The 72,089-nt window shown below is 45.1% G+C and overlaps 2 protein-coding genes across 3 annotated transcripts; one reads left to right on the top strand and one right to left on the bottom strand.

The window, feature by feature from the left end:
* The first annotated feature begins 39,399 nt into the window (after positions 1–39,399).
* LOC103190342 (leucine-rich repeat-containing protein 3B-like) lies at positions 39,400–40,470 on the top strand. The gene has a single exon (XM_007911084.1). The coding sequence runs from the start codon at positions 39,400–39,402 to the stop codon at positions 40,468–40,470; it is 1,071 nt and encodes a 356-aa protein (XP_007909275.1).
* A 6,220-nt stretch (positions 40,471–46,690) lies between these two features.
* On the bottom strand, positions 46,691–56,294 carry s100b (S100 calcium binding protein, beta (neural)). Of its 2 annotated transcripts, none has more exons than XM_007911080.2 (4): positions 56,180–56,294; positions 51,965–52,123; positions 50,510–50,689; positions 46,691–47,011 (listed from the first exon to the last, which is right to left on the bottom strand). In XM_007911080.2, the coding sequence occupies exons 2-3, from the start codon at positions 52,100–52,102 to the stop codon at positions 50,543–50,545; spliced, it is 285 nt and encodes a 94-aa protein (XP_007909271.2). In that variant the 5' UTR covers positions 52,103–52,123; positions 56,180–56,294; the 3' UTR covers positions 46,691–47,011; positions 50,510–50,542. The 2 variants fall into 2 exon arrangements, with proteins under 2 accessions (XP_007909271.2, XP_007909272.1); XM_007911081.2 differs by having other exon boundaries at positions 51,965–52,118.
* Positions 56,295–72,089: the final 15,795 nt, after the last annotated feature.

Below are 72,089 nucleotides of genomic sequence, written 5' to 3'. Positions count from 1 at the left end.
TAAGTAGGAACCTGATTGTTAATTGATTGGTGGATCGCTTCTCTGGGGGTAATAATTCTTTAAAAAAAGAATTGGTCACTCAAACCACGACTGTTTGTGGGACACTGTTGTGTGCAATTTGCTGCTGCGTTTCACCCACAAAATATACAGTCAATTCACTTTCCAGTATATTCTGTAAAGCGCTTTGAGATGTCTCGAAAACATGATAAGATGCTATATCAAATGCAAGGATTATTATTCTTATTATTGATAGCACTGCCTGTCAAGCTTTCCCGCTGCTTGTCTAGCAAGGACCACCCTACCGTTGGGCTTTGGCTTGCAGGATTAACAGGAGTGAGTGGGAGGAATCCCACTCTGGGGGACTGTCTGCCCTTCCAAGTCCTGCCAATGAGCCAGGCTGGTTGTGCTGTCATCAGCAGTGCCCTGGAATGCTGCAGACCCACCTGGCTCAGGAATTGGACCCCTGCACTACCACAGAGGGTGGGCTCAATTCCGACAATCCATTGCCAAACATGTCACCATGGAGCCTGTCCTGCTTCAAGAAAACCCCGCTTACAACCTCCTCCTCCCTATTGGAGGATAGTCACTGGTTGGTATTGGTGCTGTTGTTGTTGTTGAGGTTATCATGCTTAGGTGCGAACAGTGGACAGTAAAATACAGAGCACAAGATGTCCCTATTCTGAATGCCATTAAACCAAAAGACAGCTCAGGAATAGATGATGAGTGAGGCAATAAGTGCTGGCGCCCAGGCATTTCTGAATCATCTCACTCAGTAAACAGAAGATAGAACTATAGAAATTTACAGCACAGAAGAAGGCCATTCGGCCCATCATGTCCTTGCTGGGATTTTTAAATAGCAAGCCTTTCAGTCCCACTTTGTATCAATGCAAATTGTGTTGTGTATTATGTCTCGTAGTGTAGTGGTTAGTGTGCTCGACTCGCAAACGAGATGACACAGGTTCAATTCCTAGTCGGGTTGAAGCCTTAGGCAAGTTTCCTTACTCCAAATGCCTCTGTTTACCTAGCAGTAAATAGAAACACGGTTGTTAGTCAATTGATGGATCATTTTCTGGGGAAATGGTTTGTGTGTCAGCCTGGTGCAGTGTTAGCACTCTTACCTCTGAATCAGAAGGTTGTGGATTCAAGCCACACATCTGGACTTGGAATTATAAGGTGACACTTCAATGCAGGGCTGGGGGTGTGTTGCATTGCTGGAGGTGCCGTCCTTCAGATAAGACATTAAACCGAGAAACCGAGGTCCCGTTCATCTGTTCAGGTTGATGTTAAGGATCCCATGGCACTATTCGAAAAGAGAAGGGAGTTTCTCACTCTCAGTGTCCTGGCCAATAACCGCCAAAAACAATTGGTCACTCACTCCATGGCTATTTGTGGGACATTGCTGTGCTGCCGAGTTTCGGCTACAAAATACACAGTCACAGTTGTTACAGTCTGGAATGCGCTGCCTGAAAGAGTGGTGGAAACAGGTTTCAAAAGGAAATTAGATACGTACTTAAAAAGGAAGAATATGCAGGGCTATGGGGTAAGAGCGGGGTAGTGAGACTAGTTGGTAGCACTTTCAAAGAGCTGGCACAGGCACGATGGGCCAAATGGCCTCTTTCTGTGCTGTAAAATTCTATGATTCTACTTCACAATATATCCTGTGAAGTGCTTTTAAGACTTTTCAATGACGTGGTTAGGCAATATATCAAATGCAAGGATTATTATTATAATTTATTGTATTTGCGAAAACAAAAATTGTGTATCTTCAAAGTGTAACAAGAGTCCCACAAACAGCCATAGAGTGAGTGACCAATCTTATATGGGAGATTTGTTGGCCAGAGTATAGGAAGAGAGAAACTCCCTTTTCTTTTCCAATAGTGCTGAGACAGTTCTACACCCTTAATTTGTATCTCCACGTTATGGAGCGGGAATTCTCCCAGCAGGATACGGAGTGGGAATTATTTGCGTTCTCCCAGCAGGAATAGGTGTGCGCCTTCAGGCTCTGCCTGTGGCTGTACCCTCAAAGGGCTGTTCTGAGTTTAAAAGTTTGTTTTGCAAGGTCCTTTAGAAAGGACTGCTGCTCTCTCAAATTTTTATTTAAATCTGCAATAAAATAATCAGCTTCAAGGGCTTGATCTCGAAACCTTTCCATTTCACACTGAGCATCTTTTAATAACTTTTTGTCGCCATTACACCACTCTTGAAATTTTAAAGACAGATTTGAAAATTTAAGCTCCAATTTACAAACGAGGGTATTTGCATGATCTCTGTATTTTTACAGGATTGCATTCCCGTTATACAACCAGCAGCGAGAAAGGCAATTACAGCCCCGGTTTTACCTTCCTGGAGAAAGGTGGCTGTGCTGTTTAGACACAAAAACAAGTTTGTGCTCCAATAAGGTATTCGGTCTACAACCTGCTATTCCTTTAAGGGCCTTTAAGGCAAGGACAAGGATTTTGAACTCTATCCTCTCGGTGATGGGGAGCCAGTGGAGCCGGGCGAGTTTGGAGGTAATTGGATCATGGAGCCTGGTGTACGAGAGGACATGAGCTACAGAGTTCTGGATGATCTGCTGGTTGTGTAGGGAATAGTTGGGAAGGCTGACAAGCAGGGACTTAGCATTGTTGACCCCTAGATGTAATAAACCTTCTAACGAGGCGAGAGCATTACCACTGTACCACTGATACACATTCCTGTTGCCTCCTGGCTGTTGTTTCATTCCATCAATGGTTGGAACAGGCTGGCAATGACATCGGTGTCGACCACATCTACAGTTAGACAAGAATCACCACTCAAAAACTACTACCAGCTCACAAGTAGGAGTGTGACTTGCTGTTTCTCTACTGGAATCAACTCTTCAGAACTTACAATATCAATTTGGTACAGTTGGTACTCCTGTTCAAAAAGACTTTGAACTCACACATGACTTTCCAATTATTAAAGACTAGTATGTGTTCTCATTACAGTGGATGAAAGCTCCTTTTTTTGTCCAATTCCAGGAGCGCCCTCCAATCCCTCAGTCAAATTTAGATATGAAACTCTTGCCTCTGAGTCAGAAGGTTGTGGGTTCAAGCCCCACATCGGGTCTTAGAATTCATATCGTCCAGGCTGAGACTCCAATGCAGTGATGGGTGAGTGTTGCATTGTTGGAGCTGCCATCCTTTGGATGTGATGTCACCCCCTCCCCTATTCCGATAAAATTGATCACTCCATAGCTATTTGCAGTATTTTGCTGTGCACAAATTGGCTGCTGCATTCATGCACAAAACACACAGTCACTACACTTTACAGTGAATCTTGTAAAGAGCTTTGAAACATCTTGATGACATGATAAAGCACTGTAAGGATTATTTTTATTATAAATTATCATGTTATCGAGACGTCTCAAGGCACATCACCTTGGAGTCAGTTCAGTTCCGAGGAGACCTTACTTACCTCACCATTTTATACGCAACTTCATATCCCCACATTGTTGGTTAGCAAATTATATTTGGGATACAGGACATGAGAAATTTAAGACATGATGTACAGTTAGTGTGGTAAGCTTGGAAGAACCAGCCAACTTTGATTCTAAGCTTTCCAAAGCTTCCCACTCTGTTGTAGACCAATCCTTACAGAATTAATTGCAGTCGACATCTCCATTATTGTAGCATATGATTACTAGGATTCAAGGAGCTGATTTGAAGCTGGCAGGCGAGAGGTAATGAGGAGCGATGGGGCAAACGCAAGATCAGCGAGTTTAGTGCGGGAGCGGGGTCAGTGCGAGACGTGAGTGCGGCAGCGAGGCCTCTGGGAGCGAGGTCAGTGGGACCTGCATGAAACGGCTGGTAGGGCCGAGGTCTCAGGGACTGAGACTAATTGCGAGCACTGGCGGGTGAGCGGGAATCGACACGGGAGTCACAGTCATTTCAAAATCTCCCACCTGAACCAACGGCGGAAACTCTCTGCGTGATGCCATTTCCGCCTGCCAGTTTTGAATTACTGGAATCAGGTTTAATACAGTCTTTAATATTACCTCTCTCCCTTCCTCGCTTCCTCTCCCTCTAAACTTCTTTGTTATTTTCTAGGTTGGGTAAATAGTAAATAACCCTGCCCCCTCTCCTCCCTCTGCTCCGTCTCCTCTAGCCCCCGCTGTCTCCATGCCTGCAGTCTGACAATTCCCTGCTAATCTCTTTGCCTCCAGTCTCGATGTGTGCGTTTTGGCTGCCGCCACCAACCCGAGTTACTGTCTCTGCCCCATTCCTGTCCTCTACCCTGCATTAGTCCCTCTCTCTGTCCTCCCCTCCATCCATCTTCCTCACCTCCTATCCCCACTTGACCGTCTCCCTCTGCTCCAGCCTGGGAATCCTCCATCGGGCTCACCGTGGCACTCTCTGTTGGCTGTCCAGCAGCAGACACTCTGACTGTCCCATCCCCATTATTGTTGCAAGGCCCACCGGTACCAGACCCCAGGGGCAACCTCTCCTCCCTCATCCACATTCACACACTCCCTGTCAAATCTCCCACCCTTCCCTCCTCATCTCACACATTCCTCTGCCAACTGTCCCCTCTGCAATGGCCTTCAAAATGTCCGCTCCATTTCCAACAAAACACTCGCCATCAACAACCTCATTGTTGATGGAAACATTGATTTCCTTGCCCTCACATACACCTGGATCACCCCAGGTGACACCTTCCCCCTGACTGACTCAGGCCATACCATCTGGCTAGACCTTCCACCATACCGCACAATCTACCCGCCATGGTGGTGGTGTGGCTCATCTCCAAGTCCTCACTTGACCCTTACTCCTCCGGTTCATTCCCCTCTTTCATTCCCCTTCTACCATCCCTCCAATCTTTCCCTCAAAGTTCTCCTTGTTTACTGCCTCCCCAAACCCTCTACCCCCACCCTTCTCTCTGACATCTCCACCCTTCTGAAGTCCTGTAGCTCAGAGCACTCAACCACAACAAAACAACAAAAATTACATTTGTAAAGCGCCTTTCACATCAGGAGGATGTCCCAAGGTGATCACTCGCCTCACATGTGAGAGACCTCGGTTTGATTCCAGCCGAGCGAAATGTTGGGCAAGTTTCCTTACTCCACAAGCCTCTGTTTACCTAGCAGGAAGTAGGATCCTGGTTATTAGTCGATTGGCGGATTGCTTTTCCGGGGGTAATGAATCCTTAAAAAATAAATAATAAATAGGTCACTTCAATCCACTACTGTGCGCAATTGACTGCTGTGTTTCGCCCACAAAATATACAGTCAATTCACTTTACAGTATATTTTGAGAAGCGCTTTGAGATGTCTCAAAGACATGATAAGGCGCTATATCACATGCAAGGATTATTATTATTATAGCTTCCCTCTGCTTCTGTTCTGAAAGCCTCCGCATCCTAGGTGACTTGAACCTGCACTTTATCCCCTCTTGCTCTATCTCCACTGACTTTTCCTCTCTCCTATCCTCGCACATAACCTTTCCCTGCACATCCACTCTGCCACCCACATCCATGGCTACCCGCTTGATCTGGTGATTACCCAGGGCCTCAGTGTCACGGACCTCACCATCACCGACACAGCAATCTTGGAACACTATGTTATCTCCCTTAACTCCTCAATCCCTCTCCCCACATCCACCCAACCCATCTCCACCTCCTACTGCCTCTGGAAAAAAATCTCCCTGCACTCCCTCTCCACTGCCCTGGAGTCATCTGGACATCTCCCTCTGTGGGCTTTCAGCTGCACTGACTTATCCTCCTCAGTCACTCTGCTCCACAACTCCTTCTCCACCACTTTCAATGCCCTTGCCCCCCTTACCTCCTGAACCGCCTCCTATTCATTCAAGTCACCTTAGTACACCAGCCACCTCCGCTCCCTGAAGGCATAGTGGTGTGCCGCTGAACGCACCTGGCTCAAATATAATTTAACGGTCCATTGGCAGATCTGGCTGGACCACATCAAAACTTAATGCTCCACTAAATCGTCCTTCTACTCTGACATAATCTTGGAGGCCAAGCACATCCCTAGGCTCTTCTCCACCGCCAACCTGCTTCTCCTCTCACCCTCTCATGCCTTACCATCCTCTCTTCCAACTGTGAGGAGATGCAGGACCTCCTCAAGACCAAATTTGATAGGATACGCTCAGCGGCCTCTGCCCTTCAACTGCTACCCCCTCCCCATCTCTGTCTCACACTCCGGCCCCTATCGATCCCACCTGCCACACCTTCAATCTTTTCTCTCCCTCCTCTCTCACCACCATTATAACCCACATGAAACCAACCACTTGCTCTCTCGACCCCCATAACTACCCCATCCTTACCTCCCAGCTCCACCTCCTTGCCCCTCTACTCACAGACCTCATTTACCTCCGCCTGGCCACAGTCACTGTTCCCACCCCACTTAAGAAACACCGTCATCACCCCTATCCTCAGAAAACCTTCCCTAGACCCATCCATGTTCTCAAATTACCACCCCATTTCCAACCACCCTTACCTTTCCAAGGTCCTTGAACGAATTGTTACTTCCCAGTTTTGCACCCTTCTCTCCTACCACTCCCTAAACAAACCCCTCCAATCAGGTTTCAGTGCTGCCCAAAGCATAGAAACAGCCCTGGTCAAAGTGACAAAATGACATTCTGTCCTACCAGGGCTCCCTCTGTCTCCTCCTCCTTCTTGATGTCTCTGCTGTCTTTGATACTGTTGACCACTTTATTCTCCTCCACTACCTCTCCTCTCACCTCAACCTTCATGGTTCTATCTTTGAGTTTGTCAAATCCTACCTCTCACACCATCTCCACTCAGCCCCCAGGCTCTGGAACTCCATCCCCCAGTGCCTTCGCCTTGCTTCCTCCCTTTCCTCCTTCAAGGCCGGTCTCAAAACCTTTCTCTTTGACCGTGCCTTCAGCTCCCCTCTCGACTCTCTTCCCCTCCTCGCTCCCTCCCTTCCCTCCCCTCACCCTGACCATTTCCCCCCTCCTCGCTCCCTCCCTTCCCTCCCCTCACCCTGACCATTTCCCCCCTGCTCGGGTCATGACCCAACTGTGCAGCGCCTTGGGACGTCCTCCTGACGTGAAAGGCGCTTTATAAATGGAATCTTGTTGTTGTTGTTGTTGTTGTCTCTCCAAACGGCTTCTCCTCCAGCACCGGACGGTTTCATACAGAGTTCCTCAGGACTCTCTCCTTGGCACCCTCCTCTTCAACTTGTAAATGCTCCCTCTTGGTGACATCATCCGTAGACATGAGGTCAACTTCCACATGTATGTGGATGACACCCAACTCTACCTCTCTGCCTCCACCCTCAACTCCAGGCCCACTGCTGTCCTGTCAGACATCAAATCCTGGATGAGAGCTAACTTTCTACTAGATTGAGGTCCTCTTGATTGGCTCCCATCAGCACCAAATCACCTCAGGCACGACAGCATCACAATTCATGAATGCACACAACCCATTAGTGAGCCAGTCTGGAACCTTGGCGTCCTGTTTGACCTTCAACTGTCCTTTCTACCCCACATCCATACCATGATCCGTTCTGCCTTCCCCCACCTCCACAACATCGCCCGGCTTTGCCACTGCCTCACCCCTCAGGCTGCTGAAACCCTTATTCATGTGCTCATCACATCTAAGCTTGACTATGCCAACTCCCTGTTTGTTGGCCTTCCCAAATCTTCCCTCCACAAGCTACAGATCATCCAGAACTCTGCAGCTTGTATCCTCTCCAGCACAAGGCTCCATGACCCCATCACCCCCACCCGTGCCCGGCTCCACTGGCTCCCCATTCCCCCAGAGGATAGAGTTGAAAATCCTCATCCTCGCCTTCAAGGCCCTCCAAGAACTTGCCCTTTCCTACCTCTGTGACCTGCTAACCCAATTTCAACTTGTCTGCTCTCTCCACTCAGCAGACTCTGGCCTACGCCACTTCCCCCACCTGGCCCGCCCTTCATCGGCTGTCGGGTTTTTAGCCTCTCTGCCACCACCCTTTGGAACTCAAGGCACATCCTTCAAGGCACGTCTGAAGACCCTCCTCTTCGACCGCACCATTGGCCACCCTCCTACCATCCTTGCCCTCCACCCTCCCTGAACCCAACCCTCCCTGATACATCAGGGAGGTAATCCATCTCTTGATTGTTTATGCAACATTGCTGACACAGGCTAGGTGCTGTGTTTATTAATAATAACCCTTGCATTTGATATAGTGCCTTTCACATCATTGAGATATCTCAAAGTGCTTTACTATGAAGTGGATTGACTGTATTTTGTGAGCAAAACACGGCAGGTGGTTGCACACAACAGTGCTCTAAAAATATCCATGGAATGAGTGACCAATTTTATTTGGGTGATTGTTGGCCAGGACATGAGGGAGAGAAGCTCCCTTCTCTTTTCGAATAGTACCATGGAATCTTTAACATCCACCTGAACAGGCAGACAGGACCTCGGTTTAACATCTCATCCGAAAGACGGCACCTCTGACAATACAGCGCTACCCCCAGCACTGCATTGGAGTGTCAGCTTAGACTACGCGATTCCAAGTTCCAACATGGGTTCAAACCCACAACCTTCTGACTCAAGAGGTGAGAGCACTACTACTGAGCCGGGCTGACACACTGAGCCCGACTGATACATGCTGAGCTGGGCTGACACACTGACACACACTGAGCTGGGCTGACACAGAGCAGTTAGAGCACATCAAAGAAACTCATGTGTGTAGAGACTGAGATATTATGGCATTAAATAAATAGGGCTGATGAAATATGTGAGGCGGGGGGAAGTGAGGCAGAACACTGGGACACAATGGGAGAAGATGTTTGCAGGGAGTCACATGTTCAGTAAATTGCCAGCCAGCAAGGGTGTATTGAAGCACACTGTATAATTAGGTTCAATGTGAAATTTCTAGAGAGAAGAAATTGAGGGATATGACTAGGAGTTAGGTGATGTCAACAATAAAATGATGCATCTAATTGGCTTCACGTATTATTAATAATATCATTATTTATGATAAAAATCTTTGCATTTGCTACAGCACCTTATCACATCATCAAGATCTTGCGAAGCCCTTCACAGGATTTTAATGTAAAGTGTAATGACTGTGTATTTTGTAAACGAATGTGGCAGCCAATTTGCGCACAGCAATGTCCCACAAATAATTATGAGCTGAATGACCAGTTTTATTTGGGAGATTGTTGGCCAAGACACTGGGAGAGAGAAACTCCCTTCTCTTCTTGAATAGTGCCATGGAATCTTTAAAGTCCATCTGAACAGGCAGACGGATCTCGGTTTAACTTCTTATCCAAAGCACGTCACCTCCTACAATACAACCCCCCCTCCAGCACGACAGAGGAGCATCAGCATAGACTTATGTGAGTTCAAAGCCACAACATGGGACTTGAACCCACAAGCTTCTCAGAGGCAAGAGTAGTATCGTCTGAGTTGGGCTGACAGCTAATTAGCTTCTGTCATTATCATGGCATCACGTGTTTGCAAACAAGTCAGCCTCTTTGAACAAGCATGTCACCCATGGAGACAGTATCCCTTTAACCTCTTTCTGTTGCTCTCAGACTGCTTGTTGTTAGCCTGGCCCATACAGCTGCTTGATCCACAGTGACGAAGAAAAGAGCTATACTGCATTATTGATATAGCCTAGGTTCCACTCCATTCATCAGCCTTTCAATGGTCTTGTCTGTTTTATGAAAATTTAATGGAAAATCCTCTTTTCGCTCCTGTTTTGTTTCAGCTTATAATACTGTGTGTGTGTGTGTGTGTGGACAAGGGCCGAGCCATGTGAACTAGATTAGTTTTATGTTCTGACGAGTGTTTGTCCAGTAATCTTTCCTCTGACCTTCGGATGAGACATTGAACCGAGATCCCATCTGCCTGTTCAGTTGGACGTTAAAGGTCCCACAGTGTTATTTGAAAAGAGAAGTGAGTTTCTCTCTCCTCATGTCCTGGCTGACAATTCCCCAAATAAAATTGGTCACTCACTTCATGGCTGTTTGTGGATCATTGCTGTGTGCAAACTGGATGCCATGTTTTGCCCCCAAAATACACTATACTTAGAATATTTATATTCTGCGAAGCGCTTTGAGCTGTCTTGACGACGTGATACAGCACTATATAAAATGCAAGGATTATTATTACTATATATCATAATTTATATGATATTATTACAGTGATTTGCAATCAAACTTGCAGCTTGATTAATCTAGCTCCTGATGCATGAACACAATACAATTTACCGACTATGGAAAAGAGACTTTTATTCCATCAACCAGGATCCCTGAGGAGAAAAGACGTGTGTAACCCACGCTAACTCATGATGCCAGTCAGCCTCCCAGAAGAGCCTTGATCTATAACATTCAATAATTATTATGAATTTTTAAAGAGGATTATTAGTTTGTTGATATTACTTTCAATGTTAATCTGCACAAACCAACGTTTCATGATCATCACAAAAGGAAGGAAAGGAGAGCTTAGAGAAATATTTTCACTCAGAGAGGTTGGGACTTGTAAACCCAGCCAAGTAAGGTGTAGAGGCAGAGTGCATTTTAGGTAACGAGACGGAAGTAGACGGGTATGTTGAAGGTTGTGGGGATAGGGCAGAATAGTGCGATTGAATGGACAGCTTGCCCTGAGAGCTACGGCAGACTCACTGGGCCGAATGGCCTCCTTCTGGCTGTAAATATCTACAATGCTTTGAATTTAGAAGCAATTATTCTCGAACGGCTGGTTTGAGGATCACAGAAAGATGTATTTTTGTCATTTAAGACTCAATTGTTGGGGCAATTTAAACATTACCTTGGAAATATCAATAATCCTTGCATTTGGCATAGGATCTTAAGACTCAAAGTGCTTCACAAGATCTACTGTAAAGTACAGTGACTGTGTGTTTTGTGGGTGAACTCTGCAGCCAATTTGCACACAGCAACTTCAAACAAAAAGCCATGAAGCAAACGAGCGATTTTATCCAGGAGATTGTCGCCCAGGACAATGGGAGAGAGAAATTCCCTTCTCTTTTTGAATCGTGCCATGAGATCTTTGACGCCCATCTAACAGGCTCTCCCAGCACTGCACTGGAATGTCAGTCTAGACTGTGAACTCAGAGTCCTGACAAGACTTGAACTCACAACCTTCTGACTCAGAAGTGAGAGTGCTACTGACTGAGCCAGGCTGACAAAGAATCAGGTGCAGCTCCCTCCAAACTAATGCCTTCGCTTTCTATATCAGTTACCAGTGTGTTGTCCCACTGCTGACCACACCCACACACTAAGTGGAAAGTAGGCAGAAAACATGCAGATGGTGATTAATGTGCTTTGTTCAGAGGTGAAGATGCCCTGCTGGAGCTGATATTGCCCTTGCTTCTTCAATTTACAACAACAACAATAACTTGCATTTATACAGTTCCCTTCAAATGGGGCAGTGTCTTGGAATGCTTAATAGTAGCAGAGCTTAATGTCGAGCTGGGGAGAGGCAGGAAGTAACCGTAAACATAGTTGAAGAGGAAGGTCGTCCAGTGTGAGCTGAAAATCGGGAAGGAGGTGGCAAGGTGGAGGGATTGAGGGAGAGGGTTCCAAAGCTTTGGGTGTAGTAGCTGAAAGCACCACTGCTGATTGTGGAGTGGAGAGGAGAAGGGAAAAGCAGAAGGCCAGAGCCAGCCAAGCGGAGGCAGACGGTATTGGAGTGGGGAGAAAGCAGGTTGGAAAGGGACAGGGTGTGAAGAGATTTACAGATGAGTGTGAGGATCTTGAAGTTGATCCGTTCTGTGATATTGAGCCAGTGGGCCTGGCCAGGACTGGTGTGATGGCAGTATGGAGTTTTAGCAGGTGAGTAAACGGCAAGTGGTGTTCTGAATCAGTTGCAGTTTGTGGGTAGTGGGTCTGTTACAGTCTCTCATGAGTGTATATGGCACTCGTGAGCACGAGTCGATATGAATGATACTTATCCGTTCTGGGGCTGGTTGCATTTCATTCTGTCCTTGCAGTGACCGGGTGCCTGTCAGTTCACAGCATGGAGATCGATCGATCGATCGATCGATCGATCGATCGATAGATAGATAGATAGATAGATAGATAGATAGATAGATAGATAGATAGATAGATAGATAGATAGATAGATAGATAGATAGATAGATAGATAGATAGATAGATAGATAGATAGATAGATAGATAGATGGGTGTAGATGGGTGGGTGGGTGGGTGGGTGGGTGGGTGGGTGGGTGGATGGGCTGGCATGTCGAAAACACTGGGCAACATAAATAAAAACACGCAATGCTTATGGAACTCCACCCCAGTGAAGAAATGCCTGCCTTCCTGCCTGCCATCCATCCATCCATCCATCCATCCATCCATCCATCCATCCATCCATCCATCCATCCATCCATCACAGTTCCAGGGCAGCCGCTTCTTCAATAACAACTCCACCATCTAGTGGCGTCTCTGGGACATAATAATCATTATGTAATTACAATCCTTGCATTCATACACAATCTTTCATGACAGGAAGATGTCCAAAGTGTTTCATAGGATTCTATTGTGTATTTTGTTGGTGAACTTGCAGCCAATTTACACACAGCAATGTCCCATAAACCATGGAGTGAGTGGCCAATTTTATTTGGCCGATAATGTTGGTCAGGACTCCGGGAAAAACAGGCTGACAGGTTCACCCTTGAACATCACACATACACACACACAGATACTCACGCATACACACACACACGCGGATAGTCACGCACATACATACATACACAGACACACACACATACACAGAGATACGCACACCCACGTACACAGACACACACACACTCATAAACAGACAGGCACACACTCACACGTACACAGCACCTTGCGACATCCTCCTGATGTGAAAGGCGCTATACAAATGTAATTTTCTTGTTGTTCTTGTTGTACACACTCATAAACAGACATAGACACACATACACCCGCACACATACACACACATGTACACACATTAGATACCCAGAGTGTTATAAATAGAATACTCTGTGACCAAACACAAAAATCTGACGTGTATGTACACTTTCTAAGGTCACAAATCTGTCAAGAGTGAGATCTGTTTGACTGTGAGTGAAGTCTAATGGAAACCTATTGGAATATCCTCTTTGACAGCTGCTCACAGAGAACTTTTTCTCCTTTCTTCACTTGGGTGGAGTTCCATAAGCATTGCATGTTTTTATTTACATTGCCCAGTGCTTTTGACGTGCCAGCCCAGCCTGTCAACTTTTCCATCAATATTGGCCTGTTTTGTTCTTGACATGTTATTCACCTGTTATTGACCTGCTTTAACCTAATATTGACCTGATATTGATTTGATGTTAATCTGTTATTGATCTTTTATCGATCTGTTATTGACTGTTATTGACCTGATGTCTACACCAATGTAATCTTCAGCAGGGGTCACTGATTTGTGATGAGAGCTGGTTGGTGTCACTAAAGACTTTTTGGTCCCTCCCCCACCCATTCCCGGGCCTTCACTTCTGCTGATCTCTATTAGGGTAGTTATTGAGAACCATGGGTTTTAGTTCTGATCCTTACATTGACTTATACAATCCTTGCATTTTGTATATCACTTTATCACATCATTGAGATATCTCAAAGTGCTTCACAGGATATACTGTAAAGTGTAGGGGCTGTGTATTTTGTGTGGGCACAAAGTAATGGAGTGAGTGACCAGTTTTATCTGGGGGATTGTCGACCAGGAGAAACTCCATTCTCTTTTTGATTAACGCCACAGGATATTTAATTTCCACCTGAACAGGTAGACTGGGCCTCAGTTTAACGTCTAATCTAAAGGATGGCACCTCTGACAATGCAGTTCTCCCCCAGCACAGCATTTAAGATCAGCTTAGACTGTGAGCTTGAAGCCCTGAATCCACAACAATAAGAACAAATTACATCTGTATAGGACCTTTTATGTCAAGAGGATGGTCCAAGGCACTGGACAATGAAGGGTTTGTTCTCAAGCTGGGTGTTGAATCAAGAGGGGTGGAGGACAAAGGGGTGGGTTGGGAAAATGACATAGTCAAAGAGAAAGGCCTTGAGAAGGGCCTTGAATGAGACAAGGGAGGGGGTAAGGTGGAGGAGCTCCAGGATGGAGTTCCAGAGGGTGGGATCAGAAAGGTTGAAGACCCAACCACTGATAGTGGGATGGGCAGGGCAGAGGCATGGAGTTGAGGGAGGGGACAGGTTGGTAGAGGTTCAGTAGGTCATAGAGGCAGTGAAGACCGTGAAGGGTTTTAGAGTTGAAGTCGAGGATCTTGAACTCGATCCTCTGGGGGATGGGGAGCAGAGCGAGGATGGAAGCTCTCTTTCTGACTCAGAGACCAGAGTACTATCGACGGAGCAAGGCTGACACATAGTTAGAACAGCTATGCATTGCTGACAAGAAAACCATAGTATCCTGTGCTTACAGTGATTTCCTAAAGCCAGACCATTTGTTGGGTGTCTCATCGCAAGTCAACAGTGAATTGCCAGCAAAGGCAATTCACGGCTCCAATGCTGAACTTGACTTGACCCTACTTCACAGCGATGAGACTGAGAGGCACGGTTCACAAATACAAAGCACAATTCTCATTCTCATTGTCTTCACATACACACAGAGCTCTGTTCAAAAGGAATCTGAACACAGTGAAAAAAAAGCACTTCTAGCGTTACGGCAAAGCACTCACTCACTCATTAATGTCTTAGAAATCACCAGAATATTTTCAAGATATATGCAACGAGAATGTCAACAATAATCTTTCAGCAAAGGTCATTTTGTGTTTAATCCTATTCCATAATTAACTCCTTAAATCTTTTCCTTTGTTATGAATATAATCAAGGTTGCCGCAGTTGGTAAAACCCTTGCCTCTAGGTTGGAACTTTGAGCTTGCAGTTTAGATTGACTCTCCTTTGCAGTGCTGGGGGGTGTGGGGAGTGGGGGAGGGGTGCTGCATTGACAGGGGTGCCACCCTTTGAATTAGACTTTAAACTGAGGCCCTGTTTGCTTGATCGGATGATGCTAAATAAATATGGAACTAAACAGTAATATTTGCATTTGATGCTGTGCCTTATCACATCATCACGTCTCAAGGCACATCGAGGGATATACCAAAAATGTAGTGACTGTGTGTTTGTAGGCAAAAAAGGCAGCCTATTTGGCCATAGAAATGTTCCACAAACAGCCATGAAACAAATGACTGATATTATCTTGTGGATTGTTGGCCAGGACACTGGGAGAGAAAAACTCCCTTCTCTTCCCTGGAAGAACCCAAGGGGTGGTGGTACAGGGAATCTCATCAGACTGGGAAAATAGTACCAGTGGAGTTACACAAGGATCCGTTTTGGGACCTCATTTGTCTAATATTTTTATAAATGATCTGGAACTATGAGTCACAAACACAGTGGCTAAGTTTGCAGATGACACCAAGCTAATGAAGGTGGTAGATTGCTTAGCTGAACAAGATAGGTAACAGGAAGATTTGAACATACTTGGGAATCGGGCAAATTAGTGGCAGATGAAATTCAATGTGGAGAAATGTAAAGTACTTCACATGGGGACAAAAATCCAGAAAGGAACTATTATCTCAATGGAAGAAAAATAACATGTATGGAAAATGAAAAGGACCTGTGGGTCCTGAATCATTGAAGCTCTCCCAACAATGCTCTGTGACAGTGAGTAAAGCAACCCAGATGTTGGGATGTATCAAAAGATCAATAGCAAGCTGAAATAGTGGTTTAATCCTGCCACTGCACGAATCATTGGTGAGATCATACTTAGAGTACTATGTACAGTTCTATTCGCCATAGTACAAAAAAANCGAGAGAAATTGAGAGGATACAGAGAAGGGCAACAGAATGGCTGAAGGAATGGAGGGTCTGGACTATGAGGAGCGACTTAGTAAATTGGGCATGTGCACGCTGGAAAAGAGAAGATTGAGAAGCGATATGATTGTTGTCTTTAAGATTCTAAAGGGGCTAGACGATGAAGATCATGACAGGCTGTTCCAATGAGTCCAGAATACTAAAACCAGAGAACATGGCCTACGATTGAAGCAGGGTAAATTCATTCAGAATGAATCTACGGAAACACTATTTCAGTGAGTAAATAGTAAACCTGTGGACCAGGCTGGCTAGCGAGGAGGTTGAAGCAGGAAGTGTTGAGTCCCTCAAACACAGATTAGATAGTTTTCTTTTAGGAAATAACATTATGGGATATAGTACACAGGTAGTTTGGGACATATGTGCATGTGACTGCCAGGAAGGAGGAAGGCAAACTAGTTGGACCTTGGGCTTTTTTTCATTTAGCATTTCTTATATTCTTGTGTTTTTATGTCCTTTTCGAATAGTGCCATGGGATTTTTAACTTCCACCTGAAAAAGAAGATGGGGCCTCAGTTTTATTTCATATCTGAAGAATGGCACCTCTGACAATGTACTGCACTGGAGTATCAGCCTTTCCTGTGAGCTCCAAGTCCCACCATGGGGCTTGAACCCACAAGCTTCTGACCTTGACCCATGAGTGCCTCTGACACATGAATGTAAATCTAGCCCAGGTTGAATTACTCCCCAATAAAAGGTTGTGGGGAAAGAGCAGGAAATTGGGAATGTGATAAATTTGTTCAGTAGAGAAGCTAACATGGAGCCAACATAGAATGAAAGATTCAAAGACATTTAGAACACCGAAGGAGGCAATTTGGCCCATTAAGTCTGCCCTGTCTCTCAGAGCAAGCTGTCCATTCAATCGCGCTGCCCTGCCCTATACCCACACCCCTTCAACCCTCTCGCCTTCATACCCACATGTTTACCTCCTTCTGGAAACTCACAATGCACTCTCCCTCTGCACCTTATTTACCCGGGCATTCCACATCCCACATCTTTCTTTCTGTGTGAAGACATTTCTCTTAAGCTCTCCATTCCCTCCTTTTGGAACTTTTTTTTGGGAGGGGGTCGAACCTAGTGTTTGACACATGCGGAAACCCACATATCTGACTGTTCAGAGCTTTGGGACGTCTCCCCGACGTGAAAGGCGCTCTATAAGTATAATTTTTTTGTTGTTTTGTTGTTGCTTAAGAGTATACAAACCAAACTGAGAATAACATGCATCCCACCTACACATGGAAATTCCAGAGATAGATTGTTGGAATAGAATGTGCTCTCTCACCCTGAAGGGACCCATCTTGCTTACTTAATTTTAGAGAGTATTAGGTGCAGGTTCGCAAGAGCCAAGGCTTTGGGGCAACTTCTGGATAGCTTGCTCTTGTAAGCTGTCCGGAAAGCTTTCCCGCTGTTTGTCCATCTAGGACCACTCTACCGTTTAGGGCTTTGGCTTGCAGGGTTAATAGTAGCTGAGTGGGATGATTCCTGCCCCCTGTGACTGGTCTGCCCTTCCATGTCCTGACCAGTGGAGATAGTTTCTATATTTAACCTTGTCAAAAACTCCTCATCATTTCGTACTCATGATGGTCCAAGTGACTTCCTTCTGATTTGAAATGCCTGAGATTCTATGTTAGGCTTTAGGTTAAAAGTACAACTGAAGCTTAAAGAATCTACTTGCTCAACTGGGCAGCTTACTTGCCAAAAATTTCTCCTTAGAAATAAAGTGAGCTGATTGTTCTTGGCAACAAACTCTGTCTCAGAATCCATTGCATATTTCCCTCTCACGCACATACCCAGCCTTGTTTGCTGAGTCCAGTTAATATTGCTTGGGGCGTTCAATGCTGCGGTTGTTTGTTGTTACTTAACCACTACCAAAAGAACAGAAAGCAGTCCCGGTGATAGGTTTCAAACCAGCTCGAGGAACCTCACGCTGTCATTCTGTCTTTCGATGTTGCTTTGTTACCTTTCCCCAACGCAGACTGTGAAACTGAGAGATGTTATTTCATTGCTCACAGTTTTTCACAAGATGTGCTAAAAGGTTTGGAAGCTCAACAGTTCATTGAGCCCCAGAGGCAGTGTGGAGGAAAACAACAAAGTTGATCCCCATGTTAGAGGAATGAGCTGTGAGCAACCATTAGACAAGCTCGGGCTCTTCAGTCTTGAGAGAAGACAACTCAGAGGGGACCTCAAAGTGGTGTATAACATTTGAAATTGGATTGAAAAAGTAAACCCAGATCAATGCTTTAGGATACACCGTAGAACAAGGACAATTTCAGGACAGACACCAGGAAGTTGCCAGGAAGGGTCACTGGGACTCATTTAAAAAGGAGCTTGATGCTTGATGAGGAGACAGACGGCAGGGTGGATGTCCTGGAGGGATGCAATCAGACCTTCTATATCCAGACCAATTTACTCATCTTGTAACATGGCGGGAGAGAGGCAACATCACTGTGGGCACATCATGGAGGACGTCAAGTCCCTTAGAATTTTTTTTGGCCTGCAGGGAATACCATCACGTGGCTTAAGAGCCTCCAAACCAGACCAAAAATTCCATATACATTTGCTACCTACACATGGAAATTACCGTGAAGTTTTCCATATTGAATACGCATGGAATGGAAAGTGCACTCTCTCTCTCCCTGGAGGGATGACATTCACATTCATGTAGCTAATTCAGCAAAATATTAGGAACAGGTTAATGAGAGCCAAGGTGTTGAGGTAACTGTTGGAGTCTGACCAGCTAAAATCATATAGCTTGCCATTGATAGCACTGTCTGACAAGCTTTCCTGCTGCTTGTCCAGCTAGACCACCCTACCCGTTAAGAATTTTGGCTTGCCGAGTCCCTGCCCCCAGTGACTGGTCTGCCTTTCGAAGTCCTGCTGGTGAGCCTAGTGGGGTTGGGCTGTTATCAGCAGGTCACATGGAGCTGGACTGCAGACATGGAATAATGAGGCAGGGTAGAATATCGGAAAGCAAAATACAATACCCTGCGTATAGCATGTGTATTCGCCACAGCACCAAGCTCTCTTTCCCTGGTCCAAGAACCAGGTGTAAGGAAAGAGATATATCAACTGTGTGAACGTGAGTGAAAGTAAGATACAAAATACATATGGTGGCTACGCATCACTTGTTATCTTTTTATTGTACAAGGAACAGAACTGGGACTCATCGTCTGAAAGGTCGGGAGCATTCCTATGGTAGGAACACTGCTAACACATGCACAAATGCAATGCAGATTTTAGATATAATTCAGGGTGTTTTAGGCAGTATTGGTGAGATGCAGATCTGATCAACTTCCAGCTCCTGCTGCTCTCACAGTGATCAATTCTCTGAAACCTGGTTGCTACCATTATCACGTCTTGCGATAGTCGGTTGTTGCTCTTTTTATAATCACTGGAACTACAATAAAGGAAAACAATTATTTAACATGCAAACTGTGTGCACACTATTTCATCATTAATTAAAATAAAATAATAAAAGTAAAATTTCCTTACACAGGCTACAACCTCTGGAAGCCCAACACAAGAGGAAATGTATCTCTGTCACTTGGGAACAGTAGCATATTTCAACAGATTCCAATTATAACCTCTTTGTATTTCTGTGGTGAAAATGGTAAGAGGTGAGTTTTACACTGCTGTCTAATTCAAATGTTGACTGTGATTCAATAAGTCTTATGAGCCTGTAAATCTCACTTTAGGCCTGCTAGGGTCCAAATAAGGCTGTTTCCTTCCTAGCTTGGAATCGCGTCCGTGTATGTTTTACGGATTTTCCAAAGAATCCTTTTGCATTCCAGACTTTTCTATAATACAACTTGTATTTATGCAGCACTTTTCACAAAATTTACTGTGGAGTGTAGTAACTGTGCATTTTGTAGATGTCCTAGCAGCCAATTTGCACACAGCAATATTCGACAAACAGCCATGGAGTGATGGAGTGCGTAACCAATTTTATTTGGGGGATTGTTGGCCAAGGCACTGGGAGAGAGAACCTCCCTTCTCTATTTCAGTTATACCACAGAATTTTTAACCTCCACCTGAACAAGGAAATGGGACCTTGGTTTTGAAGGACACCACCTCCAGCAATGCAGCGCTCCCCCAGCACCTCATTGGAATGTCAGCCCATCCTAAAATCTTGATGTGGGTTCAAACCTACACATATGCAGAAAAGCAGCTTGAACTGACACTGAGATGGAGGACTGAACAACCCCCTCTGTGAAGGAAATGTCAAAGCTTCTACCAATGAGAAACAATGAGATTTTATTTTATTTTTCCGGGAGCCTCTTAAAGCATTCAGAAGACTGAATCTCTCTTTAGTAATTCTACAAGAGATGTCAGCCTGCCTCAGTCAGATGCATAAAGGGGATGAGAGAGCGCCAGTACATATAGAAAGGGGGAGAGAGACAATCAGGTATATAGAGAGAGTTGAATGTCAACAAGACCGAGGCCCTCCTCATTGGCTCCTGTCAGTGCCTCCACACTTCAGGTACTGGCAGCATCACCATCCATGGATGGTGATCCATGGACTCACTGAGCCAGTCCGGAACCTTGGTGTCATGTTTGACCCTCAACTGTCCCTTCTACTCCACATCCATGCAATGACCCACTCTGCCTTCCCCCACCTCTGCAACATTGTGCGGCTCCACCATTGCCTCACCCCTCAGGCCACCGAAACCCTCATTCACTTGTTCATCACATCGAGGCTTGACTATACCAACTCCCTAATTGTCAGCCTTCCCAACTCTTCCCTCCAGAAGCTGCAGATCATCCAGAACTCTGCAGCTCATGTCTTCTCTCACACTAGGTTCCATGACCCTATTACCCCCACCCTTGCCCGGTTCCACTGGCTGCCTATCAACCAAATAATAGAGTTCAAAATACTCATCCTTGCCTTCAAAGCGCTCCAAAGCCTTGCTCCTTCCTACTTCTGTGACCTGCTAACCCCATATCAACCTTCCGCTCCCTCTGCTCAGCAGGCTCTGTCTGCTCCATGTCCCCCGCCAGGTTTGCCCCAACCACCGATGGTCGGGCCTTCAGCTTCTCTACCCTCACCCTTTGGAACTCCATCCCACAGTACCTTTGCCTCGCTCCCTCCCTTGCCTCCTTCAAGACACGTCTCACGGCCCTCCTCTTGGACCTTGCCTTTGACCACCCTCCCTGCCATCAACCTGATTCCAATCCCCTGCTTGGATCCAAATCTTTGACTGTCTTGGGACGTCCTCCCGACATGAAAGGCGCTACACAAAGATAATTTGTTGTTGTTATTAGGCAAGTTTCCTTATTCTACATGCCTCTGTTTACCTAGCAGTAAGTAGGAATCTGCTTGTTAGGCGGATCACTTTCTGGGATGATCCCTCCAAAAAAAATAAAGAAATAATAATTTAGTTATTCAATCCATGACTGTTTATGGGACACTGCTGTGTGCAATTGCCTGCTATGTTTCACCCATGAAATATCCAGTCAATTCTCTTTGCAGTATATTCTGTGAAGTGCTTTGACACACCTCAATGACATGAATAAGACTCTAAATCAAATGCAAGGATTATTATTATTCAAAACTGTTGGATTAGACTGAACCAGGCAGAACAAAGGCTGCTCCTAACAATGATATAGTGAGATTGCAGATTGCCAGAATGTTTTTTGTGAAAGGAGATGGATTAAAGAGACTTAATCATATTTTTCCAACCCTCACCTCCTGTATTCCCCATGAATGCTCCTTTTGTTCCCCTGCTCTGTGCAGTCTGGTTTCGGAACAGCTTATGCTAATGAAGGCAGGCGGTGATTTAATGAACACACTGTGGCTGGAGACTGAGGTGCATCCAGAGATGGGTCAGAGCAGGGACGGACTTACTATTTGGGAATTTGAGAAATTTCATGAAAGACCCATGAAAATCTGACCCATTAGGACCCCAGATCATCCTGAATACAGATGACACTGATATGCAAGGGTGGGGAATGCCTTTGTGCCTTCTTTTATGCTTTTTGGGACCGACACCGACCTCCACCCACACCACACCCCCCACTAATCAGCACCCCCCTTTATTTCCTTGAAAATGCTGAGCTAATCCAGAGGATGGGGAAGATTTTAATAGTAATAATAATAATAAGCTTCTTATCATGAGTAAAGTGCAGGCACTGTGGATTTTGTGGGTGAAAAAATTCCAGCCAATTTGCACCCAGCAACATCCCACAAACAGCCATGAAGTGCACAACCAATTTTATTTTGAGGAATTGGTGGCAGGACACCAGGAGAACATGAGAAGCACTATATAAATGCAATTTATTCCAGTTATTGTATCTTTAACATCCACCTGAACAGGCACATTGGCCTCAGTTTAACATCTCATCTGAAGGATGTTACCTCAACACACCCACAGCACCGCATTGGAGTGTCATCTTAGACTATGTGATTTCAAGTCCTGATGTGGTGTTTGAGCCCATAACCGTCTGACTCAGAGGCAAGAGTGCTACCATTGTAACAGGTTGACATGTATCATACACAAGATAAGACTTACCACTTACCACGTGGAGTCCTGTAGCTCAGTAGTTAAGAGCACTCGTCTTGCAAGCGAGACACCTGGGTTCAATTCCAGACAGGGCGAAACCTTGGGCAAGTTTCCTTACTCCACACGCCTGATAATAATCCCTCCAAACCAAAAACAATAAAAGATTGGTCATTTTCAATCCACGACTGTTTGTGGGACATTGCTGTGCGCAATTGGCTGCCATGTTTCGCCCACAAATGTACAGTCAATTCACTTTACAGTATATTCTGTGAAGTGCTTTGAGACGTCTAGAGGACGCGAAAAGCGCTATATCAAATGCAAGGATTATTATTATTATTATTTCTACTCTGTGTTGTGTTGTGCAGCTGGACAATGCCACATTACACACCACAGGCAAGTTAAAGAGTTTACTGCATATTTGGAATCTGTGTTTTCAGCAGTGGGACCTAACTTCAAATATAGGCCAGACTGAAGGGAATAATAAAAGTCTCCTCTGTCTGTTGGCTATAAAGGCTTCCTTAGAAATAAGTAAGTTCATAGAATCATAGCGCACAGAATAAGGCCACTCAGCCCATCGTGCCTGTGCCGGCTCTTTGGAAGAGCTACCCAATCAGTCCCACTCCTCCACTCTTTTCCCATATCCTTGCAAATTTTTCCTTTTCAAGTACCTAAAACAGCTAAAACCACATTGCACAAACAGTGATGAATTGAGTACTAAATTATTATTATTATTGCCCCATTCAGGAATTGAACCCGGGCCCTCTCGCTTGAGAGGCAAACCCACTGGCCATACACTACGGGACTACACACTGTCCCACAAATGCACTAACCGCAGGCTCCCAGGCGCATGCTGCTCCCCAGTTTAGATATGTCTGACCTTACTGCGCCCCACTTCACTGTGTTATTCGCACTCAATGCTACTAAAGCATTAGCAGACAGTTTGCTGGCCACAGAGGGACCCCACTCATCAAGATTGTAGAATATTACAGCGCAGAAGGAAACCATTCAGCCCTAGCTTGGAAGAGCTACCCAATCAGTCCCACTTACTCGCTCTTTCTCCATATCTTTGTAAATTTTTCCTTTTCAAGTGCCTATCTAATTCCCTTTTGAAAGTTGTTATTGAATCTGTTCCCACCACCCTTCCAAGCAGTGCATTCCAGACGGTAACAACTCTTTGTAAAACAAATTCTCCTCATCTACCCTCTGGTTCTTTTGTAAATTATCTTAAATCTATGTGCCCTGGTTATTGACCCACAAGCCAGTTTTTCCCTATCTACTTTATCAAACCCTCATAATTTTGAACACCTCTATTAAATTTCCCCTTAACCTTCTCTGCTCTAAAGAGAGCAATCCCAGCTTCTCTCATCTCTCTCTACATAACTAAAGTCCCTCATCCCTATTACCATTCTGGTAATTCCCTCTACACCCTCTCCAAGGCCTTGACATCCTTCCTAAAGTGTGGTGTCCAGAATTGGACATAATACTCCAGCTGAGACCTAATCAATGACTTATAAAGGGATAACAGAACTTCCTTGCTTTTGTACTCTATGCCTCTATTTATAAAGCCATATGTTTTTTTAACAGCTCTATCAACCTGTCCTACCACCTTCAAAATTCTGTGTATGTGAACCCTGGGATTCTCGGCTCCTATATCCCCTTTAAAACTGTATCATTTATAGTATATTGCCTCGCCTCATTCTTTCTCCCAAAATGCATTACCTCACACTTTTCTGCATTAAACCTCAACTGCCAAGATTCTGCCCATTTCACCAGCCTGTCTATGTCCTCCTGCAGTCTGCTACCATCCTCCTCACTGATTACCATGTTCCCAAGTTTTGTGACATCTGCAAACTTTAAAATGTTGCTCTTTATAACCAAGTCCAGGTCATTCACATATATCAAAAAGAGCAGAGGACCTAATACTGACCCCTAGGGAACACCACTGAATACTTCCCTCCAAACTGAAAAACAACCATCCAACACGACCTTGTGCTTTCTGTCTCCCCACCAATTTTGTATCCATGCTGCCACTGTCCCTTTTATCCCATGGGCTTCAATTTTACTAATTAGTCTATTATGTGGCACCTTATCAAAGGCCTTCTGAAAGTCCATGTACACTACATCAACTGCACTACCTTCATCAATCCTCTCCATTATATCATCAAATAGCTCTATTGAGTTTGTCAGACATGATTTGCCTTTAACAAATCTATATTGACTGTCAATAATTAACTTATGTTTTTCTAGTGAAAATTAATTTTGTCCCGAATTATGGTCTCAAGAAGTTTCTCCACAACCAATGTTAGTCTGACTGGCCTGTAGTTACCAGGTTTATCTCTCTCCTTTTTTCAACAAGGGTGTAACATTAGCAACCTTCCAGTCCTCAGGTGCTACTCCCATATCCAAGGAGAATTAAAAAGTTGTGGAGAGAGCCTCCGCTATTTCTTTGCTATTTAGGATGCATTCCATGGGACTGTTGGATGGAGTTTCAAAGGGTGGAGGCAGAGAGGCTAAAGGCCTGACCCCTGATGGTGGGGGACATGGAGGAGACTGTAGCCTGCTGAGTGGAGGGAGTGGACAGGTTGATATGGGGTTAGCAGGTCACAGAGGTAGGTAGGAGCAAGGCCATGTAGGTCCTCACCTTCAAAGGCTTCCCACGGTTTTGCTCCTCTCTACCTCTCCGACCTCCTATCTCCCTACCACCCTGTTCGCTCCTTCCACTCAGTGGGCTCCGGCCTGCTTCACATCCCCTGCCTTGCTTGCCCCACTATTAGCGGGCAGGTCTTCCAATACTCTGCACCCATCCTCTGGAAATCCATCCTGTAGTCCCTCCATCTCATCCCCTCCCTCGCCACCTTAATAATAATATTAATAATAATAATAATCCTTGCATTTGATATAGCGCTTTTCACGTCAGGAGGACGTCCCAAAGCGCTTCACAGAACACACCGTAAAGTGAATTGACTGTATATTTGTGGGCGAACGCGGCAGCCAATTGCGCACAGCAATGTCCCACAAACAGTCGTAGATTGAAAATGACCAATTTATTATTGTTTTTGGTTTTGGAGGGATTATTATTAGGCTCTGTGTGGAGTAAGGAAACTTGCCCAAGGTTTCGCCCTCTGCCTGGAATTGAACTCAGGTCTCTCACGTGCAAAGCGAGTGCTCTAACCACTGAGCTACAGGACTCCACAAGACCTTCAAGACCCACCTTAAGACCCTCTTCTTCGACCGTGCTTTCGATCTCCTTGCTTCCCCCCTTACCTTCCCCCCTCCCCCACCCCGACCCTCAGCTTGAGTCCGTAACTCTGTCTGTCCAGTGCCTTGAGACGTCCTCCCAACGTGAAAGGCGCTATACAAATGTAATTTTGTTGTTGTTATTGTTGTTGCTGAAGGTGAGGACAAGGATTTTGAACTTGATCCTTTGAGGCAGTGGAGCTGGGCAAGGGTGGGTGTAATGGAATCACAGAGCCTGGTGCAGGAGAGGACACGAGTTGCAGAGTTCTGGATGGTCTGCAGCTTGTAGAGGGAAGAGTTGGGAAGGCCGAGAAGCAGGGAATTGGCATAGTCAAGCCTAGACATGATGAAGGCATGATGAGGTTTCAGAGGCCTGAGGGGTGAGGCAGTGGCGGAGTTTGGCAATATTGTGGAGGTGGGGGAAGGCAGTGGGGTTATGGCATGGATGTGGGGAGAAAGAACAGTTGAGGGTCGAACAGGATGCTTAGGTTCCTGACTGGCTTGGTGAGCTGGAGAGCCTCTGTCTTGTTTAAGTTCAATTGTAGAAAGTTGGCTCTCGTCCAGAACTCAATATCTGACAGACATTTTGTCAGGACAGCAGTGGTCCTGGAATCGAGGGTGGAGGCAGAGAGATAAAGTTGGCTGTCATCCGCATACATGTGGAAGTTGACCTCATGTCTGTGGATCATGTCACCAAGAGGGAGCACGTACAGGTTGAAGAGGAGTGGACCAAGGACAGAGCCCTGAGGAACACTGCACAAGATGATGCAGGGTCTGGAGGAGAAGCCATTTGTGGAGATAATGTGGAGCTGGTGTCAGAGATACGATCTGAACTATTCAAAGACAGAACCTTGAAGGTTGAGGTGAGAGGAGTGGTGATGGAGGAGGATAGAGTGGTCCACAGTGTCGAAGGCAGCAGAGAGGTCAAGGAGGACGAGAAGACAGAGGGAGCCCTGGTCACAGATGGACAGAATGACCTCTTGACCTCCAAGATTATCTTTGAGTAGAAGGACGATTTAGCGGAAGTGATGTGGTCGGGGCAGATCTGCCGGTGGACCATTAAATCAGATTTGAGCCAAGTGTGTTTGGCGGCATGCATCTGATCCTTGAGTGAACAGAGGTGGCTGGTGTACCACGATGAATTGCATGAATAGGAAGTGGTTCAGGAGGTGAGTGGGGCAAGGGCACCGAGAATGGTGGGGAGGGAGTTTTGAGGAGTGTGATCAAGGAGGATAAGTTGATGAAGGAGGTAGGGCAGAGGGAGAGGAGTTCCGACAACTCCAGGGCAGTGGAGAGGGAAGAGAGATTCTTTTCCAGGGGCAGTAGGAGATGATGGGTTGGGTGGCAGTGGGGAGAGGGATTGAGGAGTTAAGGGAGATGAAATGGTGATCTGAGATGGCTTTATAGGTGATTATGAGGTCTGAGACACTTAGTCCACACCCCACACACTCCTCACACCCCACACAATGGGTAATTACCATGAATATGGCCATGAATATGGTTGGCAGAGTGGATGTGGAGATGTGGATGTTGCGAGAGGAGAGGAGACAGGAGAATTCAGTGGAGACATACACTCTCTTTGCCCCTCTTATTTCCTTTTTCAGTTCTCCTCTGCACTTTCTGTATTCTGCTGGATTCTCTAATGTACTTTGAACCTGACATTTATCATAAGCCTCCTTGTTCTGTTTCATTTTAATCCCAATTTCCTTGGTCATCCAGGGAGCTCTAGCTTCGGATGAACTTCTTTCCACCCTCATGGGAATATGTTTGGTCGGTATCCTAACTATCTCCTCCTTGAAGGCCTCCGATTGCTTGTTTACCATTTTACCTGTCAATCTTTGTTTCCAATGTACCTGGGCCAGATTCCTTTGCAACTCACTTCAGTGATTCTTCCCCTTCCAGTTGAGAATCTTCACTTTTGATTATTGCTTCTCACTTTCCATAACTACTCTAAACCTAATATTGTGATCACTCTTGTCCAGATGCTCTCCTACAGAAACTTACTCCACTTGCCCCACTTCATTCCCAGAACTAGATCTAGCACTGCTTCCTTCCTCGTTGGGCTGGAAACATACTGATCGAAAAAGTTCTTCTGTACACATTTTAGGAATTTTTCCCCTTCTGTGCTCTTTATACTGTTTTCTTCCCAGTCTATCTTTGGATAATTGAACTCTTCCATTATCACTACTTTATTGTTTCTGTCTTTCTGAAATCTGCTTGCAGATTTGCTCCTCTATCTCCTTCCCACTATTTGGTGGTCTATATTATACACCCAGCAGCATAACTCATTTGTGGAGTCCTGTAGCTCAGTGGTTAGAGCACTCGCTTTGCAAGTGAGAGACCTGAGTTCAATTCCAGGCAGAGGGTGAAACCTCGGGCAAGTTTCCTTACTCCACACAGAGCCTAATAATAATCCCTCCAAAACCAAAAACAATAATAAATTGGTCATTTTCAATCTACGACTGTTTGTGGGACATTGCTGTGCGCAATTGGCTGCCGCGTTCGCCCACAAATATACAGTCAATTCACTTTACAGTGTGTTCTGTGAAGTGCTTTGGGACGTCCTCCCGACGTGAAAAGCGCTATATCAAATGCAAGGATTATAACAGCTTCTGCTACTCTGCTCCTCAAATCTGCTGGCCTGGACTTTCACACACACACACATACACACACAGTTTTGAGTAATCTACATAATTTATTAATAATAATAATCTTTGTATTCGATACAATGCCTCAGCACATCATTGAGACGTCTGTATGCCCTTTACTGTAAAGTGTAGCGACTGTGTATTTGGTTGGTGATTTCAGCAGCCAATTTGCACACAGCAATGTGTGTGTATGCATAATAATACTTGCATTTGATATAATACTTTTCATGTCTTCTAGACGTCTCAAAGCGCTTCACAGAATAGACTGTATGAATTGACTATATTTTTGGGCGAAATGCGGCAGCCAATTGCGCACAGCAGCGTCTCACAAACAGTCGTGGATTGAAGTGACCAATTTATTATTGTTTTTTTTTGAGGGATTATTATCAGGCGTGTGGAGTAAAGAAACTTGTCCAAGGTTTCACCCTGCCAGGAATCGAACCCAGGTCTCTTGCGTGCAAAGTTAATGCTCTAACCACTGAGCCACAGGACTCAGTGTGTTCATGTGTGTATGTATTTCTGTGTATTTGTGTTGTGTCTTTGTGTATGTGTGTGTGTACATGTATGTGTGTTTGTATTGAATATGTATGTGTGTGTATGTATGTATGTATGTATGTGTGTTTGTATTGAATATGTGTGTGTGTGTGTGAAATTCCAGGCTAGTAGAATGCATGTCAGAGTCTTGCAGTGATGTGCACTACCTCACCCAGCAGGTTACAACGTGTTCAGAAACAGTTTCATTTTTATGTTCTCAGAAAGTCCCACTTTAATTTGGTCTTAAAAACAGTCCCTTGGAATTTCCCCGTTTATGTCTTTGGTGTCAGGTGACTTTGCGTCCGCAATACGTTTGAGGTTCACCAGTTACGAATACTTGGATGATGCCCACAGTTTTAACTGGTGAGATTCCAGAAGTTACCCCAACACATACTCTGGGGTCTGTCACAGACACCTTGTTTTTATTAATGGTCTACCTTGTTCTAATGATATTCACTGTACAGCCTTGACATTACAAAGTTTGTGACCTGGATGAGTGTTGCAACATAAAAGACAGGAAAGAGTCACGTGGGTCCTGGAGCGGGAACCCAGTGATACATTCAAATGGGAGGAGTCTGGAGATGGTGGGAAAAGGTTTTGAGAGATACATTGAAAATGAGAGGGGTTAGGAAAACATAAAGCGCTTTAACGTTGGGTTGTTAAACTTGTCGCTCTTCGCGTTTAGTGTCATCAAGGAGCTACGTACCTGACCTGAGAACCTTGTCAGGTCAAGATTTGGTTTTTGTTTGTCTACTAACTTTGGGTAAAGCTGCTCGTGTCATAGTGATGGTGTCAGGGTTTTTCTATTTCTTAACATTGTGACCATTTATCTTATATCGAGCATAAGGTTGTAAGGACCAATAAAATACCGTTGTATTTTCTGAAAGTGCATCTTGAATCTTTGTTAAATTCAAGGAGAGAGCAGAGACACAAACAGGTTACTACGGAAGTAACCTGATAATGCAAAGGATGCTGAATGAAGCATCCTATTATTGCACTACAAGGCAGTGTCGTTGCATTCATTCTCACAAAGTAAAAGTTCATATGGAGAGGAAACTTGCACGTCACAGAGAAGAATCTACACAGATGCCACCTGGAACACCATGTGGTTTACATAACTCCCAAAGTGAAAGGCACTATACAAATGTAATCTTGTTGTTGTTATTGTTGTATACATTAGGGCTGAGAACCGTCGCAGGTCCCACAGGCTTGGCTCTTGCCAACTTGCGCCTTATACTCTGCGGAATTAGGTAAGCAGGATGCATTCCTCCAGGGAGGAACCCATACACATACATCTTCACACACAAATATACACATTCACACTCACATACACAGACACACCCACATTCACACACAGACACACACACACAAACAGATATACACACAATCACACACAAACACATATTCACACACAAACACACATACACAGATTTACACACATAAACACACATGCAACCACGTAATAATAGTGATAATAATTCTTGTATTTGATGTAGTGCCTTATCACATTATTGAGATGTCTCAAAGTGCTTCACAGAATATACTGTAAAGTGTATTTTGTGGGTGAAACATGACAGCAAGTTGTACACAGCAATATCCCACAAACAGTCAGGAATTGAGCAACCAATTTATTTATTTATTTTGAAGGGCTTATTCCCTCCGGAAAGCGATCTGTTAATTGACTGACAAGCGGGTTCCTACTTACTGCAGGTAAGAGGCGTGTGGTACAAGGAACCTTGCCTAAGGTTTTGCCTGGCCTGGAATCAAACCTGTGTCCTTTCGCATGCGAGGCGAGTGCTCTAACCAATATGTTACAGGACTCTGACACATACACCTAAACACATAAACAAACAAAATATACACATTCACACTTCATACCAATATATTTCCAATGTATAGCTGGGATATATGGAATTCTCAATCTGGTTTGGTTTGGAGACTCTTTCTTAAGCATAGTGATGGGTTTCCATGTATATCAGACAATCCGGCCAGCTGGCCAAAAGTCTTCTCACAGTCTACGCCATGCTCGTTGGTGTGGTACCAGAGGTAACAGCATTCGGGAAACAAAGACAATACATTTTATTCATAAATAATTCATATATTAAAAGCATAAACAAATGCTTTGCTATCACAGGCTTCTATCTACATTTTCCTTTTTATATTTTCTATATTAAAATGTATATTATATCTTCTTTTTCTAGTTTCCATTTGCCCGCAAAACCCAGAGTCACAGTAATTGCTGCAAAGCACTTTGAGACATCCTCCTGACTTGAAATGTGAGAATGATGATGACGATTATTATTATTATCACCATATTATTTTTATTATTAGTCAGCCAGACTCGGTCAGTCACACTCTTGCCTCTGAGTCAGAGATTGTGGGTTCAAGCGCCACATCGGGACTTTAAGCTTACAGACTAACTGACACTCCAACGGGGTGCTGGAGATGTGTTTTGTTATCGGAGGTGCCATCCTTTGGACGAGAAGTTAAACAGAGGCTCTGTCTACCTATTCAAGTGAATGTTAAAGATCCTGCGGCACTATTTGAAAAGAGAAAGGAGTTTCTCTCTCCCAGTGTCCTGGCCAACAATCTCCCAAATAAAATTGGTCACTCACTCCATTGCTGCTTGTGGACACTGGCTGCCATGTTTTCTCACAAAATATAGTCACTACACTTTATAGTATGTCCTGTGACACACTTTGAGAAGCCTCAAGGAAGGTGCAATACCGAATACAAATATTATTATATCCTGTGAAACGTTTTGAGATGTCTCTAGGATGTGGTAAGGCACAATATCAAATGTAATGTAAGGATTATTAATCTATTATTGTAATTATCAGTACATTATTATAATAATCATCCTATTGCTATTAATTCTGTCAGTCCTTTGGTTGATTGTATTTTATTGAGTGGTTCAAGTCATGCTGTATGATCGCCATCTATTGGAAACTGCTCTGCACTGTAAGTTCATTTAAGAGGGAAGGTTTAGTTTTGGACGGAAGTTTTGTGATAGAATGGTGGCTTTATTTTTTATTTTTTCATTCTTTTTTCTTTCCTTGGTTGTCTTCCTTTCTCTCCTGAAGGTGCTGATCCTTATTATGTTGTAAAAAAATAATATAATCCTTTGCATTTAATATCACTTCTGATCATGTCATTGAGATATCTCAAAGAGCTTCACAGGATTTTACTGTGAAGTGGAGTGACTGTATGATTGTGGTGTGGACTGGACGTATTCTTGAGTTAAAAAAAGACCAACATTAAAGGTTGTCAGATTCCCCTTCCTCACCCCCACCCTCCCCAGCATCACTTCCTGTGCAGGTGCTTTGTGTAGGAAACAACAGCAACAACTCATATTTATATAGCGCCCTTCACATTGGGATAGTGTTTCGGAGTGCTAAACTGTCCTATCTTGATGCCAAGCAGGAAAGGAAGGCGGGGTGATTGAAGCCACGGTCTACGAGGAAAATCTTCAGGAATGCTGGAGTAATTGAGGCAGAGATTTTCAGAGGTTTGGGACGTAGTGGCTGAAAGTACGGCTGCCAATGGTGGAGCGGAGGGAATGTGCAGCAGACGCAAGCCAGCTGAATGAAGGCAGAGGGTAGAGGAGTGGAGTGTGAGCAGATTGGAGAGGTAGAGAGTTGCCAGGGAGTGGAGAAATTTGTGAGAGAGAGGGTCATGAAATCAATCGGTTCTACAACAGATAGCCAGTGGAGCTTGACAAGAACTGAGGTGATGGGGGTGCAGAGCCCGGTATGGGTGAGGGCACAGGCAGCAAGTTTTGAAACATTTGGACCTTGTTAATAGCATAGCTGTGGAGACCAGCAAGGAGTGATGTTACATTCCTGATGTCACTTCCTGTGCACTGTTCATTCACAGGACACGACTGAAGTGATGAGAGCATAATTTCCTGCACATCGCACACGTGTAGAGTGCAGGAATTGGTATTAGTGACAACCAGATGACCCAGGGGCAGAAGTTGGCCATTTTATCGTGCTCATTGACTTATGGGGGGAGGTCCGGAGATAGCTGTTTTGTCTCTGGACCCCACCTTGGCTCCCACCCCCAGATAGGGTACCAAGCTGCCAGTGTCATCCGCCTTTCATGTCAGGAGGATGCCCAAGTATCAAACATTTTGGACACCCTTCTGATGTGAAAGGTGCTAACTTGTATCTAATACCTATCTCTGGGAAACGTACAGATGGAAACTGTAGTCAGTGATATGATGTGTCAGTCTGGCCAAGTCAGTAGAATTCTCTGAGTCAGAATATTGTGGATTCAAACCCAACTTCTGGAATTTGAGCTCACAGTCCAGGCTGACACTCTGATGTAGTGCTGGGGGGAGTGCTGCTTTGTCCTTCACATGAGACATTAACCCATCAGCCTGTTCAGGTGATCATTAAAGATCCCTTTGCACTATTTGAAAAGAGAAGGGAGTTGGTGTCTCCTGGTGTCCTGGCCAACAATCGTCCAAATAAAATTGGTCACTCACTCCATGGCTGTTTGTGGGACACTGCTGTGCACAAATTAGCTGGTTTGTTTACCTTCAAAACACACAGTTACTGAATTTAACAGTATATCCTAGGAAAGGTTTTGAGACATTATGATGACGTGATGAAGAGCGATATCAAATGCAAGGATTATTATTATATTATTTGATGTAATTTGAAGTCACTGATGTGTTGGCATAAACAGGATAAATGACAATAATGATGATACATTTACATTTGGTATAGTGCATTTTATGTCAGTATGATGTCTCAAAGCTCTTCACAGGAATTATTGCAATTTGTAATCACTGTGTGTTTTGTGGATGAAGGATCTATATCAGGATGATATGGTCTGAGGAAGTTTTGGTCCAATAGTTCCTGTGTGTGTGTGTTCTATGGATCGACAAAGTTACAGGTCAGTAATTTGTGCGAGCAGAACATACCTACTGTGTGCAAAAAACCGGATTAGGTACACTTCACAATAACAACCTCCTACCATTACACAGAAGCAGAAACTCTACCCTCTGGTGAGTGAATGCTGAAAGTTTGCTTTCTTGTGTGATGATAGTTTGTGGAGACAAAGTGACCTTGATATAGCAGATACTTCCCCATCCCCCTCGGCTACCAATGCCCAAATGAGCTTTTAGATGTTCTCCTGATGTCAAAGACCCTGTGTGAATGCTAATTGTGTTGTATTTGTCTGCCTGTTCAGGTGGACATTAAAAATCCCATGACGCTATTAGAAAAGAGGAGTTTTTCTCTTTCCCGGTGTCCTGGCCAACAAATCCCCAGATAAAATTGGTCCATGACTGTTTGTGGGATGCTGTCTGTGCCTTGGGACACTTTTCTGATGTGAACTGCACTAAATAAATTCAGTTTGTTGTTATTCTTGCTGTGCAGAAATTGGCTCCTTCATTTGTCCACAAAGCACAATCACTGCATTTTACAGTACATCATGTGAAGTGCTTTGGGACACCATCCTGATATGAAAGGCGCTAGATCAAATGTAACATGTGACAACAACGACAAACAACAACAAAATTACATTTGTATAACGCCTTTCACATCGGGAGGACGTCCCAAGGCACTGGACAGCCAATGTGTTGGACCCGAGCTGGGGGTCAGGATTGGGGATGGTGCCCCCACCCTCTGGAACTCCATCCCGCAGTCCCTCCACCTCACCTCCTCCCTTGCCTCCTTCAAGACCCATCTCAAGACCCTCCTCTTCGACCGTGCTTTCGATCACCCTCCTTCCCCCCATGCCCTCCACCCTTGAATCCAACTGCATCCTATTTGCACACAACAATGTTGCACAAACAGCCATAATGTAAACAATCAATTTTATTTGGGGAATTGTTGACCAGGACACCGGAATAGAAACTCCCTTCTCTATTCGAACAGGGCAACAGTATCATCCACCTGGACAGGCACAGCCTCGGCTCAACATCTCATCTGAAGGATGGAACCGCTGACAATGTAGCTCCCCCAGCACTGTGCTGGAATGTCAGCCTAGATTGTGAACTCAAACTCCCTGATGTGCAGCTTGAACCCATATCCTCCCTGAGTCAGAGGTGAGGGTGTTACTGGCTGACACATACCAATTGAGATCCTTCCACCTGATACAGTGAAATATTCCCAAAGCGAATGAATACCTTGCTTCCATCTTTACAAAAGAGAGCATTGCCAATGCCACAGCAAAGGAGGAGGGAGTAGAGAAATTGGATAGGATAAAATAGAGAGGAGGAATTTAAAGATTAGCACTCAAAGTAGAAAAATCACCCAGTCCAGATGGGATGCATCCTAGATTGCTGAGGGAAGTTAGGGTGGAATTAATGGAGGTTCCGGCCACAACCTTTCAATCCTCCTTGGATATGGGAATAGTGCCTGAGGACTGGAGGGTTACAAATGTTACACCCCTGTTCAAAAATAGGAGAGGGTTAAACCTGGTAACTAAAGGCCAGTCAGCCTAATGTTGGTGGTGGGGAAACGTCTAGAGATCATAATCCAAGACAGAATTAATTTTCACTTAGAAAAACATACACTAATTAAGGACAGTCAACACGGATTTGTTAAAGGCAAATTGTGTCTGACAAACTTAATTGAGTTATTTGATGATTTATCGGAGAGGATTGATGAAGATAGTGCAGTTGATGTAGTGAATATGGACTTTCAGAAGGTGTTTGATAGGGTGCTATGTAATAGGTGAGTTTGCAAAATTGAAGCCCATGGGATAAAAGGGCAGCATGGATACGAAATTTGCTGGGAGACAGAAAGCAGGGGGTAGTGGTGAGTGGTTGTTTTGCAGTCACTGGTGGTGGGGAATCCTCTCACTCCCCTCAGCTCCTGTGAACCCTGCAAGCCAAAGCTTTAACAGGTAAGGTGGTCTTAGCTGGTCAAACAGTGGGAAAGCTAGTCAGACAGTGCTATTGATGGTAAGCTGTGCGGTTTTAGCTGGTTACACTCCAGCAGTACCCCAATGCACACTCTGGGGTTTCCAAGCCTTGGCTCTTGCCAACCTGTACCTAATACTTTCTGGAATTGGGTAAGCAGGATGCATCCTTTCAGGGAGAGAGTGTGCATTCCATTCCAACAATCTATCTCTGGAATTTCCATGTGTAGGTGGGATGTATGGAATTATCATCTTGGTTTGGATACTCTTAAGCATTGTTACGGATTTTCACATGTGTCAGACATCAGGCTGACCCCAAAAAATCTCAGTCATTACACTGCTTGTCAGAACTGAAGTGTTTGATGATTGATATCTTCAGATTGGTATCCAGGACTGAAAACGGAGCTTTGCCGGAGATGTGTGCTGACAGATCCCCGTATAACACCAACAGTGTTCTCAGATGTGTCTGAGGTTCTTACATCTCAAATGTCTTTCAGAGATAAAAGAGTGCGACTTGGATTGTAATAATAATAATCATGCTTACATTTGATACAGCACCTATCACGACAGAGGATGTCTCAAAGCTTCGAGGGATTCACTAAAATGTAGTGACTGTGCATTTTGTAAGTGAATGCAGCAACCAATAACAATGTCTGTGCTGGCTTCTTTAGGGAGCATCCTTACTTTTAAAATCTTTTTGTCATCCTCACTTTTAAAGCTCTTCATGGTCTCGCTCCTTGCTACCTCTGCAATCTGCTAAAACCTTACCAACCTGTCTGTTCCCTCCACTCAATGGGCACTGGCCTGCTCCATGTCCACTGGTCTACCCGCTCCACCATCATTGTGGTCGTTCCTTCAGCCTTTCTGTCCCTACCTTCTGGAACTCCATCCTGGAGCCCCTCCACCTCGCACCCTCCCTTGCCGCCTTCAAGGCCCGTCTCAAGACCTTCCTCTTTGTCTGTGCCTTCGGTCATCCTCTTACCCCCATCCTCCTTGTCCATCACTCCTTAATCCAACCCCCAGCTCAGGTGCAAATCCTTTATTGTCCACCACCTGGATATCCTCATAACATTAAAGGTGCTATATAAATGCAATTTATTGCAGTTGCAACAGTACCACAGTATCTGAGAACCTTTCGTTGATCTAATGGGCAGCAGTGCAGCAGTACCTGAATACTTTATGGTGGACAGTAAATTGGACATTAAATTGGACAATACCTCTCATTTCCTCTGCAACACTCGGTTTGGCCGATCTTAATTGTTGTGAACTCTTGAATGCTTTTAACTACCTGTAACAATTATTAATCTGAACTGATATGTGTGAGTTTTTAGTTCATCTCAGGGTTAAATTGGCATCTTACAATAGCAACATTAAACATCCAATGGCACTATTTAAAAAAAGCTGTGCTCAAACTGGCTGCAATGTTTCACCCACAAAACAGTCACTAAACTTTACAATATAACCTGTACATGCTTTGAGATATCCTTCTGATGTGGAAGTTGCTGTTTCAAATGCAAGGATTATTATTATTAAATTTGTAACACAGTCATGGGATATCAAACTGAATTTACCATGGGAAGCTGGATTGCTGAGAAAAGCATGATATATAGGAGCTTTAAAGGTACAACACTAGTCAATGTGAAACCACCTGCATCTGTTGCACATCATCCCCTACCTGGAGGGCTCTCAGTGATAGAGCCAGTGGGGTGGGGCGGGGGGGGGGGGGGGGTCAGGAAGGTTCATGAACCCCGCCCCCCCCAATCACTTTGAGGTTGGCCAAAGTTAACCAATACAGACTCATTTCCCTGTACTTTGTCAAAATCACGTTGACGTTTTCGACTGCCAACAGCTCACCCTCTGACTGACTGACTGGCAGCCCATCCACATCATCCCTTCCCTGACCTTAACTGACAACGGATGGCTAATCAAAGGCTGGGCATCACCCACAGCTCGCCAACACTGACTGATTGATGGCCCAGCTGGCAATCAGAATTGCATTGGGAGGAGGCAGAGGGGTGGAGTCAAGTGGGCCAATTCCTGATATGGACCTAACCTCCCGTGATCCTTTGACCCTAGAGCTGCCCCTGAGGGCTCTGCTGATGTAATAATCGTTTTATTTGATACAGCGCCTTTCATGTCAGGAGGATTTCTCAAAGCGCTTCACAGGATATACTGTATATTTTGTAGGTAGCCAGTTTGTGCACAACAATATCTCACAAACTGCCATGGAATGAGTGACCAAGTTTATTTGTGGCATTATTGGCCAGGACACCTGGAAGAGAAATTCCCTTCTTTTTTTAAATAGTGCCATGGGATCGTTAACGTCCACTTGAACAGGTAGACCGGATCTCAGTTTAACATTTCATCCAAATGGATGAACCTCTGACAATGCAACACACTCCAGCACTGCACTGGAGTATCAGCTTAGACTACATGATTTCAAGTCCTGGCCTGAGGCTTGAAGCCACAATCTTCTGACTCCGAGGCAAGAGTGTGAGCGACTGAGCCAGCTGACAGTGTGTGCCTTTAGGTGTGTAATACTGTATGACTCCAACCCTGCTGAAGCAACAAGTGATCTGAACATTTAAAAAGGAAGATTTTTATATATATGTAAAGGCTAAAAAGAAATGTGGCTTCTTCCAGAATTAAAGCTCCCTTAAATCATTTAACATGTGGTTTGATGAGAAAGCTTTAATTTGTCTTGTCTTGTTACTTGGTTAGAAAGCTCCCCAAATATCCCACACACACAAACACACACACAAGCATACGGTTACAGGGCGCGGGTTGGGTAAAATGACACTCAGAGAGCAGCATTCATGCATCCATTCATTCAATCCTCACTGCACACCAACTCTGTCGTAAATAAGATGCACCCACCTGGCAATCAAGCGTGGAGCTGCCGGCTCGCCTCCTGCATTATTCACACGCGTTCAACCAAAAGAAAAATCACCTCTTTTTCGCCCTCCCTCTGTACCCCAGCAGATCCCAGCAGATCCCAGCTCACTGACAGGTCCCACCCTGTGCGCTCCATCCCCGCTCATCTCTCAGCGCCTCCCAAACCCAACCCATTTCTGGATCCCAATCTGTTGCACCAGTTCCTAAGGCATTGCACGGATCTCTCTGATCGCCTTTAATGTCAGGAACAGCGCTTTGTTCTCGGTTCAGCTGGTATTCTCGGTCCAGGTAAGCAATGTTTCCTCCTAACATGCACAGAGTTGACTAAATAGTATAGCGAATCCGGGGTGTACCGTCAGGGCTTTCCTATTCATGTACATTTGATCTGCAATGACCCCATAACCTTCTGATTCAAAGGCGCGAGTGCTGCGGACTGAGCCAAGCTGGTATCTCAGTGGTTAATAACACTGGCTGACTGCACCCTCCACCAACATCTATGTATTGCATATTTAATCGTCAGTTTTTTTATTTGAAGAGGATAATAGAACATGTTATCAGGAGATCAGATACTGTATGTTAACATCCAGTGTTGGTGAGGTTGCTTTGTTTTTACATATGCAGTCTTACAGTATGTATAGTGTTATTTAAAAGCTGACAGCTCAGGTTTCTGCTAGTTAGTTAATCTTCTGTCTTGTCTGTGTTTTGATTGATCCTGATGCTGTATAATTCTTAGATTGGGAAGTAAGAGTAGGAACACCAGAATAGAAGGAATAAGTAACAAGGCAAGCAATTTACCTTGGAATTTGAGAAGGTTCCTCTTTGTTTCCCCCCTCCATTCCCAATTGCAGTGAACAGATTGCGAGCGATGATCCTCCCAGGATTTCTGTTGTTTGTTTTCCATTTCCAACTCGCTAGTCCCACATCTGAGCCCTGGTCTCTCTGTCCCAGTGGATGCACTTGCCAAAAAGTTCTCAGGTACGTGAACTGCTCGAATGCTTTGCTCTGTCATGTCCCCGAGAGCCTGCCGAGGGATACGGAGCACCTGGACTTCTCGGGGAACAACCTGACTATCTTGCCGGCCGAGGGCTTCAGTTCCCTCTGGAAGTTGAATGTTCTTCTCATCAGCACCAGCAATGTGGGGGAGATAGACGATGGAGCATTCAACGTCCTTGAGAACCTCTGGAGACTTGACCTCCAGAGGAATAACATCAGGCAGCTAAGCAACAGCTTTTCCATCGGCCTGTATTCCCTGAGCGAGTTGATACTGTCCCACAATAACATTGTGACACTTGGCTCCCACACGTTCCAGTACCTGGACAACTTGCAGAAGCTCTACCTAAGCAATAACCAGATTTTGGAGATCCAAAACCGGGCTTTCCAAAGCATGACAAGGCTACGGCAGCTCCACCTTCAGAATAACCATCTCAGGAACTTGAGTAACGGACTTTTCTTCATGATGCAGAACTTGGAGATTTTGAACCTTCAGGGCAACAGGATCAGCCTCATCGACTCTGCAGTTTTCATATCATTGACCAGCCTGACAATGCTGAACCTGGCCCAGAACAGACTGGAGCACATCAAGTTCAAGACCTTCCTGACCATCCAGACATGGGGGACACACATTTTCCTGGCGGAGAACAACTGGACGTGTGATTGCGAGCTGCAGAGGGTCTTTGGGAAGCTTCGCCTGGTCCAGCGCCTCACTGTGGATGACTACGAGAGTGTGATCTGTTTGGAGCCCCCCGCTCTCAAGGGATTGCCCCTGGCCTCAGTCGACACACAGTTGTGCGTGGCCGAGACCGTCACTGTCCTGGTTATCACCTTGACCGTCTTCATCACCGTGGTTGCTGCCATCGTGATGGCCGAGAGAAGCAGGAAGAAGCGGACAGGGAAACACTGGACTGAAGAGAGTGAAGAGTTCGAGTCTCAGGATTGATGCAGGTGACTTCAGTGAAGTTTAGGAATAGGACACATACCGCAATAGCTCTTAACCGTTGGTGTCAGCTTAGCTCAGTTGGGTACACTCTTGTCTCAAAGTCAGAAGGTCGTGGGTTCAAGCCTCATGTCAGGGCTTTGATCTCACAGTCTAGGCTGACATTCCAATGCAGTGCAATCCATTGTTGGAGATGCCACCCTGTGCATGAGACATTAAACCGAGGCCCCATTTACCTGTTTAGGTGGACATTAAAGATCCCTCGGCACTATTCTAAAAGAGAAGGAAGTTTCTCTCTCCTGGTGTCCTGGCCAATGATCCTCCAAATATAAACACAGTCACTACACTTTTTTTTAACACCTGTCCTGCCACCTTCAAATATTTAGGTATATGACCCCCAGGTCTCTCTGTTCCTTCACCCCCTTTAAGATTGTACCATCGGCTTATATTGCTCTCCTCATTCTTCCTCCCAAAATGCATCACTTTGCATTTCTCCACATTAAACTTCATCTGCCACCTGTCGGCCCATTTTACCAGTCTGGCTATGCCATTTGCAGTCTGATACTATCCTCCTCACTGTTTACTGCTTTTCCAAGCTTAGTATCATCTGCAAACGTGGAAATTGTACTCTCCATACCCAAGTCCAGGTCATTTATATAGATCAAAAACAGCAGTGGTCCCAATACTCTCCCCTGCACCATTGGACACTTCCCCCCCAGCCAGAAAATCAACCATTCACCACCATTCTCTGCTTTCTGTCTCCCAGTTGTGTTTCCATGCTGAACCCCTCCAATGAACCAATCTATGAACCCCTCTAATCTGAATTTTGTGCTGCTCATAGCAAAGAGACTGTCCTGGTCAAAGTGACAAATGACATTCTGTCCACCTACAATCAGGGCTTTCTCTGTCTCCTTGTCATTCTTGACCTCTTGGTTGCTTTTGATACTGTTGACCACTCTATTCTTCACTGCTCCTTCTCTCACCTCCAACTCAACAGTTCTGCAGCTTGTGTCCTCTCTTGCACCAGGCTCCGGGAAGCAATCACCTCCTTTCTTGCCCGGCTTCACTGGCTCCCCATTCCTCAGAGAATCAAGTACAAAACCCTTGTTCTAACCTTCAAGGCGCTCTATGGTCTTGCTCCCTCCTACCTCTCTGACCTCATAACCTCATTGGTGGTCTGACATTCAGCATCTCTGCCCCCACCTTCTTATAGTGTGGAGACCAGAATTGGACACAACACTCCAAATGTGATCTAACCAAGGTATAAATTCAACATCACCTCCTCACTTTTATATTCTATCTCTCAGGATATAAACTTTCCCAGTGCCTCATTACTTATTACTAAAACTCATTGCTAAGCTCTTTATTCTCCCAGTGACCCTTGGTATTATCCAACGATTAGAAAATGTTATATTCCAACAATTAACAAATGTGGAGTCCAGTAGCTCAGTGGTTAGAGTGCTCGCCTCGCAGCGAGAGACCTGGGTTCGATTCCTGGCAGGATAAAACCTTGGGCAAGTTTCCTTACTCCACATGCCTGATAATAATCCCTCAAGAAAAAAAATAAATAAATTGGTCACTTCAATCCACGACTGTTTGTTGGACCCTGCTGTGTGCAATTGGCTTTCGCGTTTTGTCCACAAATATACAATCAATTCACTTTACAGTATATTCTGTGAAGCACTTTGAAACATCTAGAAGATGTGAAAAGCGCTATATAAAATTATTATTATTATTCTTGGGCAGTGGATGTACAACTCAGTACAGAAATGTATATCTTATTCTAATAACAGTAATAATATAACAGTAATTATTTGACAATCATAGTTTCCATTGATATAGTATCTTTCCCATTAAGTGGATGTCTCACAGTCCTCTGCTTGATTTTACTCGAAATTGTAGTGACTGTATATTTTGTAGGCAAAACGCAGCAGCCAATTTGCACACAACAGTGTTCCACAATCGGGTTTGGACTTATTGCTAGGTAAACAGAGGCATGTGGAATAAGGAAACTTGCCTAAAGTTTTGTCCCGCCTGGGAGTTGAAGGTTGGGTCCTCCCGCTTGTGAGGCGAGCACGCTGGGGATTCCGTATGTAATGTAAGGATTATTATGATTTTTGTGTGTGAGCTTGGACATTAAGTGTCAGTAACAATGTTGAACCATGGGGGATGGATGGATAAGGGGAGTTGATCACAACTACTCTATTCCTATTTTCTCCACTGACCTTTCTATTTTGTTCCTGCACTGTTAGGTTTCCATTGATTTTGATGGCGTGGCAAAGCACTGAGCTGGGGAAATGGTCACCAATGCTGATTCCTGGGAGAATGTCCGAGTATTGGGATGTACATCTGGACTCTGTCACATGGGTCACCGGCAGTTGCTGCTCTCGACTTCCGAGAAGTCAGCCCCTGGGGATGGGATCTCCAGCATCTGACCTCCAGACTTGAGACCCACTTTGGCTTATTAGTGTGTGATGTCTGATTTTCTACAACAACTTGCATTTATATCGCATGCAGGATAGCATCTCAGAGCACTTGACAATGGGGGAGCATGACATGGAGCGGGGGGGGAGCTGACCGTAGGCACGGTCAAATAGGAAGGTCTTCAGGCACAACCTGAAAATGGGGAAGAAAGGGTCAAGGGAGAGGGATACAGGAAGAGTGTTCCAGAGTTTCAGGGTGTAGTGGCTGAAAGCGCATCCACCAATGGTGGAACAGAGGGAACAAGGGACATGTAGAAGGCTGGAGCCAGTAGAACGGAGGCAGCAGGTTGTGGGTTGGAGGGTAAGCAGGTTGGGGAGGTAGGGATGTGCCAGGGCATGAAGCAATTTGAAAATGTCTGTGAGGATCTTGAAATCAATTCTACATACTGTATAAAAGCTGTCCAAGCAGGGGATTGGAATTCCACCCCGGAGTCCCTCCATCTCAATTCATCCTGGAGTCCCTCCGACTCACTCCATCCCTTCCCTTGTTCAAGGCACGTCGCAAGACGGTTCTTTGATGTCACTTTTAGTCATCTTTCCCTTCCCCAGCCTCTCTTCTTTGGTTTCCACCCCCACCTCTGGTGCCCAGATAACAACACAACAATTTGCACTTACACAGCTCCCTTCATTCAGGATAGCATCTCAGAGCTCTACAAGCTGGTAGGATTGTACACCAAGCAAGAGAGAAGGTAGAAGGGACATAGGCACCGTTGAAGCTGTAAAGGCAGTGTGAAGCGCTTTGTGACATTCTCCTGACATGAAAAGCGTTGTATAGATGTAAATTGTATTGTATTGTATTTGCATTGTCTCTCATAAAGGCCCCTTCAGACAGATGCAATTAGAATTCAGTGTAACCATATTCTAATATTGACAAGAGTTCATTGAATCACAGATGCAAATGAATCAACCTTGTCCTTTTGGATTATTATTTTTATTGAAAATAATTGATAAAGTAGTAAAAAAATGAACTTCTTCAAACCCCTTCAGATCATTGGGTTCATCTGGCTCCATTGAATTCTGATCCGGAATTCCAGATCTGGAATTCTGCACTTGGATCAGAATTGTGCTGGGTTGGCTGATTTAGGTGTCAGCTTGGTTCAGTTGCTTGCACTCTTGCTTCTGAGTCAGAAGGTTGTGGGTTTAAGGCTCACATCAGGACTTTGAGCTCACAATCTAGGCTGAAGCTCCAGTGCAGTACTGGGTGTGTGCTGCATTTTTCAGAGCTACTGTCCTTTGGGTGAGACATTAAACCAACATTAAAGATCCCGTGGCACTATTGGAAAAGAGAAGGGAGTTTCTCTCTCCTGGTGTTTTGGCCAACAATACTCCAAATAAAATTGGTTACTCACGTCATCGCTTTTTGTGGGACAATGCTGTACACAAACTGACTGCTGTGTTTACCTACTGCACTCTATATCCTGACATGAAAGGCGCTATATCAAATGTAAGGTTTAGTATTTATTATTTATCTCAACTTGGGTGTTGATGGAACACTACAATGGGTCTGTGCCTTAGGCAAGAAGGAGAAAACTGCTTCTATAGAACCAGAGAAATAGAACCAGAGAATCTTACAGCACAGAAGAGAGCCATTCAGCCCATCATTGGACCAGTGACAGGCTGTTCAACTCCACAGTTGAAAAGGCTGCCAGTAGTTATTGTCTGGGCTCACATTGAACTGGTCACTGGAACCATTGGCAGTATTGCTGGACTTGACTGTGAGAAGGAAAGACAGGGTGAATAGCACCCATGGAGCCAGCCAACTTGAGTGAGTGCCTTCAGGAGAGAAGGGAAAAGAACACAGTGGGGATGGGCATTGGGTTCTTGGTCATATAAATATAAATAATCGTTATGTTTGCTTTTGCACCTTTCAACAACAACAATAAATTATACTTGTGTAGTGCCTTTCCACATCAGGAAATCTCAAAGCATTTCTCAGGATTTACTGTAAAGTGCAGTAACTCTATATTTTGTAGGCAAATGTGGCAGCCAGTTTGCACGATGCAATTACACATCCCGATGTTCCCCTGATTGCAAGGCCTGCAGTGATGACTGAGGCGTAATGATTCAGCCCATGGAAAAACCTTCCTGTTTTACATGCTGCATAACACACACTTTGCAGTAAATTGTGTCCTTCCGACATGATGATGCTATACTTTATTTCATGGCAGACCAAGAATCAAACCTGGGACAATCTTCACAAGATCACAAGATCAGTTGGATGTCCTTTACAACTCTAAACCTGTGTCCTCTTGTTCTAATGTCTTGGTGCAACCTAAATCCCAGTTATAAGTATTATAAACCTCTATGAGGTCCCCTCTGAATCATCTTTTCTCAAGGCTGAAGAGACCTAGCTTGTCTAATCGTTACTCATAGCTTATTCCTCTTACACTGGAGATCAGCCTTGTTGCTCTCCTCTGTACTGCCTCTAGGGACCCCTTATGTCACAGTGACCATAACAATATGCAGTATTGAAGATGTGGTCTGACCAGTGGTCTGAGCACTGTACAGTTTGAGTATAATGTCTGGAAATCTAAACTCAACTGATTTCTTAGTCAGTGTTGCTTCAGGACCACACTGGACAGTGGCCTTCACCAACTGCGCCAGCAGACCAGCATTGCCCATCAGTAACTGAAAAGGAAACATCTTTCAATACAAACTTTCAAATCTGTGGTTTAGCTTTTAAGAGAGGAGATGTTTGCTCAATTCTGAAGAGTGATGGAGCTTTAGTCTTTCTGTGGATTTATTTGTCAATTGTACAATAACTTAATTATGCAGCAGCCGCAGGCAGATAACATTACCTCCTGGTTTTGTGTTTCAAAGAGCATCCAGGGACTCATGACAAAGGGTGTTGAAACACAAATGCGTAGGAAAGAACAGCTGGATGCGAAATGACATGAGCCCCTCTCTCAAGCATAAAGCCAGGAATATTAAAGAGAGCATTAAAGTCAGACCACACAAAAGGGCTTGGCCCAAACGTCCGTAGAAAGATGTAATTAAGGTCTGGTTAGGCTCATTGATTGTGCTTGGACCTGCCTCTCACAGCAATTTATATAATACCACTGGCAGAGCATTGACACAATAAAACCACGTGCAATAGTTTGGCTTATCCAAAGGTTCAGTGGGTAATAGCCCTGAGCCCTGGAGATGGACATTGCTGTGTGCAAATTGGCTGCCAAGTTCGCCCACAAAACACACAGTCACTACGCTTTACAATATATCCTGTGAAGCCATTTGAAACGTCCTCCCGATGTGAAAGGGGCTGTATCAAACTTAAGGGTTACTGTTTGTATTCGAAGGGTATGGAAGGGAGTAAGACTTGGGGTAGAGACTCACCTGGGGTGTGTATATAGAGCATTGAATGGTTGGACTGAATAGTCTGCTTCCATACTATACAATCTTTGCAGATCTAAGTCAGCAATGGCCAACCTTTATGGTCAGCCACCAAAATACATTTTCTTGATTGAGTATTCATGCCATGATTCAAGAAATATTCCATCAAGAAAAAACTAAAAACACTACCGATCGAGAACAGACGTACCTAGACTTGTGCGAATGTTCGGTGGGGGCCACTGTGCCACAGGGTGGCCACCATTGGTTTACGTAAAGCTTAGAGGGTGGAACTGCATGTCAAGTTCTTAATGAGACATAATGAGAGGTGGGAGGTGACCTTAGGGACTGTCAAAGACGAAGGTCTTAATCTGAAAATGGGTAATGAAAAAAAGACACATAATGGACAATGGTCCAACACAATTTCCTTATTTATTGATACATTTCAGAGGTTTTTAGTCTTGTAGTAAGTAGTTGAGCCATTTAGTTGTACTCAGAGTAAACAGTTAATGCTTTACTTAGTTAAATGGCACATTATTGCAGTTATTTGTGTTCAGTTGCCAAGGCAATTCTCCTGTCTGCCACTACTGCTCCGTGCGATCATATGTATTAGGCAGAGTACAAGGCGTCTTCAAGGACTAAGTAGAGCTGAAATTATACTGGGAGGGTCGGACACTTGCTCAGAGCTGCGCTCAACTCCCATCGAGTCTGCCCAAGATACTTCCTGACATGCCCTAAATGTTAAAAACAAAATCAAAAATCACCAGATGTTTTACATCGCAAACGAGAATGAGAGTTACAATTTTATTTGAAGTTGTTTTGCACCTGGAGGTGAGCTAGTTACATGTGACATGTTAAATTTACAAGACCACCACCTTGCATTTTTTATAGCGCCCTTCAAGGAATGTAGCATCTTGGAGTGTTTAACAGTGGCGGAGCCTGATACCGAGCTGGGGGGATGGGGGGGAGGCACTGTCAATGAGGAAGGTATTAATCTGAAAATGGGGAAGGAAGGGGCAAGGTGTAGGAATTGAGGAAGAAAATTCCAGAGTTTTGGGACATTGTGCTGAAAACACGGCTGCCAGTGGTGAAGCAAAAGGGATGAGGGACAAGTTGGGAGGTCAGAGCCAAGCAAAGGTGGCGGCTGGTGGCATGGGGAATAAGCAGCTCGGAGAGTAACCAGATTTAGTTTATTTCTTATGCAAATGAAATTATTCTCCTCAGATTTTGACTGTCCTTTTTGCCTAATCGTGATTCCAAAGAGCTCTGGGGTTCTGCCACATCTCCCCCATCGTTGGGAACTGCAATCCCCAGTGATGAATTCTTTTATGGAAAAAAAAGAGCTGGCATGAAACAGTTTGGTTCAGAAGCTCTTAAAATGTTCTGAACTGCAAGACTCAGAACAATGCAATATAATTTGCATTTATATAATACCTTTCACATCGGAGGGACGTCTCAAAGTGCTTGATTGGAACCAAGTGTTGAAACATGGTAATAATGCCATGGTTACTGAGTGTACAGACTTTCCTGTGGGCCACATTTACATTGTTGCAGCCCAAGAGAATTCCTTTTGGTTTTAGTCTCTCTTCCCTCAATGTTTGTGTCAAGAACACACAAAATGAACCTCGGCATTTAAGTGTTATCCCATAGACCCTGCTCACGTTGTTAACTGCAAAGCTTCACACATCATCATCTGCTGTGCACAAATCGTCTGCCATTGTATGCCTACAGGGACACAGTCACTCCACTTCACAGTAAATAATAATTATTTTTGCTTTTGGTATTCCACCTCAAACGTCTCAAAGCACTTCACAGAATACAGTACAACTCACTTGTCCTATCTTTATAAACTGTATAATTGCCTAAATCATACATTCACCCAAGTCCCATTCAGTTTCCTATCAAAACCGTTTAGATTTCTTTGCATAAGTCATATTAATCAACTCCTAACTCATAACGCCACACCCCTACCTTCCACTACTCCTGCACATACCTGCATTGAATTGCGGAAAATGACATCACCACATGCGCACTTACCGGCTGCATTGAATTATTCAAGTGCCTCTACTTCATCTCAACAAATGGTTTCTTCTCCCGCTCCTGCCTGGTCACCTGCGGGGTACCCCAGAACTCCATCCTTGGCCCCCTTCTTTCCCTCATCTATATGCTCCCTCTTGGTGATGTCATCCACAGACACACGGTAAACTTCCACATATATCCGGTTGACACACAAATCTACTTTGCCTCCTCCATCGACTCCAGGTCCACTGATGTGCTATCAGCTTGTCTGACAGACATCAGGGCCCAGATGAGTGCAAACTTCCTGCAGCTGAATATGGACAAGACGGAAGCCATACTCTTCGGCTCCTGTCAATGTCTTCACTCCTGTGAATCTTAACTCCTCAACCTCCCCAGACTCCCCTCTCCCTCAGACTCACCAAACCAGTGCACAATCCAGGCTTCCAGTTCGACCTCTAGCCGACCTTCCTCCTCCACATCCAGTCCCTGACCAGGACCGCCTTCCTCCACCTCCATCACATTGCCCGCCTTCGACCGTACCTTATCCTTGAGCATGCATTTGTCACCTCCCACTTGGACTACTCAAATGCACTCCTCGCTGGTCTCCCCAGCTCCACTATTCAAAAGGTCCAGCTCATTCAGAACTCTGTCGCCCACATACTTACCCGACCAAACTCCGTACCCACATCTCACCAGTTATTGCAGGCCTCATTGGCTCCTCATCACTCAATGGATCGACTTCAAGATCCTCACACTCATGTTCAAATCCATTCACTCTCTGGCACCTCACTCCCCAATCCACCATTTGGCGCCTCCACTCAACTGGCTCCGGCCTCCTGCTTGTCCTTTGTACCCCTCACTCCACCATTGGAGGTTGTGATTTCAATCACTACTCCCCAAAACTGTGGAATACTCTCCTTCAATCCCTCCATCTTGCCCCCTCTCTCCCCCTTTTCAAGTCCCGCCTGAAAACCTTCCTTTTCGAAGGTCACCTCCACCCCCTCCCACTCGGAGTCAGGCTCCACCACTGTTATGCGCTCAGAGACACAACCTTGTGTGGAGGGCACTATATAAGCGCAAGTTGTTATTGTTGTTGTTACAAGCACAGTGTAGATTTTATACGACTTATACAGTTTGCCTGCAACTCGGACTTTGCATAAATCATATTAAATGTTATGGTCCCGACTGATATGATTTACTGTAAAGTGTAGTGACTGTGTATTTTGTGTGTGAAACACAGCATCCAGTTGCATATAGCAGTGTCCCACAAACAGTAATGGAGTGAGTGACCAATTTTATTTGTTGGCGAGGATACCAGGAGAAAGATACCCCCATCTCTTTTCGAATCGTGTCATGGGATAACATTAACATCCACCTGAATAAGCAGATGGAACATCGATTTAACGTTTAATCCAAAATACAGCATCTCCAACAATGCAACACTGCATTGTGGAGTCCTGTAGCTCAGTGGTTAGAGCACTCGCTTTGCAAGCGAGAGACCGGAGTTCAATTCCTAACCCTAAGTTGCGCGAAACCTTGGGCAAGTTTCCTTACTCCACACAGAGCCTAATAATAATCCCTCCAAAAACAAAAACAATAATAAATCGGTCATTTTCAATCTACGACTGTTTGTGGGACATTGCTGTGCGCAATTGGCTGCCGCGTTTGCCTACAAATATACAGTCAATTCACTTTACAGTATTCTGTGAAGCGTTTTGGGACGTCCTTCCGACGTGAAAAGTGCTTTTTCAAATGCAAGGATTATTATTATTATTATTACTGCCCTAGCATTGCACTGGAGTGCCAGCTTAGACTATGTGATTCCAAGTCCGTTCTGACTTGAAATCATAACATTCAGACTGAGAAGCGAGAGTGCTACCACTCTGTGAAATGCTTTCAGGCATCCTCCAGACCTTAAAAAAAAGGGTGTTCAGTCTTTCTACCCCCACTCTCTGGAACGTTCTTCCTGCAGACTCTCTACCATGTCTGCTCCCCTTACCTCCTTGAATGCTCTTCTCAAGACCTTCCGCTTCAACCATGCATTTAGTAATCTTTCCTTCTCCAATTCTTTACCCTCCACCCCTCTCTGATCCCAACCCGCAGCTTGGTTGCAAACCTGGTGTTCTGGCCAACAATGCCCCAGATAGTTGTGTGTGAACTATGATTGACCGGCCACCCCATCTAGACTGTGCACAGAGTGAGGGCTGACTCACATCGTGCCATGACAACACTTTCTCTCTCTTTCTCTACTCATCCTCGTGGACGAAGAACTCATGGCAGGCAGCTGCAACCATGGCGATGAAGACCACAAACTCCTGGAAGTCACACTCTGTGTCTCCGTCTGCATCCAGTCCTTCCATCAGCTTGTCCAGTGTCTCCTGGTCTTTGATGTCCTGAAAGGGTTAAAGTCAAACTTTGTGGTGTCCCGTAACTTAGTGGTTTCGCAGGCTCGCCTCGTAAGCGAGAGGACCTGGGTTCGATTCCTGGCAGGGCAAAACCCTAGGCAAGTTTTCGTACTCCACACGCCTCTGTTTACCTAGCAGTAAGTAGGAACCCCGTTATTAGTCGATTGGTGAATCACTTTCCGGGATAATAATCCCTCCAAACTTGCTCCATGACCGTTTGTGGGATATTACTGTGCGCAATTGACTGCTGCATTTTGTCCACAATTCACTTTACAGTATATTCTGTGAATGGCTTTGAGACGTGTCAATGATGGGATAAGCCACTGTATCAAATGTAAGGATTCTTATTATTATTATTCTTCTTCAACTTCTTATTGTTATAATTATTAATTAAGCAACACAACCAAGTGAAGAAGGTAGAGTGGGAATCACAATGTCATAATGCAATCCATGCAGCCAGTTGTGCACCTCAAAGTCCCACAAACAGCCATGGAGTGAATGACCAATTTTATTTGGGGATTGTAAGCCAGGACACAGGGAGATAGAAACTCCCTTCTCTTTTTGAATAGTGCTATGGAATCTTGGTTTAATATCTTATCCAAAGGTCTGGAACAGTGTAGCACATCCCCAGCGCTGCATTGGAGTGTCAACTTAAGACTATGTGATTCCAAGTCCCGATTTGGGATTTGAACCCACAACCTTGTAACTCAGAGATGAGAGTGCTACCACTGAGCCAGGCTGACACACGCACACATATATCCACACACAATACAATGCAATATAAATTTATATTTATACAGGGCCTTTCACGTCAGGAGGATGTCCTAAGTTACTGGACAGTTTGCACTCAAGATGGAGTTGGGGGTCGAGGGGGTGTGAGGGAGGTGGGAAGATGACCGAAGGCATGGTAACAGAGGAAGATCTTGAGATGCACCTTGAAGAAGGTGAGGGAAGGGGCGAAGTGGAGAAGCTCCAAGATGGAGTTCCAAAGTGTGGGGGTAGATACATGGAAAGCTCGACCGGCGATGGTGGGGCAGTTGGATCGGGCAGGGTGGGGTACATGGAACAGGCCAGTGCCTGCTGAATGGAGGGAGCAGTTCAGTTGGTAGAGTTTGCAAGGGTAGGATGGGGCAAGACCGTGGAGGGATTTAAAGGTGAGAAGGAGGATCTTGAACTTGATCCAGTTGAATAGTACAACTAAAACTCAATAAGAGTGTCCTCAGATAGGTTGTTGTGTTGTCAGAGGGGTAGATGTATACTCACGCCGATGAAGTTAACAAGCTCATTGTTAATGAGTTCTTTCAACTCTGCTTTCTTCAGTTTCAGCTTGTCCCCCTCGCGGCCAGAATATTTGTGAAACGTCTCAATAATTGCGACCATCGCATTCTCAAGCTCAGACATTGTTGCCACGAAGTTTCTGCACTGGAGCAAACAGATAGTGTCAGTCACTCGCTCCGTGGTTGTTTGCTGGACGTTGCTAGGTGCAAATTGGATGCTGCGATTCATCAACAAAATACACAGTCACTACACTTTACAGTAAATCCTGTGAAGCTCTTTGAGGCATCCTCCCGATGTGAACATAACAATTTGCTAGATGAAAGAAGACCAAGGTCCATCCAGTTTGCCTTGCAAACTATATACTGTATACCAAGATATTATTTCCCCAAAGAAATCTAATTTGATTTTGAAAGAATCAGCACTTTCTGCATCTACTGTCTCCCTATGGAACCTGTTCCATACTACTTGCTCACCAAAATTGTGGTCCTGCAGATCTCTTATGTATTTATTCCCCTTTAATCACAGGGCGTGTCCTCTGGTTCAAAGGTTCTGAACAAGATAAAACACCTTATCGTGATCTAGAGCAGTGTGCCTGTGTGGTACGCAGGCAGCCAATGGCTATTTCCACCATTCCAACTTCCACTCCCTCCCTCCTTGGTGAACATCCTCCCAGGGCAGCATCAGGAGCTGGTGTTTGGGAGGACCCAGCACTCAGAGTATTTGCTGCAGTCTGTCAGGAAAGTAAGCGCATATCTTACCAACAGCGTCCTTAGCAACCAACGGCCAGCTTGTCCCTCACAACCTCCACCCCAACATCGGAGGTCGCGCTTTCAGCCACTTGCCCCAAAACTCTGGAACACTCTCCCTCAATCCCTTTGCTTTGCTCCCTCTATTCCCTTTTTTCAAATCCCCCCTGACAACCTTCCTCTTCGACTGTGCTTACAGCCAACCCCATCCCAAACCCCCACTGGCTCTGAGTTGGACTCCACTGTTAAGCGCTCTGAGATGTTACCCTGAGTGGAGGGCACAATAAAAGTGTAAGTTGTTGTTGCTGAAAGGGGGAGTGAGAGAGAGAGACAGTGAGAGAGTGATTGAGAGAGGGAGAGCAGAGAACAATTGAGAGAGTATGATAAGGGAAGAGTGTGTGAGAGGGAGCGTGTGAGAGTCAGAGAGCGTTTGAGGTAGGTGGAGGGAGGAGAGAACGAAACAGAGAGCGGGGGACATTGAAAGAGGCTGATTGAAAGAGTTTGATAGGGGATGGAGAGAGTGTGGGTGGGAGAGAGAAGGAGACAAGGGGAAGTGAGGAGAGTAGGGAGAGAGTGATTGAGAGGGGGGAGGTGGAGTGTGAGAGGGAAGAGAAAGTGTGAGAGAGTGTGAGAAGGGGAGTGGATGAGAGAGTAATTGAGAGAGAGAATACGTGAGAGATGGAGAGAGAGAGTGCCTGAGGGAGAGGGGGGAGAGAGAATGTCCTCCTCCTTCCCCTTCTCTATGCCCCCACTTTCTCTCTCCATCTCCCCCTTCTCTTTCCCAATCTTCGTCTCACCTCGTCCCTCTCCCCCCCTCTTCCATCATGAACATGCCCAGTTTACTTGATCACTCCTCATAGTCCAGTCCCCTAAATCATTCTGGTTGCCCTCCTCTTTATCCTGAATCACTGCAAAATCCATTTTGTACTGTGGCGACCAAAACTGCACACAGTATTCCAATTGCAGTTGCACCAATGATTTATAAAGCGGCAGGATTATCCCACTATTTTGGCTCAATATTGCCCTTTTAATACAACCCAGCATCTGGTATGCCACCGAGCATTGTTGCAATATTTTCAATGTGTTGTCAATCAGGATCCCCAGGTCCTTTTTGTTTTCCATACAGATTATTTTCTAGCCATTTAAATAATTGTCCCTTCCTGGATTTTTTGTCCCCACACTTTGCATTTCCCTACATTGAATTTATCTGCCATCGATCTGCTCAATTCCCAAGTATGTTCAAATCCTCCTCCCTCCCTTCCCTCCCCTCACCCTGACCATTTGCCCCCTGCTCGGGTCCCGACCCAAATGTCAAAACCTTGGAATGTCCTCCCGACGTGAAAGGCGCTATATAAATGCAATCTTGTTGTTGTTGTTGTTGTTGTTGTTAACCTCTCCTGTTCAGCTTTGCAGTCTACCACCTTCATTAGCTTTGTATCATCTGTAAATTTAGCCTCCGTGCATGTGATTCCTAGTTCCAGATCATTTATGAAGATATTAAAAAAGAGGTCCCAAGACTCCTGTGGAACTCCATTGGTAACATTCTTCCAGCCTGAGTCACTGTTATCCTGACAGTTGCCTCATGTTTACAATACAACTTACATTTACACAGTGTTTTTCACGTTGGGAAGATCTCAAAAATGTTTCACAGTGTAGGCTGGGTACCGGAGCTGGGAGTGAGATGGGAAGAAGGGGAAAGATGACGAAAGCGCGCTGAGACCTCTGGGGAGAGTCAGGTTTGAATGTTTTTAAACATGGTCATGGAAATTCCCATATATTTGAATGGAATGTACACTCTCTTCCCCACCTCCAGAGGGATGTGCCCTGTTACCTAATTCCGGAGTGTATTTGGTGCAGGTTGGCAAGAGCCAAGGCTTGGGGAACCCCAGAGTGTGGGTTGCTCGAGTTTGACCAACTTAAATCGGCATAGCTTGCCATTGAGAGCACTGGCTGGGAAGCTTTCCTGCTGCTTGTCCAGCTAGGACAAAAATCGTGGTCGAAGAGATGGGTCTTGAATTGGGCTTCAAAGGTGGGAGTACTCTGGAGGGAGGGATTCTGGTGATAAGGTGTAGGGACATTGAAGATAAGATGGAGGGACATTGAGGATGAGGAGAAGGAACCCTGGGTTGAGGTGGAGTGACACTGAGGATGAGGTAAAAGGGTGGGGGGAAGAATGACTAAAAGCTCACCCACTGATGCTCTGGTGGGCGGGGCGGTGATGCAAACAGCTGAGCGGAGGGAGTGAATGGGACGATAGGGTTTGAGGAGGTCACAGAGGTAGGGGGGGAAGGGATTTGAAAGTGAGGATGAGGATCCTGAACTTGATCCCTGGGGAACGGGGAGCCGCGTGAGGATAAAGTGCAAGATATTGAGACTGCTTGGGTGAGAGCAGATAATAATAATAATCCTGACATTTAATAAGGCGTCTTATCACGTCATTGGGATATCACAAAGCGCTTCACAGAATATACTATAAAGTAAATTCACTATGTATTTTGTGGGTGAAATGTGGCAGGCAGTTGCACACAGCAATGACCCACAAGCAGAAATTTTAGTTGGGGGATTGTTGACAAGGACACCGGTAGAGAGAAGCTCTCTTCTCCTTTTGAATAGTGCCATGGGATCTTTAATGTCCACCTGAACACGCAGAAGGGACCCTGGTTTAACATTTCATGAATCTGGTTGGGAAACCTGTCACAAATTTGTGGCTTAGTCCACTGGACAGTAAAATAACAAAGCCAGACTAGCGCCGGAGCTTGCTAGCTTGCTTTAAAACATTTCCTGATAATGTTACGGAGACTGACTTGGAATATTGACTCTGTGACAAGTTTTAGCTTCTAAACTTTGCCTCAAGTTGAATTGTTTTGAGATGCTACCCCGTGTGAAGGGCACTATGTGAACGCAAGTTATTGTCGTTGCTTCCCGTGCGCAGAAAAGCAATGTGGTTTCCAGATATCAGTCTGGAGAGAAAAGGTTTGTCAGTTCCTGTAAGTCTGTATCATTCTAACCCCAAAGGACCTGTTGAGTTTTGACATCTTCACTCACTTTATCCTAAGTTTCAAACTCCTCCACCTCCAACCAATTACCTGAACTGCAGTTAATATTTTCCCCTTTCACTGTATTTCCTTTGATATTATGACAATAACAAACGTTCCTCGAATTAAAAAAATAACATTAGCTCACTTGTTCACTTCACACCTGTTTACAGAGTGAAATTTGCCGGGCAAATTGAACACTCTCTCTCCTCCCCAGAGGGACCCCACCAACACACACTTTACAGTGAAAAATCCTGCAAAGTGCTTTGAGACATCTTCCCGAAGTGAAAGAATTATCAAATGCAAAAATTCTTCTTTTTCTTATGATTATCTTAAGATCATCTTGAATTTCAAACTGGTTATTAATTAGCATTTGTTTTTTCATGAGCAGTTAATCACAGTTAATTGCACATCCTTACCTGTCTCTGTTTTGTCTCCAAATGAAGTTGCGCACAATGGTTGAGTATTTGTTTTTCTTTTAAGAACAGTGGGACTTTTGTTCCGCCTCCCCTTTCCCTCCCTGAAGCTGTGAGTTGAAATGTTGCATTGAAATCACTGCAGTCTCTATGCGGACACATTCAACCAATCATCGCCCAGAGTGCTCCTCGTCCCTTAGCAGCAAGACATCAGCTGCAACTTAATAGACCCAACAATGATGAAGCAGATTTATCTGAAAGGGGCCATTGTCTTGTCGCCTCTAAGTTAGATGGTTGTGGGTGCAAACCCCACGTCAGGACTTGGACTCACATCATCTAAGCTGATGCACCAATGTAGTGCTGAGGGATGGTGGGAGAAAATTGATTGTCGGAGATGCCTTCATTCAGATGAGATCTTAAACCGAGGTTCCGCCTGCCAGTTCAGGTGGACGTTAAGATCCTGTGGCACTATTCGAAAAGAGAAGGGAGTTTCTCTCTCCCAGTGTCCTAGTCACCAATTCCCCAAATAAAATTGGTTTCTCACTCCTTGGCCAATTGCAGGATGTTGCTTTGCACAATTGGCTGCTGCGTTTTGCCAACAAAATACATAGTCATTACACTCTACACCTCTGCCCACTGCTGGCAGACACGATTAACTAGTCTCTGACCTCAGGATCAATCCCACTCCCCCTCAAAACCACGGTCATCACCACTCTCCTTAAAAAATCTACCCTTGATCCCTCCAACCTCAGCCCTATCTCAAACTTTCCCTTCCTTGACAAAGCTCTGGAATGCGTTGTTGCCAACCTACTTTGTGTACACCTCTCCCTCCATACCCTACTCGAACCACTCCAGTCCGGTTTCCACCCTGCTCACAGTACAGAGGCAGCGCTCGTGAAAGTCACTAATGATATCTTCTCTATTTATGACCAAGGCTCCCTCCGCCTCCTCGTCCACCTGGACCTCTCCGCTGCAGTCGATCACGCCATCCTCCTCCACCTCCTGTCCTCCATCATCCAACTCAGTGGGACCACACTTGCTTGATTTGAGTCCTACCTTACAAACCGCCAACACTACATTTCTGCAAGTGGCTTTTCTTCTTGTTTCCACCTGGTCACCTGAGGCATAACCCAAGGATCCATTCTTGGCCCCCTTCTCTTCCTCATCTATATGCTTCCTCTCGGTGATGTCATCTGCAGACACATGGTTAACTTCCACATGTATGGGGATGACATTCAACTCTCCAGCTGCGACCCCCAGTCCCCTGATGTTCTGTCAACTTGTCTGTCGGACATCAAGAGCTGGATGAATGCCAATTTCTGCAGTTAAACTTCAACAAGATGGAAGCCATACTCTTTAGCTCCCGCCGAGTCTTCTGTCTCATGGTCCGATCTTCTGTCCCGACTTCCTCAACCAACCCGACCTGTCCTTAAAACCCTCTGAACCTGTGTGCAACTTAGGGGTCAGGTTCGATCCCCAGTTATCCTTCCTCCCCAAATACAGTCCCTGACCAGCACAGTTTTCTTCCATCTCCGCCACATTGCTCGTCTCCGACAATACCTCACCCCAAAAGCTGCTGAAATCCTTGTCCATGCCTTTGTCACCTCTCGGCTGGACTACTCTAATGTCCTCCTCACTGGTCTTCCCTCCTCCACTATTCACAAAATTCAGCTCATTCAAAACTCCGCCGCTCGCATTCTCACCCGCACCAAACTTTGTACCGCAGTAACATAACATAACATAACATAACATAACATAACATAACATGTAGGAGCAGGAGTAGGCCATTCGGCCCTTCGAGCCTGCTCCGCCATTCAATCATGGCTGATCTTCTAATCTAACTCCAGCTAATAACCTAACTCTGCCTTATCCCCATATCCCTTAATATCTCTTGCAATAAGAAATCTATCTATCTCAGTCTTGAATATGTTCAAGGACTAAGCGTCAACAACCCTTTGGGGTAGTGAGTTCCATACATTCACCACCCTTTGAGTGAAGAAGTTCTTCTTCAACTCAGTGCAAAAGGGCTGGCCTCTGATTTTAAGGTTGTGACCCCTGGTTTTAGTTTCTCCAACCAGGGGAAACAATCTCCCACTATCTACTCTATCATGCCCTTTGATGATCTTATAGGTTTCTATAAGATCCCCTCTAATTCTTCTATATTCTAGAGAATATAGGCCCAAATTGGTCAGCCTATCCTCGTAACTCATCCCCTTCATCCCTGGTACTAACCTAGTAAATCTACGCTGCACCCCCTCCAAGGCAAGTACATCCTTCCTTAAATAAGGAGACCAAAACTGCACACAGTATTCCAGGTGTGGTCTCACCAGGGCCCTATACAGTTGCAGCAAGACTTCCCTACTCTTATACTCTAATCCTTTCATAATGAATGCTAACATACCGTTCGCCTTCCTAATTGCTGCTGCACCTGCAGACTAACTTTCTGTGATTGGTGTACAAGGACACCCAAGTCCCTCTGGACGCTAACACATTCCAATCTCTCCCCTTCTAAAAAATAACCCGCTCTACTGTTTTTGCTACCTAGGTGGATGACTTCGCACTTCCCTACATTATACTTCATCTGCCACCTACCTGCCCAATCACCTAACCTATCTATGTCTCGCTGCATTTTTTTAATGTCATCCTCTGTGTTGACACTTCCTCCTAGTTTTGTGTCATCCGCGAATTTAGATATATTAACTTCGATGTCCTCATCTAGATCGTTGATGTAGATGGTAAATAGCTGAGGCCCAAGGACTGATCCTTGTGGCACTCCACTAGTCACATCCCGCCAATCTGAAAAGGACCCGTTTATCCCTACTCTTTGTTTCCTACCCGCTAACCATTCCCCAATCCACGTTAATATGCTCCCCCCAATTCCATGGGCCCTTATCTTTTGGACTATCGAATGCCTTCTGGAAGTCCAAATAGACCACATCCACTGATTCACCCTTATCTAGTTTACTCGAAATGCCCTCAAAAAACTTTATGAGATTTGTCAAACATGACTTCCCTTTTGTAAAGCCATGTTGACTTGGCCTAATTATATTGTGTTCCCCTAAATACCGCACTACCACATCCTTAATCAATGATTCTAAAATTTTTCCTATCACTGATGTGAGACTAACTGGCCTATAGTTCCCCATCTTTTCCTTTCCACCTTTTTTAAATAGTGGTGTGACATTTGCGATCTTCCAATCCATGGGGACTGTTCCGGAATCCAAGGAATTTTGGAAGATCAGACATAAGGCCTTCACTATCTCTTTTAAAACCCTGGGATGCAAGCCATCCGGACCAGGGGATTTGTCACTTTTTAGTGCTAACAGTTTCCCGAGCACCAATTCTCTTCTAATGAAAATTTCCCTAAGTTGCTCCCTGTCCTTATCCCTTTGGTGCATCTCTATTGTTGGCAGACTTGTTGTGTCTTCTAGGGTGAAGACAGATGCAAAGTACCCTTTTAGGGACTCTGCCATGTCCTTGTCTCCCATTACAACTTCTCCCGTCTCTGACTACATTTACCCTCACTAGCCTATTCCTCTTAATATATTTGTAAAAACCTTTACAGTCAGACTTAATGTTCCTCGCTAGCTTACCTTATACTCCTTTTTCTCACTCTTAATGAGTTTTTTAGTTTTATTTTGCTGGTTTCTAAAACTCTCCCAATCTTCAGATTTGCTGCTTTTCTTGGCAGTTTTATAAGCCTTTTCTTTTAATTTGATGCTTTCCCTAACTGCTCCAGTTAGCCACAGATGAATTGCTTTCCCTGTGGTACTCTTATTCCGCAAGGGAATATGCGACCTCTGAGAATTTTGCACTACATCCTTAAATTTTGCAACTGTTGGTCTACATTTTTACCTCTTAATCTTATTCTCCAGTCTATTTTACCTAAATCTTTCCTCATACCTACAAAATTAGCCCTATTTAAATTCAGAATACTTGCCTCTCTATTCTCCAGTTACTCCAGTCCTCGCCAAACTCCACTGGCTCCCTGTCACAGAGCGGATCGACTTCAAGATCTTCACTCTAGTGTTTAAATCCTTCCATTGCTTAGCAACCCCCTATCTCTCCAACCTCCTCTCTCCCCACAGCATTACCCATTGCCTCTGCTCTACTGGGTCCGGCCTCCTCCGTGTCCCCCGAATTCTTTGCTCCACCATCAGTGGCCGTGCCTTCAGCCACTACATCCCGAAACTTTGGAACTCCCTCCCTCAACTCCTTCACTTCGCCCCCTCCTTCCCCATCTTCAGGTTGTGCTTGAAGAGCTTCTTTTTCGACCGCTCCAATGGTCACCTTTGCCCTGTCCCTGGCTCGGCCTTGTGCTCCATCATTGTTAAGTGCTCAGAGGTACCGCCCAGCGTGGAGGGCGCTATATAAATGCAAGTTGTTGTTTTTGTTATACAATATATATACTGTCAAGAGCTTACAGATGTCTCAATGATGTGATGTAGCGTTTTGGGCACCTCACACTCTGGGGTCCCCAAACCTTGGCTCTTGCCAACCTGCGCCTAATACTCTCCGAAAGGTAAGCACAATGCGTCCCTCCAGGAAGAGAGAGCACATTCCATTCCAGACACGTGGAAATTTCCATGTGGTTTAGATACTCTTAAGCATGGTGATGGGTTTCCACATGTGTCAGAGGCAAATAAAAGAGGTCAAAATACAGCCAATGAAGTACATTTCAAAAATAATAATAAATCCAGGACAAAGATAGTTGCTAGGGAATCAGGACGAAAATCAAGGCAAGGAGAAATTATATCTTTTTAATTGTAAAAATATCTTTATCTTTAGTTTAGTTAACATGACCTGTGGAATCCTGTAGCTCAGTGGTTAGAGCACTCGTCTTGCAAGCAAGAGAATTGGGTTCAATTCCCGGCATGGCGAAACCTTGGGCACGTTTCCTTACTCCACACGTCTGATAATAATCCCTCAAGAAAAAAAATAATTTGGTCACTCATTCCACGACTGTTTGTGAGACACTGCTGTGCGCAATTGGCTGCTGCGTTGCGCCCACAAGTATTCAGTCAATTCACTTTACAGTATATTCTGTAAAGCGCTTTGAGATGCCTAGAAGATGCAAGGATTATTATTTTTGTGGAGTCCTGTAGCTCAGTGGTTAGAGCACTCACCTTGCAAGTGAGATACCTGGGTTCAGTTCCAGGCAGGGCAAAACCTTGGACAAGTTTCTTTACTCCACACACCTGATAATAATCCCTCCAAAACAAAACAATAATAAATTGGTCATTTTCAATCCATGACTGTTTGTGGGACACTGCTGTGCACAATTGGCTGCTGCGTTTTGCCCACGAATATACAGTCAATTCACTTTACAGCATATTCTGTGAAGCGCTTTGAGACATCTAGAAGACGTGAAAAGCACTATATCAAATGCAAGGATTATTATATTATTATTATGAAAGTGATAGGAACATAGGATTAGACAGGGCCATTGTGATTTATTGTGGTCTACCCGGACTATGGGGTCTAATGTGGTACTATTAGAAAAGAGGAAGGAGTTTTCCCCAGGGTCCTGGCCAACAATCCCTCAAATAAAATAGGTCACCCACTCCATGGTTGTTGCTGTTCAAAAAATTAGCCGCTGTGTTCCCTATAACAGAGTCACAGCACTTTACAATAGTTCCTTTTGAGACAATTTGACATTATGAGAGCTGCATGAAATACAATGATCATTAACATTACACCAAAGAGCAAGCTGCATAATTTCGCCATTAATGTTACTGATGCAGCATTTTATCTAATCTCTGAGTACCTTTATTAGTGTTTAGCACAGGGCTCATGCTCCACCGTTACAGAATCCTCCTGAGGTGAGGTGAGCAGGGTTTCCTTGAAGCTGAACTGGCTTCAAGGTGACATGTTGGCAACAGAATGTCAGAATCCAGCCAGCCCTCTGTAGCAGTCTTGGTAGTTTGCTTTCTGAGCCATGCGGGTCCACAGATTTCCAGTGTAGGACTTGAAAGGGCAGACCAGTCACTGGGTGCAGGGAATCGTCCCACTTAAGTCCCATTAACTCTACAAGCCAAAGCTCTAATGGGTAAGGTGGTTCTCGCTGGACAAGGGGCGGGAAAGCTTGCCAGACAATGCTGTCAATGGCAAGCTATGCGGTTTTAGTTGGTTAGACTCCAGCAGTTACCCCAATGTACACTTTGAGGTTTCCAAGCCTTGATTTTTGCCAACTTACTTTCCGGAATTAGGTAAGCAGGATGATCTTTCCAGGGAGAGAGTGCACATTCCATTCCAATGAACATCTCTGGAATCCACGTGCAGGTGGGATGCATGGAATTCTCAGTTTGGTTTGGATACTTCTAAGCCTGGTAATGGGTTTCCACACGTATCAGACACTCGACTGACCGTAAAAAAACACAACCCTTACAAAACTGGCGCAGGGAAGCAGGAAATTCCCTGGACCAGTTGGCAGTTTAATGGTTATACAGAGGTAGCTGTCTCATATACGGCACAACAGAAGCATTGTGTCTGAATGATTTCATTGTGTCCTGCGGTGCCAGTGGAAAAGCAACACATGATATCAAGCACAAAGCAGCTGATTGAACAGCCCACACTCAATAGAACGGATGGGGTGGGGGGGTCTTGTGTATCGTCTGTGAGAGTTATTTTCAGCGTCTGACAGGCTGTTGATTTATGTCAGTGAAAGCGAAGCCGTGGGGAGCGGTATATTTGCATTTAAACTCGTCCGACTTATCCACAGCAATATAAATCTGCCAGTGCTTTGATACTATTACAGAGATTACAGAGATATGGTAGCACTCTTGCCTCTGAGTCAGAAGGATTCAAGACCCACAACGGAACTTGGAATCACAAAGACTAGTGCTGGGTGTGTGCTGGGAGTTTGTTGTATTCTTGGAGGTGTCGTCCTTTGGATGAAATGATAAACCGAGGTCCCATCTGCATGTTCAAGTGTGCGTAAAAGATCTTGTGGAAAAGAGAAGAGGTTTTCTCTCTCCCAGGGTTCTGACCAAATGCCCCCGATAAAAAAATTGGTCACTTACTGCATGGACGTTTGTGGGACATTGCTGAGCACACTTGTGCTGGCGCATTTGTCTACAAATTCACATTCACTCCATTTTACTGTAAATCCTGTGAAGCGCTTTGAAACGTCCTTCTTGATAAGGCACTATGTCAAATGCAAGGATTATTATTATTATTATTATTAACAACATTGGAGTTGGTTTTGCCTGTACTGACCCATACAGTATAATAATACAATAAAGACAGGTCCTTTCATGTCGGGAGGACGTTCCAAACCATTTTACAGTTCAGGCAGGCCACTAGAGCTGAGGGTGAGAGCTAAGGGGGGGAGACAGGGAAAGATGACCGAAAGCATGGTCAAAGATCTATATTTTAAGATGTATCTTGAAAAGAGGGGAGGGATGGAGAGAGCAAGTTGGTGGGTTCTGGAATGGAGTTCCTGAGTTCCACATGGCTGAAAGCCCGGCCACGATGGTGGGCAGGAGAGAGAGGGGTTCTTTGAGTAGTGGAGAACATGGAGACAAACTCATATTCTGATGCACAATGATACAGATTTGAGAACCTCCTCACCCACTTTTCCCAATTAACTTTCTTCCTCAGTCACAGTACGGTTTCATGGGTGTTGGGGCCAATATCCAACACAGTGATCCAACCAGGAGTCCTGGGCTGAGTCCTATGTTCCCCTCCTTAACCCCAGGGAACTGAGACAATTATAGTCCCACGATCTCAAGATCCCCAAGTCATGAGGTGTTTCCAGCCCATTGGGATGTCCTCCTGATGCGAAAGACGATATATAAATGTAAATTTTTATTTGTTGTTGTATAATAATAATCCGTGCATTTGATATAGTGCCTTATCACAGGAGTCCTGTAGCTCAGTGGTTAGAGCACTCGCCTTGCAAGCGAGAGACCTGCGTTTGATTCCCGGCAGGGCGAAACCTTGGGCAAGTTTCTTTACTCCACACACCTGATAATAATCCCTCAAGAAAGAAAACAATAAGAAAATTGATCACTTCAATGCATGACTGTTTGTGGGACACTACTGTGTGCAATTGGCTGTCGTTTTTCACCCACAAATATACTGTCAATTCACTTTTCTGTGAAGCACTTTGAGATGTCTAGAAGACGTGAAAAGCGCTATATCAAATGCAAGGATTATTATTATTATTATCACGTTGTCAAGATGTCTCAAAGCACGTCACAGAATATAATAATAATAATAATCCTTGCATTTGATATAGTGCTTTTCACTTCTAGACGTCTCAAAGTGCTTCACAAAATAAACTGTAAAGTGAATTGACTGTATATCTGTGGGCGAAACGCGGCAGCCAATTGCGCACAGCAATGTCCCACAAACAGTTGTGGATTGAAATGACCAAATCATTATTTTTTTTGAGGGATTATTATCAGGCTTGTGGAGTAAGGAAATGTGCCCAAGGTTTTGCCCTGCCTGGAATTGAACTCAGGTCTCTCGCTTATAAGACGAGCGCTCTAACCACTGAGCTACAGGTCTCCACAATATACTGTAAAGTGTAGTAACTCTGTATTTTGTGGGTGAAACTCAGCAGCCAGTTTGTGCACAAACAGCCATGATGTAAATTATCAATTTGATTTGGGGGATTGTTGGCTAGATGACCAGGCGAGAGAAATTCCCTTCTCTGTTCGAATAGTGCCATGAGATCTTTAGGCTTGCACGGCTAACAGGAGATGAGTGATGAACTCCCTGCCCCCAGTGACTGGTCTGCCCTTCCAGGTCCTGTCAATGAGCCGGGCTGGCTGTGCTGTCATCAACAGTACCCTGGAGTATTGCGGACCTGCCTGGCTCAGGAACCGGATTACCGAGACTGCCACAAAGGGTTGGCTTGATTCTGACATTCCCTTGCCAGACATGTCACCTTGGAGCCAGTTCAGCTCCAAGGAAACCCTGCTTGCAACAGCTGAGATAAGCTCATTTATCACAAATTCAGATTGCCTGTGGGGCTTGAGTTAAACTAATGAAGTGAGTTACCGATTTTATCTGGGGGATTGTTGAGCAGAACACCGGGAGAGAGAAACTCTGACAAGTTGCATTTACACAGCGCCCTTCACATTGGGCAGTGTCTCGGAGAGCTTAACAGTGGCAGAGCCTGATGCCGAGCCAGGGGTAGGTGGGAGTGACCATAAGCATAAACTGAAAGCACGACCACCAATGGTGGAGTGGAGGGGGCAAGCAGGGTTCTGGGGCCAACCAAACAGAGGTGGGTAGTGGAGTAAGGGATAAGCGGGTCAGAGAGGTAGGGAGGTGCCACATCCTTTTCTTTATGAATAGTGCCATGGGATTGTTAATGTGCACCTTGGTTTAACATCTCATCCAAAGGATGGCATCTCTGACAATACAGCACTTACCCATAAGACGTCCTTCTGAGGTGAAAGGTGCTATATCAATTGCAATGACCGTTCTTCTTATTGTTATTCACAAAGATCTGCCTGAGGTGGTCACACTTTATGCTGAGAACAAACAGAACAAACAGCCAGTGTCAATGTTCCCCTGGGCTGGGGAAGGGGAAGGGGAAACACTGACACCTCCAGCAAGTGATCCCCGGGAATTCCCCTCCCTCACGCTCATGTTCAAATCCCTTCACTCTCTGGCACCTCCCTACCTCTCCGACCTCCTCACTCCCCAATCCACCACCCGGTGCCTCTGCTCGACTGGCACTGACCTCCTTCTCGTCCCTCACACCCTCTGCCTCACCATTGGAGGTCGCGCTTTCAGCCACTACGCCCTAAAACTCTGGAATACTGTCACTCAATCTCTCTGCCCTGCCCCTTCTCCCCTTTTTCAAGTACTGCCTGAAAACCTTCCTCTTCTACCGTGCATTCGGCCACCTCCACACCCCCACTCCCCCAGCTCAGAATCAGGCTTTGCCACTGTTAAGCGCTCTAAGGCGCTACCCTGTGTGGTTGTTACGGTATAAGTGCAAGTTGTTGTCATTGTAAAGTGCCTTTTTGGCACTGTCAGTTTGCAGAGTTTGTATGAGCACAGGAGCGGGCTGGGACGTGCCACAGTTCGAATATTGTACTGTCTTTCTAGACTCATTACATTAAGATCTGTTCTTGGGTCGAACTGGCTCCAAAGTGACATGTTTGGTGACAGAATGTCAGAATTGAGTCCAGCCTCTGTGGTGGTCTCAGTAATCTGATTCCTGAACCAGGCTGGTCAGCAGTATTCCTGGGCACTGCTGATGACAGCCCAGCTCAGCCCGGCTCATCATTAGGACTTGGAAGGGCAGACTAGTCACTGAGGGCAGGGACTCTTCCCATTTAGCTCTTGATAACCCTGCAAGCCAAACCCCTAATAAATAGGGTGGTCCTAGCTGGACAAGCAGTGGGAAAGCTTGCCAAACAGTGATGTCAATGGCAAGCAATGTGGTTTTAGCTGGTTAGACCCCAGCAGTTACCTTAGTGGACACTCTGGGGACCCCAAGTCTTGGCTCTTGCCAACCTGAGCCTAATACTCTCTGGAATTGGACAAGCAGGGTGCATCCCTCCAGGGAGAGAGTGCACATTCAATTCCAGACACAGGGAGATTTCCAAGTGTAGGTGGGAAACATGGAACTCTCAGTCTGCTTTGGATAGTCTTAAGCATGGTAATGGGTTTCCGTGTGTGTCAAATACCCCGCTGAAAAAAACAATACAATGGACTAAAATAGCACAGTGCCATTTTAAAGTGCTGTCAGTGCATCTAACCAATAGATGGCGACAATGCATCACAGATAATTGACCTCAAAATAGTGTACTGTTTTGTTGAGGAATCAGCAGGTATTTCAGTGAGACAAGAAGGTTGTGGTCATCGCGAGTTTAGCTGTATCACGGCAGGGCACCTAGTATTAGCGCTCCTGCCTTTGAGTCAGAAGGTTGTGCGTTCAAACCCCACGTCGGGACTTGGAATCACATAGTCTAAGCTCACCAGTTTGAACGCAGAGCTGGGGAGGTGTTGCATTGTCGGAGATGTCATCCTTCAGATGAGACGTTTACACAAGATCCCTAGGGGAACGTTAGAGATCCCATGGTGCTATTCAAAAAGAGCAAGGAGTTTGCCAACAATCCCCCAGATAAAATAAGTCTGTTCACGCTCACTCCTCTTACATAACCTGTCTGTCTTTAATAAATATATTTTCTGTTCTTTAATGTATGCATTGCATTGCAAACCTTAATCTGTTGAAAGTGTTTAATGTTTCTATTGTGTAGTTTAAAGCATTGATTGTTTGAATGTGGTTATTATCTGACTCGAATGTGCTCGGATAAAACCCGTGCAAACTCCGAAAGTTTGGTAAAGAACTTGGTTTGGTAAAGCATGTGCATATCGGTTTTCAGTGTAATATTCAAATAATATTTAAATAGCTCGTGACCAGGAAGGCGCCATCGAGATTCCAAAGGAGTCGGTTACACTCGTGGAGTCCTGTAGCTCAGTGGTTAGAGCGCTCGCTTTGCAAGTGAGAGACCTGAGTTCAATTCCCGGCAGAGGGCGAAACCTTGGGCAAGTTTCCTTACTCCACACAGAGCCTAATAATAATCCCTCCAAAACCAAAAACAATAATAAAATTGGTCATTTTCAATCTACGACTGTTTGTGGGACATTGCTGTGCGCAATTGGCTGCCGCGTTCGCCCACAAATATACAGTCAATTCACTTTACAGTGTGTTCTGTGAAGCGCTTTGGGACGTCCTCCCGACCTGAAAAGCGCTATATCAAATGCAAGGATTATTATTATTATTACAACAGTTTGGAGGGTAATTTAACGTTGTAATATGCAAATGAAGGATTGAACAGCATACTTATCCCCTATTGGGCAACTGAGGGTAGGATTCTGATTGGACTATAAGGGCACCAATTACACTAAGTAATTGGTGCAGATACATTGAGATTGGATTAGTTATTTGTATAATTCATGGTTGTGTAATTCATTGTTATTTGTCAAAACTATTTGAGAACTATTTCCAAGGAGTTTTGGATTCTTAAACGAACCATAATAAAAATACCATTGAGTTTGCTTAACTGTATTTCATTCGAGATCTCTGTTAATTTTCAATATAAGTGGGTGTACCACAAATCTAGGTGTCACAGAGATATTTGAAAATAGATCTCTAATTGACTGAAGCTTCCCTGTTTGCATTGATTAAAGATCAATCTGGTAGCACTTGTTGTGAAACAAACTCAATTAGCAAGAAACACTTAGTGGTAAGCTCTTGCACACATTAGTGAGAATTGATTACAGCACACTCTGTGAGGGGGGAGCGAGCCATATCATGGGGATGCAAATTAAGGGTGAAGAACCGTCTCAGGTCATTCACTCCATGTCTGTTTGTGGAAATTAACTGTGTGCAAACTGACTGCTGCATTCACCAACAAACACACAATTCCGAGACTTTACTGTTTTGAAACATCCTTGTGAAGTGAAATGGGCTACACCAAATGCAAGGATTATTATTATTATTAATAATAATATCAATTCCCCCTTAATATCAGATTGCTATGATGACACATGTTGTGTGTCTACAATAATGCCTTTGCCTGTTAGATGTGTATTTATATTCAGACAGCATTCAATCCCACATTCTATTTCCGGCGTGCACTGGTTCAGAGATAATCAGGATTTGCCAGTTTCCCTCTGCACAGCAGCTGTTGCTGGTGTGTACAGTCTGGATTTGGATTCCCTGTACACACTGTACTTACACTCCTACATAGAGCCTACATTTGAGAACGGATTGGAGTCAAATAGTCAGAATGTAACAACAATCATTAATAATTCTTACATTTGATGTCTTTCACATCAGCAGGACTTCTCAATATGCTTCACAGAATATATCACAAATGGATTGATTGTGTATTTTGTGGGTGAAACGCTGCTGTTCCTTGGGGGGATTATTACCCCTGGCAACGATCCGCCAATTGACTAACAGTGAGGGTTCCTACTTACTGTCACAAACGATATCCTAACCATGTGTGACCAGGGCTCCCTCTGCCTCCTCGTCCTCCTCGACCTCTCCGCTGCCTTTGACATCATGGACCATTCAATCCTCCTCACCGCCTCTCCTCCCACCTCAAACTTCAAGGTTCTGTCCTTGACTGGTTCAGGTCCTACCTTTCACACCACCTCCAATTCGTCGCAGCAAACGGCTTCTCCTCCAGCCCCCGCACCGTCTCGTGCGGTGTTCTTCAGGGCTCTGTCCTCGGTCCGCTCCTCTTCAATCTCTACATGCTCCCTCTTGGTGACATCATCCGTAGACATGGGCTAAATTTCCACATGTATGCGCGTGACAGCCAACTCTCTGCCTCCAGCCTGAACTTCCAGGACTACTGTCGTCCTGACCGACTGCCTATCCAACATCAAGTCCTGGACGAGAGGCAACTTTCTCCAACTCAACGTCAGCAAGACCGAGGCCCTCCTGATTGGCTCGTGCCAGCACCTCTGCACCTCAGGCGCTGGCAGCATCAGCCTCCACGACTGCACACTCAACCTCACTAAACCAGTCAGGAACCTGGGTGTCTTGTTTGACCCTGAACTGTCCTTCCTCCTCCACATCCACGCCATGACCGGCACTGCCTACCACCACCTCCGTAATATTGCCAGATCCTGCCATTGCCACACCCCTCAGGCTGCCGAAACCCTTATCCATGCATTCATCACATCGGCCTTCCCAACTCTTCCCTTCCAGGCTGCAGATCATCCAAAGCTCTGCAGCTCGTGTACTCTCACCATGACCCCATCACTCCCACCCTCGCCCGACTCCACTGGCTCCCCATCCCCCAGAGGATCGAATTCAAGATCCTCATCCTCATTTTCAAGGCCATCCATGGCCTTGCCCCCTCCTACCTCTCTGACCTGCTGACTCCCTACCAATCTGGCCCCTCCCTCCATTCAGTGGGCTCTGGCCTGCTCCATGTCTCCCGCCTGACCTGCCCTACTATTGGTGGCCGGGCTTTCAGCCTCTCTGCCCCCACACTCTGGAACTCCATCCCACAGTTCCTTTGCCTCGCTTCCTCCCTTGCCTCATTCAAGGCAGGTCTCAAGACCCTCCTCTTCGATCTTGTCTTTGGTCGCCATCCCACCTCTCTGCCTTTCCTCACCCCTACATCACCCCTCCCCCATGCTTGGGTCCCGACTCCTGACTGTTTAGCGCTTTTGGACGTCCTCCCGATGTGAAAGGCGCTCTATAAATGTAATTTTGTTGTTGTTGTTGTACTGCTAGATAAACCGAGGCGTGTGGAATAAGGAAACTTGCCTAAAGATTTACTCCACCCGAGAATTAAACCTGGGTCCTCTCCCTTGTGAGGTGAGCGTGCTAACCAGTATGCTAACCACTACGCTACAGGACATTTGTTCGAAGGTTTATAAATTCACCTCAGCAGGACGTCTCAACATGCTTCACAGGAAACACTGTAAACGACAACAACTTGCATTTACATGATGCCCTTCAAGCAGGACAGCGTCTCAGAGCGCATCACAATGGTGGGGTGGGGCACTGAACTAGGGAGAAGTTGAAGGGTCGTAGAGATAATATAATAATAATCCTTGCATTTGATATAGCACTTTTCATGTCTTCTAGACGTCTCAAAGTGCTTCACAGAATATGCTGCAAAGTGAATTGACTTTATATTTGTGGGTGAGTAGGTTTTAAGGTGGGATTTAAAGATGCATGATGAGGCATTGAGTTCCAGAGGAGCTGAAGGTATGATTCACCCATTGTCACCCGTTGTCAGCCACAAAATACAGACACTGCACTTTACAGTGTCTCCTGTGAAGCGCTTTGAGACATGAAAGAGACTGTGAGGATTTTTATTAACCATAAGAGTACTTCTGCCTGGTGCAGTGGTAGCATTCTCGCCTCTGAGTCAGAAGGTTGTGGGTTCAAGCTCCACATCGCTTGGAATCAAATAGTTAAAAATGACACTCCAGGGCAGCACTGGAGGGGTGTTGCATTATTGGAGGTGCCGTCCTTTGGATGAGACATTAAATTGAAGTTCCGGTGTTAAAGATCCCATGGCATTATCGAAAAGAGAAGGGAGTTTCTCTCTCCTGGTGTTCTGACTAACAATCCTCCAAATATAAATGGTCACACACTCCAAGGCTGTATGAGGGATGTTGTTGTGTGTAAATTGGCTGCCACATTCAGTCACAGTAGGACGGGACCTCGTTTTAATGTCTCATCCAAAGGACGGTACCTTCGACAATCCAATGCGCCCCCAGCACTGTATTGGATTGTTAGCTTACACTGTGGAATTGCAAGTTGAACTCACAACCTTCTGACTCAGAGGTGAGAATCCTACCGTTCTCCACTCTCCACCCCACCCCCAGCACGGAATGAAAGACACTGTCTAATTGCTGTTGGTTCTGACTCAGAGATGAGTCACAGAGATGGGCCAATATAACAAAAGCTTTGACTTCCAACTAACCTGTCCCGGGAGTGCTGGGAGTTCACACTGATGGTTTAGATCTTAAATAGTAGAAATGTTGCAAAAACATACATTGCTTAACGTCATGTGGTGTGTCTGCCCCCACCCATCTGTCCACACGCAAACACACAATATGCAGCGGTGTAGACAACATACTTCTCTCCACTCTGTATGGGAGTATTACGCAAGACGTCAGGCATTTGTTACATATCTGTCAGACAGCCAGGTTCCTCTTCAGTCAGGCTCAGTCACTCCCACACTTGCCTCTGAGTCTGATGGTTATGGTTTCAAGCCCCATGTTGGAACTTGGAATCACATCATCTAAGCTGATGCTACAATGCAGTGCTATGGATGGGTTGATTGTCGGAGGTGCCGTCCTTCGGATGAGACGTTAAACTGAGGTTCCGTCTGCCTGTTCAGGTGGATGTTAAAGATCCCATGGCACTATTGAAAAAGAGAAGGGAGTTTTTCTCTCGTGG

This window comes from Callorhinchus milii, unplaced genomic scaffold (assembly GCF_018977255.1).
Source record: "Callorhinchus milii isolate IMCB2004 unplaced genomic scaffold, IMCB_Cmil_1.0 Scaffold6, whole genome shotgun sequence".
In the NCBI taxonomy this organism is placed as follows: domain Eukaryota; kingdom Metazoa; phylum Chordata; class Chondrichthyes; order Chimaeriformes; family Callorhinchidae; genus Callorhinchus; species Callorhinchus milii.
The sequence above is the reverse complement of the archived record's forward strand: the minus strand, read 5'-3'. Positions and strand labels throughout refer to the sequence as shown.

What these genes read in the sequence shown, in the direction of transcription:
- LOC103190342 (XM_007911084.1), top strand. Translation starts at nt 39,400, where the DNA reads ATGATCCTCCCAGGATTTCTGTTGTTTGTTTTCCATTTCCAACTCGCT.
- s100b (XM_007911080.2), bottom strand. Translation starts at nt 52,102, where the DNA reads ATGTCTGAGCTTGAGAATGCGATGGTCGCAATTATTGAGACGTTTCAC. An exon ending in AGCTTGTTAACTTCATCGGC is followed by an intron (nt 50,690 to 51,964) that starts GTGAGTATACAT and finishes TAACCCTTTCAG; the next exon opens with GACATCAAAGACCAGGAGAC.